The sequence below is a fragment of the Hoplias malabaricus genome, chromosome 7 (genome assembly GCF_029633855.1).
Source record: "Hoplias malabaricus isolate fHopMal1 chromosome 7, fHopMal1.hap1, whole genome shotgun sequence".
NCBI classification, from domain to species: Eukaryota; Metazoa; Chordata; class Actinopteri; order Characiformes; family Erythrinidae; genus Hoplias; species Hoplias malabaricus.
This window is the reverse complement of record NC_089806.1, coordinates 46,165,805-46,237,893: the sequence shown is the minus strand read 5'-3', so window position 1 is coordinate 46,237,893 and position 72,089 is coordinate 46,165,805. Positions and strand designations below refer to the sequence as shown.

General features: G+C 43.6%; 1 long non-coding RNA gene and 1 pseudogene across 1 annotated transcript in view; both read left to right on the top strand.

Annotated features, from left to right (window-relative positions):
• The first annotated feature begins 23,724 nt into the window (after nt 1–23,724).
• On the top strand, nt 23,725–50,485 carry LOC136701753 (NLR family CARD domain-containing protein 3-like; annotated as a pseudogene).
• Nucleotides 50,486–64,956: 14,471 nt separating this feature from the next.
• The window catches only part of LOC136701764 (uncharacterized), a 10,895-nt gene continuing 3,762 nt past the window's right edge, over nt 64,957–72,089 (top strand). The window contains exon 1 of the long non-coding RNA XR_010803859.1: nt 64,957–65,120. This is a non-coding gene — a long non-coding RNA (uncharacterized lncRNA). The remainder of the gene's footprint in view (nt 65,121–72,089) is intronic.

Sequence of the window (72,089 nt, the reverse complement as noted above, 5' to 3'; positions counted from 1 at the left end):
GTTCACGAGGACAGGAGCGGCTGTGGAAGCCGCGTTCACGAGGACAGGAGCGGCTGGCTGCGCCGCTTTCACGAGGACAGGAGCGGCTGGCTGCGCCGCTTTCACAAGGACAGGAGCGGCTGGCTGCACCGCGTTCATGAGGACAGGAGTGGCTGGCTGCGCCGCGTTCACGAGGACAGGAGCGGTCTGGGTGGCCGCCTTCATGGAGACCTCCAGACTGGCCAAGAGGCTTTCAAGCTTCTCTTGGAGGTCAGGAGGGAGTGCAGAGAGGTGCTTGGGAGCTGGGGCCCTTGCGACGACGTCCATGGAAACAGGAGGCCCTGCAGCGACGTCCATGGACGTCCAAAAATTTCCCCGGACCTGAGGGGGTAATCCACCAACGAGGGGGAGACTCCAGCATGCTTCCTTCGCCGACTCCTTCGACTCGCACTGGCGCAGTTACTCGATTCATGAGTCGACTCCTCTGGTAGAGGATAAGGAACTGCGCCAGGCATGAGCTGGAGCCGGCTACTCCACTCCACCGCCCTTTCAAACAAAGTCCTTGTGCTAGCTGCGTCCATGTGTGGGTCATTCATTCTGTTAGGCTCGAGGGACGGACTGACTGAGGCGGACGCACACGCTAATAACACGGACTTTATTTACACGAGATATACTAAACACACACAAACGAACTTAAGGGCAAACACGAAGCGAGGAAAGAACAAGACAAAGAACGAGAACCAGAAACAACATGACTAGGAATACTAACAAATAGAGCACTTGAAACAACACGAGAATAACATGGGCTGAAAACGTACCAAACGATACAAAGAACACGAAGAACAATGAACGACACCAGGAAGTGAGGGAAGGGGACTTAAATACAACAACAAACGAGAAACACCTGAAACGGATAACGAGAGTGATGAACAAGAAGGCGGAACAAAGGCGGGGCGTGAACGACAACAAAACAAAGCCATGTGCTGAGATAGGAAAACAGACGAAACGAGACGAGGGCGTGACAATCTGCATGTGGCTCGTCTAGTTTTGGAGTCAGCCCAGGCCCCCAGCTTTTTGATTCCAGAAGTGAGCTGCGTGAAAACTAGAGGCTATTGTAGAGAAATCTGAAGTCCAATTATTAAGACACATCTTTTTAGATCGCCTCATGACCCTGTCCTCTTCCACAGAGACTGGACTCTCCGAAATTATAATCACAATATGTGATAATGTTGAGAAATAGAGCTTCTCAAAACAATGTAATAAGAATACATGTGGTCTACACAAATTCTAACAATGATATCTTCACCAATAGAAAGAGACAATCACAGTGCATACATTTCTAGAGTTGGGGAGAGATATTCCAAACCTTTATTTTGAATTAACATAATTGATATACATACATTCTCTTATGTATTTATTTACACATTAATGCATATGAAACAGTGAAATCACTGGGTTCGTTTATAAATGCTGTTTACTGTCCATTCATCCACTGCACCCTCAAACTTTTCTAAGGTTTTTAAAAAGTATTTAAAGAACTAGTTCCCATACATTTTTCAGTGCTGTCTATTATCTACAGTGTTTGGTTTTATTTTCTCCTTGTGTTTCCAAACAGTCCCATGAGCACAAGGAGGTTAAAATGGTCAATTCCATATAAAGATTGTGACATATTTTATTGTGTTCTTATAAAATCCATACTTTTTTTTTGTGGTATACCACTTTTACATGAACATTGATCAGAAACCTGCTGAACATTATTTTATGACATACCTGTATATGAGTAATTCCTGTGTAATACAGTAATAACACATCTATGAATTCTAACAGAACAATTAAAATAGCTCTTAAAACATGCATCTTCTACATGCGTCCTGTCTATTTTGATCAGTTCTGCAGTCTTCCTAAAGCAGTGGTTCCTAGCCCTGGATCTGTAATACCCTATATCCTAGATATTTTAGTATTCTCCATGTTCTCAACATCTGATCCAATAAATTAGGTCATAAACAAACCCTTTATGGTGTGAATAGGTAGTTTTAGGAGCAGGGCAGTGGGTATCTCAGGACCAGAAGAACCTATTGTCTAAAGCTCTCACAAACACACAGGCCATATGTAAGTACATCATACGTGTTTTAATGTCTTATTTAAGTAGTTATTTTAGGTACATCTTCTGCATTTAAGTGTGACAAGTCAAAGAATGTCTTGACTGGGAGGGTTAGTAAGCTACCTATTTGTTTTTGCAATAATGTCCACTTTTCTCTCCTCTATACTCTTAAAAAGATGACTTTTCAAGAGTCCTACATCGAGCCGTGAGCACACAAAGAACCTTTGCACAATTAAAACATTTTTACACAAGTGTGCTGTAGATACAGTGCCTTGCGAAAGTATTCGGCCCCTTGAACTTTTCAACCTCTTGCCACATTTCAGGCTTCAAACAAAGAGCAGGTGCAGTTATACGGAGACTTGATCACACACAGGTGGATTCTATTGATCGTCATCAGTCATTTGGGACGACACTGGATCATTCAGAGATCCTCAATGAACTCCTGGAGTGAGTGCTGCACTGAAAGTAAAGGACTGAATAATATCGCACGCCCCACTTTTCAGTTTTTTATTTGTTAAAAACGTTTGACACATCCAATAAACTTCATTCCACTTCACGATTGTGTCCCACTTGTTGTTGATTCTTTACAAAAAATTTAAATTTTATATCTTTGTTTGAAGCCTGAAATGTGGCAAAAGGTTGAAAAGTTCAAGGGGCTGAATACTTTCTCAAGGCACTGTATAGGGCTGTTTGAAAATGGTTGTATATAGCATCATGGAAGTTCCTCTATTTGAAGTTTGATATCATAACTGTAGCACAACCCTTTTACCCAAACCCTTTATAGTACATTCTTCATCAATCTGAAGAACGATTTCACAATCAACCCATTAATCAGACAAAGTGTTCTTTAAATGTGTTCAAGGTTTTATGTAGAACCGTATTTTGCTGAAGAACTTTTGACAAACCATTATTTAAATGTGTAATGTAAAATAGATTTGTAAATTGGTTTGTATAATTAGAATGTAATATTATAATAGTTGTTGTTTATTTATTCACTATTTCTGTTTTTTCATCCTGCCCCCAACAGTTTCACTTCCTTCTCAGAGACCTGGAGCATCTACCCCTAACACTGCACCCTCCACACGGTCTCTGTCCACCCCTAACACTGCACCCTCCACACGGTCTCTGTCCACCCCTAACACTGCACCCTCCACACGGTCTCTGTCCACCCCTAACACTGCACCCTCCACACGGTCTCTGTCCAACCCTAACACTGCACCCTCCACACGGTCTCTGTCCACCCCTAACACTGCACCCTCCACACGGTCTCTGTCCACCCCTAACACTGCACCCTCCACACGGTCTCTGTCCACCCCTAACACTGCACCCTCCACACGGTCTCTGTCCCCCCCTAACACTGCACCCTCCACACGGTCTCTGTCCACCCCTAACACTGCACCCTCCACACGGTCTCTGCCCCCCCCTAACACTGCACCCTCCACACGGTCTCTGTCCCCTCCTAACACTGCACCCTCCACACGGTCTCTGTCCACTCCTAACACTGCACCCTCCACACGGTCTCTGTCCACCCCGAACACTGCACCCTCCACACGGTCTCTGTCCAACCCTAACACTGCACCCTCCACACGGTCTCTGTCCAACCCTAACACTGCACCCTCCACACGGTCTCTGTCCACCCCTAACACTGCACCCTCCACACGGTCTCTGTCCACCCCTAACACTGCACCCTCCACACGGTCTCTGTCCACCCCTAACACTGCACCCTCCACACGGTCTCTGTCCCCCCCTAACACTGCACCCTCCACACGGTCTCTGTCCACCCCTAACACTGCACCCTCCACACGGTCTCTGCCCCCCCCTAACACTGCACCCTCCACACGGTCTCTGTCCCCCCCTAACACTGCACCCTCCACACGGTCTCTGTCCACTCCTAACACTGCACCCTCCACACGGTCTCTGTCCACCCCTAACACTGCACCCGTCACACGGTCTCTGTCCACCCCTAACACTGCACCCTCCACACGGTCTCTGTCCCCCCCGAACACAGCACACTCCAAACGGTCTCTGTCCCCCCCTAACACTGCACCCTCCACACGGTCTCTGTCCAACCCTAACACTGCACCCTCCACACGGTCTCTGTCCAACCCTAACACTGCACCATCCACACGGTCTCTGTCCAACCCTAACACTGCAACATCCACATGGTCTCTGTCTAACCCTAACACTGCACCATCCACACGGTCTCTGTCCAAACCTAACACTGCACCCTCCACACGGTCTCTGTCCACCCCGAACACTGCACCCTCCACACGGTCTCTGTCAAACCCTAACACTGCACCCTCCACACGGTCTCTGTCCACCCCTAGCACTGCACCCTCCAGACGGTCTGTGTCCAACCCTAACACTGCACCCTCCACACGGTCTCTGTCCACCCCTAACACTGCACCCTCCACACAGTCTCTGTCCACCCCTAACACTGCACCCTCCACACGGTCTCTGTCCCCCCCGAACACTGCACCCTCCACACGGTCTCTGTCCACCCCTAACACTGCACCCTCCACACGGTCTCTGCCCCCCACTAACACTGCACCCTCCACACGGTCTCTGTCCCCCTGAACACTGCACCCTCCACACGGTCTCTGCCCCCCCCGAACACTGCACCCTCCACACGGTCTCTGTCCCCCCCTAACACTGCACCCTCCACAAGGTCTCTGTTCCACCCTAACACTGCACCCTCCACATGGTCTCTGTCCCCCGCTAATAACACTGCACCCTCCAAACGGTCTCCTTCCCCCCCTAACACTGCAACCTCCACACGGTCTCTGTCCACCCCTAACACTGCACCCTTCACACGGTCTCTGTCCCCCACTAATATTGCACCCTCCACACGGTCTCTGTCCACCCCTAACACTGCACCCTCCACACGGTCTCTGCCCCCCCCCCCGAACACTGCACCCTCCACACAGTCTCTGTCCCCCCCTAACACTGCACCCTCCACACGGTCTCTGTCCAGCCCTAACACTGCACCCTCCACACGGTCTCTGTCCACCCCTAACACTGCACCCTCCACATGGTCTCTGTCCCCCCCTAACACTGCACCCTCCACACGGTCTCTGGCCACCTCCGAACACTGCACCCTCCACACGGTCTCTGCCCCCCCCCGAACACTGCACCCTCCACACGGTCTCTGTCCCCCCCTAACACTGCACCCTCCACACGGTCTCTGTCCACCCCTAACACTGCACCCTCCACACGGTCTCTGTCCACCCCTAACACTGCACCCTCCACACGGTCTCTGTCCACCCCCGAACACTGCACCCTCCACACGGTCTCTGTCCACCCCTAACACTGCACCCTCCACACGGTCTCTGTCCACCCCTAACACTGCACCCTCCACACGGTCTCTGCCCCCCCCTAACACTGCACCCTCCACACGGTCTCTGTCCCCCTGAACACTGCACCCTCCACACGGTCTCTGCCCCCCCCGAACACTGCACCCTCCACACGGTCTCTGTCCCCCCCTAACACTGCACCCTCCACAAGGTCTCTGTTCCACCCTAACACTGCAACCTCCACACGGTCTCTGTCCACCCCTAACACTGCACCCTTCACACGGTCTCTGTCCCCCACTAATATTGCACCCTCCACACGGTCTCTGTCCACCCCTAACACTGCACCCTCCACACGGTCTCTGCCCCCCCCCCCCCGAACACTGCACCCTCCACACAGTCTCTGTCCCCCCCTAACACTGCACCCTCCACACGGTCTCTGTCCAGCCCTAACACTGCACCCTCCACACGGTCTCTGTCCACCCCTAACACTGCACCCTCCACATGGTCTCTGTCCCCCCCTAACACTGCACCCTCCACACGGTCTCTGGCCACCTCCGAACACTGCACCCTCCACACGGTCTCTGCCCCCCCCCGAACACTGCACCCTCCACACAGTCTCTGTCCCCCCCTAACACTGCACCCTCCACACGGTCTCTGTCCACCCCTAACACTGCACCCTCCACACGGTCTCTGTCCACCCCTAACACTGCACCCTCCACACGGTCTCTGTCCACCCCCGAACACTGCACCCTCCACACGGTCTCTGTCCACCCCTAACACTGCACCCTCCACACGGTCTCTGTCCACCCCTAACAGTGCACCCTCCACACGGTCTCTGTCCACCCCTAACACTGCACCCTCCACACGGTCTCTGTCCACCCCTAACACTGCACCCTCCACACGGTCTCTGTCCCCTGCTAACACTGCACCCTCCACACGGTCTCTGTCCACTGAAGCACAGTCAAGTGCTGAACATCAGTCATTTTTCATCTGCAACTCTCAACCTGTCAAGAACAATAGTTCATCAAAGATGCAACAGCAAAAACAAAGCAAACCCAGAAAAAGAAAAGGGACTGTGGTGTCTGGTAAGTTTTCCCTTGACTCTTCGCAGCTATAATATTATTGATGTAAATGGTGTGATAATCACACAAGTTTGCATTCATTTCTTTACAAAGTTTATGTGTATTATAATCTCTTTCAGTCTGCTGCTATCACATAAATAAATATTGTTGCCATTTTATTTAACTTTTCAGAATGCACTCTTCACTCAGGAGAATCTTTTCCATATGAAAGAATTTTAAAGCACAGAGTCAGAGAGGTCAGTCAGGACAGTGTCTGTTGAATTGTCTTAGATCTTGAAAATAATATTTACTAACATACAAACTGGATTCCAAAAAAGTTCGGACACAAAACAAATTGTGAATAAAAACTGAATGCAATGATGTTGAGATGGCAAATGTCAATATTTTATACGTAATAGAACATAGATGACAGATCAAAAGTTTAATCTGAGTAAATGTAACAAGTTAAAGGAAAATATGTTGATTCAAAATTTCACAGTGTCAACAAATCCCAAAAAAGTTGGGAGAAGTAGTAATAAGTGGCTGGAAAAAGGAAACTGAGCATATAACGAACAGCTGGAAGACCAATTAACACTAATTAGGTCAATTGACAACATGATTGGGTATAAAAAGAGCTTCTCAGAGTGTCAGTGTCTCTCTGAAGCCAAGATGGTAAGTGGATCACCAATTCCACCATTGTTGCGCAGAAAGATAGTGCAGCAAATAAAAATAAAAATATATTTCAGATTACTATGATTTATGGTCTAAAATGAAACTAATTTTAAAACTGTTGGAAGATGAGAAAAACATACACACACACACACACACACACACAAAATGCTGACATATATAACATACATGCTGAATATACATATATATATATATATATATATATATACACACACGTTATCTACTTGCCATGACTTGACAGGTCTTCTAGCATAATCTCTGCAGGCAGGGCATCCGCCATTGGTCTGGTAGATCCTAAAGCAATTGAAAAGCCAAGATTACTTTTTTAAAAATCTAAATAAATAAGTTAATAAATAAATCTGTTCTTTTTTTAAACTATATTGTTTACAACACATTTGGTTTATTATTAGAACCAGTGTGTCTTGCACGAAATATGTGCAAAACCTCCAGCAAGCTTTATACAGATTAGTTAGTGAGGTGGTACTGCTTTACTCCTTCTGGGTAGGTGGAGCTACAAAATGTTTAAGACTAGCCCTCCAAAATTCAGCTGTATGACTATACATAGAAATTGTACATTAAAAACATAAGTATATTTAAATAAAACAGATAGTTATTTATACAGCAAAAACTGGCCTTTTCCACTGGAATGAGAAAACCTCATACGCTGGGGCACTATTCGGTCACTGCTGTCCCTTCTTCGCCACTGGACATCTTTTGCAGTTTTCTTCTTTTTTTTCTGATGGGAAAATATTTGCCTCAATGTTAATATTACAGTACAGCCAGAGTATAGGTGTATTTATGACATAATCACAGTTTGAAACTCACCGATTGTACATGAAGCATGCCAGCCATTCTCTTTCCTCCTTCCAGAAGTTCATTTAATTTTGCTTTGGAGTCTTGTTTTCGTGCCATCCTCCCCAAATAACTTAATTAAATACATTTTTTGAATAATACTTAGGTACGAAAGACTGCATTTCATCTTAATTTCACAAGATCTAAAAAGATGCACAGTAAGGGGTACTTTAAATCTTAACTTTGAGTTAACATACCTTACATAGCCCAGGCCAAAAAGGTTTTTTATTACAGATTTAAAATAAACCTGTGGTATGTCATTTATATATAAAGATAAGTAATAATATAATTAGAAATAACTGTTTAGGGCATAATGAATTCCATGATCTACACTGGTTTATGCTGGTGCTGGTTTGCTAAATCACGCAACATGGTCATTCTGTCCAGTAAAACAGCGTCAAAAACACCACATATAGCTATTGTTGATGCATGTGACCAGCACTACGGTGTTCAGAATGGTAGCTAGCTAGCTGGCTAACATATGATAACTGGGAACGTTTACTTGCCTATGAACTCATAAAGAGATTTCATTATAAAAGCTAGAGATTTGGACGTAGCTGGATGTTTTATAGTTTATTAATACTAACACATGTTAGGCCAGCGACAAATCAGTCAATTTGCATCACTGGGCATTTCATTAAGGGTCAGACAACTACTCGGCTACTCGCCATATGCTATGACAAAACATACAGGCACGTCTAGAAACACATGATTTACGGCTTAGAGTAGCGACATTCGAGGTATTAGTTGAGCTAAAGCTAAAGCTAGATGTGGAATGAACTCAAGGATGAAACCATTAGCTTGTATAAGGTGCAAAACTATTACTTGTTTTACCGATGAATTTAGAAACCCACAAGTCAGCGTCACAAAGTCAGCCTTTTACCTTTGAACCTTCACCAACAAATAATTAGCACCATGGCAACACCGGCGCCATGTCCGTCGAGACCATCTATTGTTCTGCTTGTAATACCGCATTTTGTCAGTATATCCCGGGGGCGCACGGCAACAACTACGTACAAATGAATGCGTTATAGTAGGTATGGTCTTTTAGTAGACTGTTTACGTTTCTGACGTGATACCTGGTAGCAACCAATAGAACTCACAAAAACTATTTCCCAGCACCTTCAGCTCTTGCTTGGTGATACTGTATAAACCAGTGGCGGATGCTGGTTTTTCAAGGAGGGGAAGCTCAGTTTTGGCCCACATCATAAAATAATAATAATAATAATAATAAATTTTTATTTGAAAGCGCCTTTCAAGTGACCCAAGGACACTGTACAATAGATAATAAAAATAAAAAATAAAAATGAAAATAAAAATTAAAAAAAAAAAAAGTTAAAAAAGTAAATAACAGGTAAAAGCACATACAAACATAAAATGACCATAGAGACATATACAAAGTATCATCCATATGCTAGTTTAAAAAGATGAGTTTTGAGTCTGGTTTTAAAAACATCTAAAGATGAACAAGCTGGCGGCACGGTGGCGCAGCAGGTAGTGTCGCAGTCACACAGCTCCAGGGGCCTGGAGGTTGTGGGTTCGATTCCCGCTCCGGGTGACTGTCTGTGAGGAGTTGGTGTGTTCTCCCCGTGTCCGCGTGGGTTTCCTCCGGGTGCTCCGGTTTCCTCCCACAGTCCAAAAACACACGTTGCAGGTGGATTGGCGACTCGAAAGTGTCCGTAGGTGTGAGTGTGTGAGTGAATGTGTGTGTGTCTGTGTTGCCCTGTGAAGGACTGGCGTCCCCTCCAGGGTGTATTCCCGCCTTGCGCCCGATGATTCCAGGTAGGCTCTGGACCCCCCGCGACCCTAAATTGGATGATGGATGGATGAACAAGCTCGCAGTTCGTCAGGAAGACTATTCCACAGCTTTGGACCCGCAACACAAAATGCTCTATTTCCAATGGTGCTTAGCTTAAAATGTGGGACCTCAAGCAAATGGAGGCTTGAGGACCGAAGAGTACGCACTGGAGAGTATGATTGCAGTAGACTACTTAGGTAAGAAGGGGCAAGGTCATGCAAGGATTTAAACACCAACACAAGCAATTTGTACTGTATTCGGTACTTCACTGGAAGCTAATGAAGACGACTTAGGACTGGAGTAATATGCTCCCAAGATCTTGTATGGGTCAGCACCCTAGCAGCAGAGTTCTGCACATACTGCAACCTGCTCAAAGCCCGAGCAGGGAGGCCACACAACAGAGCATTGCAGTAGTCAAGTCTGGAAGTTACAAATGCATGGACTATGGTCTCGGCAGCAGTGAAAGAGAGAAAAGGGTGAATCCTAGAGATATTTTTAAGATGGTAGAAGGTTGTCCTACATGTGATGTTAATATGTGATTCCAATGAAAATGTAGAATCAAAAATTACTCAGAGATTTCTCACTAGTGTTGAGGTAGAGACAACAAAACCAGGGATACAAACAGTAGTGTCACTAAGCCTCCTGACTGTTGCAGGAGAAGCAATTATGATGGCTTCAGATTTTTTATTATTTAAGCTCAGGAAGTTCTCGATCATCCAAGCCCTCACATCAGTTTAGCATTTCAGCAAGGCACTAGGTGGCAAGCTGTGGGAAGGTTTTGTACAAATATATATCTGGACATCATCAGCAAAACAGTGAAACTGCAGCCCATGATGTCTAATGATGTCACCAAGAGGAAGGATGTACAAAATAAAAAGCAGGGGCCCGAGAACAGAGCCCTGGGGGACACCATGTGACAAGGAGCATGTGTCAGATCGAAAACTTCCCATTGAAACAAACTGCTGCCTACCAGAAAGATACGATTGAAACCAAGCTAATGTAATACCAGTTACGCCAACCATGTTTTTGAGCCGAGTTAGTAAAAGGCTATGACACACTGTATCAAAGGCTGCAGTAAGGTCCAATAGTACAAGAAGACTCAGCAGTCCTTGGTCAGCTGACATCATTGACAACATAGGTCGTCATTGACAACCCTAACAAGAGCAGTTTCAGTGCTGTGATTCCTCCTAAAACCTGATTGGAAGACCTCAAACAGATCACATGATTGAATATGTTCTGTTAACTGCGCAGCTACTGTTCGCTCCAACAGTTTAGCAAGGAAAGGGAGATTAGAGATGGGCCTGTAATTTGCGAGGTTCTCAGGATCTAAGCCAGGCTTCTTGAGAACTGGAGTAATAGCTGCCAGTTTCAAAGAAGCTGGGACCATTCCTGAACTAAGTGAAGCATTGATAATTTTGGTAATAAGAGGACAGATAAATGGAGAACAGGCTTTCACCTGCTGTGTAGGAAAAGGGTCTAATTGACATGAAGTTGCCATTGAGAAATTAATAATCTGTGAAACAAGCTGTTGGTTTACAGTATTGAAGGTGGAAAAATAGCTGCTGCTGAACTGAGGAGATAGTTGTGGAATGTTTAGCCTGGTTGCAGTGGGTTGGAACTGAGAGTAAATTGTAAGTATTTTATGATTGAAAAAGTCCATGAACCGAGAGCAGAGTTCAGCTGAAGGAACCATAGGGAAACTTTTCACAGGGCTCAATAGCTTATTAACAGTAGAAAAGAGAACTCTAGGGTTACTGTGGGCACCAAGAATAACATCAGAATAATAGAGTGTTTTAGGTTCCTGTAGTTTTTCCTTATAAAACAAGACCTGATCACTCTAAGCAAGGGCATGCAGTCAGGCCAGTTCTGTTTGAGAGTCGTTCAAGGTGACGACCAGCAGCTTTCAGCTTGCGCAGCTCAGCAGTGTACCAGGGAGCAGGCTGAGAAAATGTAACCCAGCGTGTTCTTAGAGGTGCCAGGTGGTTTAAAATATGTGACAATGTTTCGTCATAGTGGGTCACTAGCAAATCAGGATCTAAGCAATCAGGTACTGGGCTCTGACTGGGCATCTCCATAACAGCAGGAGGACTGATATTTTTAACGCTGTAAACTGTAATGTAATGTAAACTGGCGTGATTGACGCTGCCCTCGCTGTTGACATGATAGTGGAAAGTCAAAAAATACAGCTTTATGGTCAGATACACACAGATCAATGCCTCTCACATTAAAAGGGGTTTTACCCAAAGAGCAAACAATGTCCAAGGTGTGGCCCTTGTTATGTGTAGGGAAATCAACGTGCTGAGAAATATCAAAGCTCTGTAAAACATTAAGAAATTCTTTAGCAAACAAACAGTTACCAGAATTGATATGAATATTAAAGTCACCAAGCAGCAACATATCAGAATAAACAAGAATAAGTGTGGAGATTAGCTCAGAAAACTCTGCCACAAAAACAGATGAGGTTTTTGGGGGGCGATAGATAAGCAGAACCAATACAGGTTTAACAGCAGAGACCAACAGCACCAAACACTCAAACGATGTCATATTTGGGATTAAAACTGTTTTAACTTTGAGGCCAGGGCTGTACACCACTGCAAGTCCTCCTCCTCGTCCAGTTAAACGAGGTTTATCCACGTATTGATAATGTGGAGGCAGAGTCTGATTGAGCGCGAAATACTCGTTGGGCCGCTGCCAGGTTTCCGTGAGACAAAGCAGGTCAATATCATGTTCCTGGATAATATCAGCGACAAACGTTGCCTTATGATTCAAGGAACAAACATTAAACAGAGCACATTTAAGATTATGATCAGTGCTCGGAGCGTGTAGAGATGTTGTAGACACGTAACACAGGTTCCGGTTATTTGCGTGATCAGTTGAGCCTGCCGTCGCCTGGGAAGATTTACGGCGACACGATGACCACAGCGAGGGAATATTGTTAGGGTGCATATAGTAGTTATATGTCCGACCAAGACCCCGATGACAATATTTAGGTCGTCGCAAAATACCAAGGTGACGATGGATCAATAGAGGAGCAGGAGTTTTACACTGTGCATTTCGGAACGTAAAAAGTTCACCAAAAGAGTACCTTATCCTCCTTGTCGTCATGATAAGGCCACAATGGAAGTTGCAGCCATAACAGCCCAGTAGAAGCCAGAGAAATAATCCCGAAATAATCCACATAGCACGGGCAACACAGGTGCCCTCGCGGCAGATGTTAAGCACAGTCACGGACGCTAAACTCTAAGAGAGCTCAGAGCCACAAGGAGAAATCCAAGGCTCATATTACAGTAAATCCAGTACAAAGTTTGATACAGTGAGTTGGGTTCCGCAGCACTTTTGCACACAGCGGGCAGAAAAACCGAATACAAACTTTAAAACTATTACAAACTTTGTCACCGGGGGAGAAGCGGCAGCCAAACGCGCCAGCGTATCTCTCGCAACCCGGAAGTCCAGGGTTTATTAATGTGTCCGTTTATTTATACGTAAATTCTACCCTCCGTTCCTTTTCAAGAAAATGATCTGTGACCCTGTCGTACCAACAAGGAGTCTTTTCCAGGGACTTGACTAGTGTCCTCTCAATGGCCAGCAGAGCTAGGCTGCTTAAACGGCCTTGGCCCATGTGAAGTGTGTCCGCCTGTGATCTGTACCCAGATCTTCAGAGAGGAGTTTGGGCTGCACCTGGGGAAGGTGTTCAGCTTTGTCCACCTGAGTGTCCAGGAGTTTCTGGCTGCTTTATACACATTACTCTCCTTCATCAGCAGAGATGAACCAGAACAGAGTTCCACTGATCTCTCTGGAATCTTCAGAGCATCCACCATGTCAGAGTTCCTGAGGTCTGCAGTGGACAAGGCCTTACAGAGTGAGAATGGACACCTGGACCTTTTACACCGGTTCCTTCTGGGTCTCTCACTGGAGTCCAATCAGACTCTCTTACGAGGAATACTGACTCAGACAGGAATCAGATCTCACAGCAGAGAGGAGACAGTCCAGTACACCAAGGAGAAGATCAGGGAGAATCCCTCTCCAGAGAAAACCATCAATCTGTTCCACAGTCTGAATGAACTGAACGATCACTCTCTAGTGCAGGAAGTCCAGAAATACCTGAACAGAGGAGGTTCTCTCAGTGGAGTCAGGTTCTCTCCTGGTCAGTGGTCAGCTGTGGCGTTTTTGTTGCTGAATTCAGAAGAAGAACTAGATGAGTTTGACCTGAGGAAATATAATCCATCAGAGGAAGGTGTTCTGAGACTGCTGCCAGTGATCAAAGCGTCCAGAAAAGCTGTGTGAGTTCATCATTAATAAATGTTTTTTATACTTTTAGATTTACTGCTGAATTTTCTCTAATTGTCTGTCAAAATGTACATAATTTCACACAAAAATCCAAACCTGGGCTGGACTCTGAAAGTGGTCATGCAGGTAGACAGGAGCTCATCAGAACTAAGGGGTGTTATTGACCAAGTATTATATTAGGCATTAGAGCAGGCCTTGGGCCAGGTGATTCGTAGGAAGCTTTAGTAAGGACACATCACCAGAGAGAAGGCAAATGATGGCTAGTTGTTTTTTTTTTCACAGAGACTGAATGGTAGAACAGTAGAAATCCTTCTTTGTGATTTTGTTGCTCAATGAAGCTTCAAGGGAATTAAATAAATAGGACATATTTTAGTTTTACTGCATTTTACACAGTGTCCAGAGCAGAGACAGAGATGGGTCACTGTGAGGTGATGAGGGAGAGGAGCTGAACACAGCCTTAGTTTCAGGTTGATGGGTTCAAAGAGATGGTTGTAGACTTCAGAAAAACAAGGGGTGAGCACTCGCCGCTGAACATCGACAACTCTGCTGTGGAGATTGTCAAGAATACCAAATTCCTTGGTGTTCACCTAGCGGATGATCTCACCTGGTCCACTAACACCAGTAACATCAGAAAGAAAGCCCAGCAACGCCTCTACTTCCTGCGAAGGCTGAAGAAGGTTCATCTCCCACCTCCAATCCTCACCACTTTCTACAGAGGAGTCATCGAGAGCATCATGACCAGCTGCATCACTGTCTGGTTTGGGAACTGCACTGTGGCAGATCACAAGTCCCTCCAGCGGATCGTGAGGACAGCTGAGAAGATTATCGGTGTGTCTCTTCCCTCCATCACAAACATCTACACCACTCGCTGCACTCGCAAAGCACTCAGCATTGTGGGAGATCACACACACCCTTCACACACACTCTTCAACCTACTGCCGTCTGGAAAAAGGTATCGAAGCATTCGAGCCCTCACATCCAGACTCCGTAACAGCTTCTTCCCACATGCTATCAGACTCCTGAACACCTAGAGACTGAGATTGGACTGAGACTGGACACTTCTTCACACAAACACTGATCTCTTGGACTGAAAATGAGTGTACTGTTTACACATGTCCTGTTTACATCAGGGTTACATCCAGTTACCGTTTACAGCACAAATACACTTTAAATTGCAGTGCCCCCCCCCCAGTACTTATGGTTTTGTATTGTATTGTATGGATATTGTTTTGTTTTGTATTTTCTTAGCCATATCTTCTGCACTTTAATGTGTGTGCACTGTTTTATGTAGCACCTTTATTTTGAAGAGGAAATGTTTGTTTTTGCTGATTGTATAAAGATGTAATCGCTGAGTGGGCAATCGGTAAAGATGCACAAATTAGAGAAATTCCACCAATTCTATTTATTCCATCTCCCAATGTACATTTACTTCAACAGTTATGTACATGTGTGTGTGGGTGGTTCTAGAAAAACAAAATAATTTCTCTTAACACAATAATATTGAAAAACATTACTGAACACAATTAAGTACTAAATAGTGTTAGTAAGTAACCTAGTAATGCTCAATATCCTTATATAGCCTACATTAATCATTGACTTAACATTAGCAGACTTAGCATTAGCAACTAAATTCAAAGCAAAGTATCAGAACAAACATCCTACATACACATCTCAGACGTTTTACTGCAATATGTGGAAAACAAATACTCACAACTCTTTGGACGCACACATTCACACACACCAAAGAGGATCACCAAGAAAAACTAAGAACTATTCCACTAGCACCCCAAATGTCTTCAATGCCTTCTCTCACATAACCAAAAAAAAAAACAATGGAAATTTCCAGTCACTTTTAATGTGATTTTTACCAGCTGGCCTCCAGGGGGCACTCCTCACACACTGACCACACATAGTTAAATGCTCTGATCTTCACAACAGCCGCCCCCAAATTTGTTAGGCAAATTTGAAGTTTTCTATTGCTGGTCTTCCTTAGGGACGGCTGGCAATCTAATGAGTCGACTAACAGGTCTGATGTAGGTGCGATCCTTTACACGAACTTCTGCTGTGCGGATGAATCCATCCGCTCCTGGGAAAACTTGAATGACTTCGCCAACAGGCCAAGAGGCTCTGGGAAGCTGGGGGTCAACTATCATCACCACTGTATTTGTTTGAAGGGGTGATGTTTCAGCCTGCCATTTAGACCGTGTCTGCAGCGTGGGCAGATAATGCCGAAGGAACTGTGCCCAGAAGCGATCTGCTAACACTTGACACACTCTCCAAGATCGACGACCTAGCACCTCTGTGTCATGATACAAAACTTTTGGTAGTGAGGGATCCAGCCGCCCCATCAATAAGAGATTGGGTGTGACTGGGTCAGGAGTGGCAACATCTGAAGACACATACCCTAATGGCTTAGAGTTCAGAATTCCTTCTATTTCTGTCAGTGTGGTACTCAGGACTTCTGATGTAACTAACTGAGAACCTAAACTGGCTTTAAGGGCAACCTTAATCGACCTTATCTCTCGCTCCCAAGCTCCTCCGAAGTGAGGAGCACAAGGTGGGTTGAAAGAAAACTGGATTTGTTGGGTTGCGAGTTGATCCTGTAAAGAGGGACACATGGCTCTAAAGGCTTCTTGCAGCTCCCGTTCCCCTCCCTTGAAGTTGGTTCCCTGACCAGAGAGCAACTCCATGGGTTTCCCACGTCGTGAGACAAATCTCCGTAGAGCCAAGAGGAAGGAATCAGTATTAATACTGGTAAGCACTTCAATGTGCACGGCTCTGGTTGTTAGGCATTTGAATAATAGACCCCAACATTTTTCAGTTCGACGCCCAACCTTCACTTGAAATGGACCAAAACAGTCCATTCCAGTAGAAAAAAAGGCTGGTTTATGCAGTCTAACCCGGGCTGAGGGGAGGTCTGACATCTTTAGCACAATTGGGTTAGCTCTCCATTTCTGACACTCGGCACACTGCCGTTCTTCTTTCTTTATAGCTTCTCGACCTCTGAGGATCCAATATTTCCTTCTTATTTCTGCGAACAAGTGCTCAGCACCTGGATGCTTTAACTCCCTGTCTGTCTGCTGAATGAGCAATCTGGTGATAGGGTGTCTTGGGTCTAATACAACAGGGTGGATTGTATTCAGCTCAAGTTCACTGCATCTACGCAAGCGACCACCCACTCTGATCAGCTGCAGATCCTGATCAAACTCTGGTGCCAACGTTATCAGGCGACTATTATGAGGTAGTGCTATTCCAGTTGTAAGACACTGAACCTCTTTAGGAAAACTTTCCAGCTGTACAGTTCTTAGAAGCCTGAGTTCTGCTTCTTTAAAATGTTCCACATTTGGGTTTCCATTTACTTCATCTGCCGCCCCATGAATACGGTGAGCTGTCATAGTAACCAGGTCACTGAAATTATTATATTGTTGAGCATCTGGTATAACAAAATCAGGTGTTACTGTTGTCAATAAACAGGTGGCAACTCTCCGTAACTCATCTAAATTATTATTGATGGATTCTATGACATTAGGTGGCCACTGATTAGGTGGTGTAGGTAGAAATGAAGGTCCACATGCCCATCGACTCTTCCTTGTCAAGCTGGCCAGCGGCTTTCCCCTTGTAAGGTCATCAGCTGGATTTTCAGAAGATGTCACATACCGCCAGGCTTGCAAATCAGTCAACTCCTGTATCTCTGCAATGCGAGTACCCACGAAAACCTTGTAGCGACAGGAGTCTGACTTGATCCATGTAAGGACAGTCGTGGAGTCTGTCCACATTATGACTCGATCGGTTGTCACAGTGAGCTCATTTTGTAGCACCCTAGCCAATTGTGCCCCAGTGACAGCAGCACACAACTCCAGACGTGGCATGGAAAGTTGTCATTTGGGAGCCACTCTGGAGCGGGCTGTTAGAAAGGCCACCTCAATATGTCCATGAGTGTCCTCTGTTCGAATGTATGCCACACTGCCATAAGCACTTTCTGAGGCATCACAGAAGATGTGCACCTCCTGTTTACTGTCAATATGATCTAATTCGGCCTTCACGTAACAGCGAGGTAAGCAGATGCTGTCTAGATGCTGAAGTTCCTCTTCCCAGGTCTGCCAAACAGTCAGTAAATCTGCAGGAAGCAATGGGTCATCCCATTCCCTTTTTTTGTCCCACAACTGTTGGACAATGATCTTGGCCCTTGTCGTGTATGGTATGAGGAATCCAAGGGGGTCATACAGGCTGGCCAAGACCCTGTATATATTTCTCATTGTGGTAGGATAGGACTTCAGCATCCGTGACTTATATCGCAATGTGTCTATCAGGCACATCCAATGTAACCCCAATGCCGGCACTTGAGGCTCCATGTCATTATGGTTCAACCACTGCTCATTGCTCTTTGATCTGATCTCCTCAGGCAGGTGACATATAACCTCTGATTGGTTACTTGCCCATTGACGCAAGTCAAATCCTCCTTCACTCAAGACAGCCTTCAATGTATCAACCATCATCCTGGCTTCACTCACAGAACGGAAACTCTGGAGCCAATTGTCGACGTAAAAATGTCTTTCCACCACCTGACTAATTTCTGCTCCATCTTGGCTGTGGTCACGAACATGCCGCTGAAGAGCGTAGATTGCACAGCATGGTGAGCACGTTGTCCCAAAGGGAAGGACTTGCCACTCGTAAATGTCAGGTTTGGAGTCTCTCTGTAAATCACGCCAGAGAAATCTCATAAGGGAGCGAACCTCAGGTAACCTGGTAAAACATTCCTTTTATGTCACTGCTGATCGCAATTGAATGCTCCCTAAACCTTAGCAGTACACCAAGAAGAGAGGGCCCCAGATTTGGGCCAGTCAATAGCAGCTAATTTACATTCTGGTCCTTATAATTAAAGGAGCAATTGAACACAACACGGTTTTTTCCATTATGTGTCACTAAGTGATGGGGGATGAACCACGATTCCACACTGTTTTTTACCACATCAGGTTCAACCCTCATTACATAACCTGATTCTTCCAACTTTTGGAGCTCTGCCTTGTAGGCCTCTGCCTTTACTGTATCTTTCAAGAGTCGCTTCTCTGTTGTTTGCAAATGGGGAAATACCACTTCTGGTGCTGCCTTTAGTGTGGGCATGTTTTTAACTCGTAGCAAGGGTGTGGCATAACGGTGGATCCCATCAACTTCAACACGTTGTGTTTTAGCCTCCAGCAAGTCAACAGGCTCTTTGTCCCGCCGTGATCGAGTCACCTGTTTCTCACTTTGGTATGGAAGGATATCCAACTGCCAGAGCTTCTCTACCTGACTGTGGAGTTCAGAATCAGTGGAGCATGTAGACAGAAACAGGCACTGCTGAGGACTAATTTGTTGTTGCATGTACTTCACTGGCCCTTGCAGGGTCCACCCAAGTCGTGTCATCACTGCTGCCGGGCCACCGGGAGGCCCAAGACGAACTGGCTTGACAGGGGTTATTAAGTGTGGGTGATCAGACCCTATAAGTAGAAGTGGCCTAACATTTGTGAAGGGCTCCAGAGGAACTGTCTTCAGGTGCTTGAACTTCTTCTTCAATCTCTCTACTGGGTAACTATGTTCAGCCAGTCCCAACTGTGCTGCAGTAAAAGCCTTTCCCACTGTGAATGTTCTTGATGGCTGATTAACCGGGGAAATAGTAAATGTAACAGATGAGCCCTGCAGTGTCCTCATGTCATGCCATACTGTCCTCAGTGTGAGTTTCTCTGAGTGACCCTGAAGCTTCAGGCTTTGCGCTGCTTCCTGGAGTAAGATTGTCCTCTCTGAGCCATCATCCAGTATGGCATAAGTCTCCAGGGAGATATCTCCATTTCGCAAGAGAACCTTGCTGATCTTAAGCAGGACCTGGTTACAGCCAGCACGACGATCCAGATACAGGACCTCAGTGGGAGCCTCCACTATCCCTCCAGTTACAGAGCCTATGGCTCTCTCCTTTACAACAGTCTTAGTATTAACATCATGCAAAGCTTCAAGATGTTTCCTGTCTTACACAATACTTTTAATCGACACTGTGCAGCCATGTGCTGACATCCACAACGCCAACAACGATTATTGGACTTTATCCACATAAGCTTTTGATCTTTAGTGAGGTGCTTAAAATTGGAACACTGGTCCAGAAAATGATAGTTGTTACAACAATATGGACAATAAGCCTTATTCTTCCCCTCTTGCCCTCTAATAGAGGAGGCTTCTCCTGTACTTGATTCTGGGACTATGTCCATGGTTGTGCCATGTAGGATTGTTGTGACTCTACTGTCTGATTTTCTGCCCTGTTCCCTTTTGAGTCTGTAATTCTTCTGCTTTCCCTCCTCTATGCGATCCAGACTATCCCCTCCCTCTTGAATCAGCAGTTCATGTTCTAACCAGTGAGAAAAGTCCAGCAGTGAAGGGATTCCATCCTTCCTCCCATAAAGAAAGCGGCGAAACGTGGCACGGAGATCTTGTGGTAACTTCCTAATCAACCTTGCCACATGGGATCCACACTGCAGCTCAATTCTTCCATCTTCACCAAGCTGCTCCAGCATCCCTACTAACGCACGGACTCTCAGTGCAAATTTCCGGAATCCAGCTGTGTCACCTTGGCGTATGTTAGGCTCGTCCATCAACTCCGATAATCGCCTTAGGGACAAATGATGAGGCTGGCCATACTGATTGATCAGTGAAGTCATGGTGGCAGTGTAAGGATATTGGGAGTTGCTGTATGAGTCAGCGATCAGGAGGGCCTCTTCAAACTTCAAGTGATCACACAGAACCTGATACTTAAATCTCTCTGTTGCATCAGCTGGAAGGATATTTTCCAATGCAACTTTCAACCTAGCAAACTCCCTTGGGTCATCTTGTGTAAACTTGGGAATGTAGGGCTTGGGACCTCTATATATTTTCTCTTGACTACTTAGTGGTGTGAATTCCTGCTTCTGCTGTGGTGTAGAGAACCAGGGGTTGCGGTTAGGCCTACCTTGCTGATCAGGAAAGGGGTTAGCAGGTTCTCTGTGATCTTCACCTGGTTCATAATAGTAGGGTGATGATGGGCGTGATGACATAAACATTTCCAATTTGTTCAGACGTTCTCTGAGCTCTTTTAAGAGTCCTGGAGGTTGAGCTGGTTCCTCTTTCCGTACTGGAGGGGGTTCAGGAATGGTGTCTGTGAACCTTATGGGTGGAGGAGGAGGTGGCCAATTCCCATCCTCTAGCTCTTCGGCCGGTACCACACAAGGTTTGCATTGCTCTCGAGACTGCTCCTGAGGTGCTGAATGTTTCAGTATGGATGGTGGTGGCAACATACCACTTTTATCCATTTGATGCTTCATTTCCATCACTGTCATCTGCAGGCCCCTGTTTTCCTCCTGTAGTTGATGTAATGCATCCATCACCATTGGAGGGCATTGGTATGTATTTGGAGTACTCTGATATCCAGAGACTGCTTCTCTAGATCTGAGAAAAGACGTTTTATCCCTTTGAGACAGGTAATAAGGATCTTCAGGTAGGCGTGTATGGAGGGGCGTCATCTCGGCAAAACCCTCTCTGCCTGGAAATGTATCCTCTACCACAACAGGATTGCTTGAAGTTAGTGGAAAGCTGTTTGTTTCATAATCCTCCAACCACAGTGGTGGACGTATCATTCTCCTGCGACGCACAGTTTCTGGTGGAATGTCAGTCATTTTCACTCAGTAATCACCCTATCCGGCTCGAAGGACCATATTTTGAAGAGGAAATGTTTGTTTTTGCTGATTGTATAAAGATGTAATTGCTGAGTGGGCAATCGGTAAGGATGCACAATTTAGAGAAATTCCACCAATTCTATTTATTCCGTCTCCCAATGTACATTTACTTCAACAGTTATGTACATGTGTGTGTGGGTGGTTCTAGAAAAACAAAATAATTTCTCTTAACACAATAATATTGAAAAACATTACTGAACACGGGGCGGCATGGTGGCGCAGCAGGTAGTGTCGCAGTCACACAGCTCCAGGGACCTGGAAGTTGTGGGTTCGATTACCGCTCCGGGTGACTGTCTGTGAGGAGTTGGTGTGTTCTCCCCGTGTTCGCGTGGGTTTCCTCCGGGTGCTCCGGTTTCCTCCCACAGTCCAAAAACAAACGTTGCAAGGTGGATTGGCGACTCGAAAGTGTCCGTAGGTGTGAGTGTGTGAGTGAATGTGTGTGTGTCTGTGTTGCCCTGTGAAGGACTGGCGTCCCCTCCAGGGTGTATTCCCGCCTTGCGCCCGATGATTCCAGGTAGGCTCTGGACCCCCCGCGACCCTAAATTGGATAAGCGGTTACAGATAATGGATGGATGGATGGATTACTGAACACAATTAAGTACTAAATAGTGTTAGTAAGTAACCTAGTAATGCTCAATATCCTTATATAGCCTACATTAATCATTGACTTAACATTAGCAGACTTAGCATTAGCAACTAAATTCAAAGCAAAGTATCAGAACAAACATCCTACATACACATCTCAGACGTTTTACTGCAATATGTGGAAAACAAATACTCACAACTCTTTGGACGCACACATTCACACACACCAAAGGATCACCAAGAAAAACTAAGAACTATTCCACTAGCACCCCAAATGTCTTCAATGCCTTCTCTCACATAACCAAAACAAAACCAATGGAAATTTCCAGTCACTTTTAATGTGATTTTTACCAGCTGGCCTCCAGGGGGCACTCCTCACACACTGACCACACATAGTTAAATGCTCTGATCTTCACAAAAACCTTGGTCCTGGAGGAACGCTGTTTCGTTTCACTGTGTACTGTAAACACTGTATACTGCTGAAATGACAATAAACTCCTTGAACTTGAACTTGTTAGAGTCCAGTTGTGTTCCCTAAAGTTTCATTACATTCTCTTCTCCAGAAGGAGAGGGGGATCTCTGTAATCTTTCATTAACAACTGTGGAGAATAAAAGAACACAATAAAAGTCCTGGAGATGAAATGGAGCGAAAGAAGTCAACACAACTTTAACATCCACAGTTAATATAGAGTAAGGTCCAGTTCTGTTCCTAATTAAAGGTACAGTGTATGTTTCACTGAGGGCACCACCACAGAGACAGTGTTTCTGACAGTGTCCCACACTTTGTAAAACACACACTGTACACATCTGTCTCTTCACAGTTGATCAGCTCTCTCTACGCCAGCCGTGACTGAAGAGGGACCACCACAGGACCCTCCTGTCTGTGTCTGATTCAGGTGGAGAAGCGTTTTCTACACAGCACTGACACTGACAGAGTGTGAAACCCCCCACAGAGACACGGCTGAGTGTGGAGCAAAAGCAGAGGTGCACTTTGTACACTTCCAATGATAAAATGACCAGTGAGTGCAGGTGTGACGTAGGTGTACCTAATATACTGGACACTCAGTGTGTATTCCACATCGGAACAGACTCATAAATCATCAAATATTAGGCTGTTGTTATATGTCCGTGTGTCTGCGCATGCGCTGAAGACTGAGAAGAGCTGGATGTTTATGAACTGAGATTAAATCTGAAAGTACACGGTTTATAAACTGAGACGGGTTACTGAACCCTGTACAGATTCTCCTCCTCACCCTTTATTTTTCTCTTTAGTGCCCCCTGCAGGCCTCCGTCACTCCCCGAGTCAGAAGTGAAAGTAAAAAGCAGAGACAGAGAGGAAGAGAGACACACGGAGCTGTAGGAGACGAAGAAAGAGATTTCACCCAAACAGCGCTGTTCCTCCACACAGTGATCTTTTCAGTGTAGAAGAATGGAGGGTTTATTAGAGAAACAAAGCGGTGCTGGGAGTTTTCAGGAGTTAAACTCAGCGCGGGAGAAAATGGGGTCGGTGTGAAGAGAAGAAACTGAAGCGGAAGGAGAGAAAGCCACTAAAACAGCGGTGTATTTTCACACGGTGAGTTTATACCTGAGTTTATTAGAGAAAGAACAGGACTCCTAAAAGAAAGAAAGAACCGCTAAAGGGTTAATACTGGATACATATTGTTTTTGGATCAAAGAAAAACAGCTACAACTCTTTTACCTCAGAAACCTTTGTCTTTTGAAAACCACGAAACATATTGATTACTCCGCGCTGTGGCCAGCTCCGGGAGAGATAAGGGACCGTCTACAAACTACACTCCACAGTAAAGACGGAGGTGACGGTGAAGAATTAATGTTCTTTTTGGACCGTTCCCAAAGTAATTAAAATTTAGAAGATCTCCAAAAGATCCAAAATACAACCTTCCTCCTCAAGGAGGCGTGCTCGTTCCGGAAGTTTTACAAAGACCAGTCGAGTGAAGTTCAAAGCAAATCAAAGTATTTAATACAATGCTGGATCCAGGAGAACTAATACATAAGAAACGCAACCTAGTGCCCTTCCACGCAGAGTTCTGACCTCTCCCCCCACCTGACTCCAGTTTTATACCCCAAATGACGTATACCCTGCTGGCAAGGCGTTTCTGGCTGATTAACATATATTAATATGCATAATAAGACATGTTAGTACTCAGGTTTCTCGCGTGCAGGTTTCCCATGCACCTATGACCCCAAAACACTCATCATGCCCTTCTGACTCTGTAGGTTTTATTACCCACATTCCTTTTCTGTCACCAAGATTCAGAGGGGTCACTAATGGACTTAAGGTCACTGATGGACTTAAGGTCACTGAGATGCCCTAAAGTTCAACTCCCCCTTTTGGCTAACAGTTGTAATTTATGTGTTTCCTAAGTACAGAGAGATCTAAGAATTTAGAAAGGTGTAAACACTGAGTCAGCATGCCAGTTAGTGTGCAGATTCTAAACTGTTTAAATGCATGGTTAAAATACTGGTTAATCATTCATATGAATACAAGGTTTCATACAATGAATATGTAATTATACTTTCTAATTTTAACTAATCATCATTTAAGGATATTTGTCCACTAATACAAAGTAATAAAATTATTTTTCACAACAATTCCCCCTTTTGACCTGTCCAACTGACAGGTCAATACATTTAGATAAATGGTAAGCAATTAATGTTAGATTGGTCTGCCTAGGTCACCCCCGGGTTGGCGAGTGACTTAGGTAGAGCGTGATGGCAGATTGTGGTGGTAGCGGGCAATTACACCGCTCCTGTTAGGAGTGGACACCTCTGTCCTACCACTCACCCTCTGGACTAAGAGATTACAATGAGCCCTATATGTGTATGTGTTAAAGTGTATTCTTCATCCGTTGGTAGGGATCTGCGCTGGGGGCAAGGATAGACTTTCCTTGTCGTGCCCCTGCCTCAGGGGATTATTCTGCCCCTATGGTGGTTGAGGCTGCTTGATCAGCCTCTTCTGAGGTGTTGTTTTCCTTCAGTTAATGTTTGATGTTAGGTGTCGGTGCGGCTCTGCACTGTGTGAGGTGGTACCACTATAAGCCTTTACCCTTCAACCGGACTGCACAACTGGTTCTCTCTGTCACTTGGTAGGGTCCTGTCCAGCGAGGTTCGTACCACTTCCGCTTGATGACCTTCAGGATGACCCAGGGTGAGACTGTCACTTCTGGATCCTTCTCCTCCGTTTCTTCTCTTTCTCTCCTTTCCTGCACCTGTATAGAGAAATCTTTACAAACAGCTTTTAGTTCTTCATATAGCTGTCGGTACTCTGCTTGAGGTAGTTTCTGGGGGGACGCAAGCGCGCTGGAGGGGCCTTGAAAAGGGATACCCCTCCCTAATTCAAAAGTAGTAAATCCTATAGTTCTATTTACTGAACTACAGACACTAATTAAAGCAATTGGAAGGGCCTCAAGCCAATTCATGCCCGTGGCCAGTTTGATTTTTGCTAATTTAGATTTCAAATTTTGATTCATCCTCTCCACCTGACCTTGTGAGGCAGGATGATACACACAACCATAGCTATGGCGCAGCCCCAACGACTGCTCCACCCACTGCAGTGTTTTACTCGTGAAATGACTCCCGCTATCTGAAAAAATATAAAAAATACAAAATTTTCCTAGGAAACCCATGGTTCGTAATCCAACAATTAATCAGAAACTTACAGACTGATTTTACATCTTCCCTCAGAGTGGGGAGTGCCTCTACCCACCCCGAGAATCTATCTACTACGACCAGGAGATATCTATATCTCCTAATGGAGTCAATCATATCTGTGTAATCCATTTGAATCTCATGTCCATGAGAATCTGGCAATGGAAACCTTCCTGGAGCTAGTTTAAATGCTTTTGTTACGTTCTGAATGTTACAAATCTGACATTTAGTGATGTAATCAACCACTAATGCTGACATGTATGGGTGCCACCATTGTTTTTTAATTGTCCAGTGTTTTGTTGTTTTCCTATATGTGCCACTTCTAATGCTGAAATTACTGCTAGCAGTTCTGCCTTCTGCGCCGATGGGTTTTGTTTCACTTCGTCTGCAATAACTGTCTGAAACTCATGTGTTTCCCCCTTCGCTTCCTGAACTACTGCGTATCCTGCTCTGACTTCACCTGTATCTGCCCTGTACCCACACCCATCCGTCCATAAATTCCATGACCCTAGAATGGGTGTGGCTTGTAAGTCTGATCTTACTTTTCCTTGCCTTTCCACCTGTTCCTCGCACTCATGTGGTGGACCTTCCAACATCCCATCTGCCATATTAACTCCTTCGTGTGTGTAGGTGATGTTGGGTGCAGTCAATGCTTTGTGAATGCGTCTCTGTCTCAATGGAGTGAGTGTGAACATCTGTGAGTTTATGTACGCTACTACTCCATGTGTGGTTAGAATGCGCAATGGATATCCTGCTACCAGATGTGCTGTTTTCTGTACTAATTTGGTCAGTCCTGCTACATGTCTTGTGCACTGTGATTGTCTCCTCTCTATAAGGTCCAATGGGACACTTAAATACATTAGTACTGCTCTACCTTCCCCCTTTTTCTGAAACAGTACACCATTAATCACAGTGTCTGTTTCAGAAACATCCATGTAAAAAGGTAATGAATAGTCAGGTCTGGCTAAGTCAACTGCAACGGATAAGGCTTGTTTAACATCTATAAACGCCTGTACCGACTCCACCGTCCAATTCAGCTTACCAGACAAATTTCTCATCCCTAGCAATTTCACCATGTCCCTAAAAGGTTATGTTCGTCCGACAAAGTCAGTAATGTATTGTCTGCTGTAACCAGTCAGTTCTAAAAATGCTAACATGTCTTACACAGTCTCTGGTTTTTTGTTTATATTGGGCAATCCAAATTGGTTGTGTAATATTCATACAAAAATAGACAAGTGTCTGATTAGTCTATCATACATCATCTGGTCCTGTGGACCACAATGTGTCAGGTAGTGATGCTAATAATACCTCCATCTGTAGATAATCACAGTCCTCACAACCATGGTGTCTAGGCAGCAATTGATGGTGCAATGTGACTAAGATGGGTGAGTTATCAGTGATGTGATATGTCTGTGTGGACTGCGAAAACATGACACCAAGCAGCTGTGTCCTGACCCAATCCGTGGCCTCATTTGCTCTTTTTACCATAGGGCCCAACTGCTTGGCCTTGTGTCTCTGATCGAGAGCTAGTGAAATGTGTGGTGCCGCCGTGTCAGACAGTTTGTACCAACAATGTTGTTGTGGTGTTAGTGAAACAGGAGATGCCACCCCTTCAGGACCCACACAAATCCCTGTGGTGTCAACCGACCACTGTGTACCCTCTAATTCTGTTTGAAAATATTCATAATAAGTTAAATCTCCCCCTACATCATAAAACAGGGTGACATGGAATGGGTCGGGCGGAGGAACGTAGGGTGCCATGGCTGTAATCCAAGTCGACCAGTGGTGGAACAAGGCAATGAGTCGTGGTGACCGGTCCGTCTGTCCAGTCACTAAAGCCCAGGAAATGTCTATCGACTCATCCTGTTGAGGTCTCATCAGGTACATACCATCAGTGTACCCCACCACTGCCACAGTTTTGTGTCCGTCCAACCACATAAGTGTGATCCCATCTGGTTGGCATAAAATAGTCTCTACCACAAATGTTCAAGGGTGCTTGTGGTGCAATTATGTGACACAGTCTGTGTACCAGTACTGACTGGCAAATGTCTTGTTTTTGGCAGTGATGTAAATTTCCCCGAAAAGCCCCTTTCTTGCACAGTGTGTTCGCTCATCAGATGTGCAGGTAATACTTTATTGATGGCTGACCATGTGGCTCCCGTGTCTACCAGAAAAACAATTTCGGAGGCCCCCACAGTTAATGACAGCATGGGTTCTGCCCTGGCCCTGCTGTCCTGGTGCTTCTTATGGCCCCGTCAATGTCCACCCCACGGCTCCATGCTGTATTGGCCAGCAGGAAGATGTGATGGCTCCGGTTTTGGTGCCGCCTGTGGGTGTGGTGCCTCACATTGTGCTACCCAGTGGTCCAAAGCTCCACATCTTAGACACGCCCCTGTCCGACGGCGGACCCTGCCCCTCCTCCCACCATTACCACGCCCCCTGCCCCCTGAGTAGGGCTGATATGGGAAATATGGACTTAATCCATAATTATACGGTGGGTTTTGTGGTGGCCCAGATTGAGTAGGCATGTATGTATTTTTGTTCATAAATATTTGTGTTGATTGCATATGTGGCAGTGCAGTCATAGGCATCATGGTGTCAGACTTTGTTTGCTTTTTATTATCATTTACAGATTTCCTGGCTTCTGCTAGTTGAACAGTTAGTAGGTCTCTTTGTAACTTAAGTATCTCCTTGTCTTTATTATCTAATTTTTCCTTATGAGTGTTCATATAGAAAAGATCATAGTTAGGTTGAGTAAATATCTGAGCCTGTTTCTCTATTTCAGCTGCTTCCATGGAAGTAGTTGATCTTTTAATAATATTTCTAAAATCCCCAAGTGCTAGAGTCATGCCACCAGTCAGACTGTCCAGCTTTCTAATCCAAGCAGCCGCTCCACTACATAAAGGCAGAAGCTGATCGACCAAAGTCTGTGCATCAGTTAATGATAATGGTACATATTTATATGTTCCTGTGCTAGTGGCCACTAATGGAAACATAGTGTCAATGTTAGTGTCAGTCGTATATCTGTCAGGCGGGTGTCGAGGTCCGGTGCTACGTCTCAAAATGTCCGTTTTGTCTGAGGTGTGCATGTCGCATTCTAAAGTCTGTTGTTTTAAGTCCAATTGTCTCTGTTCTTCTAGTATAAGTTTTTCCATGGCACGCAATGTTTTGTTCAAATCAGTCATCCGTCTATCACCATGTCGTCCATTCGCACTGTCCTCATCATCTGCTATATGTCCATCATCCTGATCCGAGTCATCCGTTGTGACATGGCCCTCTAAATCAGCTTTAATCCTGATTTTTTGTTTATTTTTACGTGGCATCAAGTTCTTAAATGGAGTTGTCATTGTTTGTTCATCGACAAGGCGCGGTTTATCCTGTTCTATATAATTTCCTGTGGTATCTATAATGTCATAACAGTCAGTGTTAATATCTTTGTGTTGATTTAAAATTGACTCGTGTTGCTTTCGCAATTGGAATGGGTCGTCTGTGTGTGCGTTTGTGTGTGTGTCACTTTGAGCTGGCTGCTCACAAGCAAAATCCCGGCCTCTTGTGTCTGTCTGAACGCTCACTTTGCCGGAATCAACACTGAAAACAGGGAGGATATTATCAACTGGTGGGACATTATCAACTGGTTTGACGTGACCTATATTATATGGGGGAGGCTGAGCTGTAGGAGCTGTAGGCTCCTCCCCCTTGTGGTTCATATACTCAATTTCCACTTCCGGCTTCTCGGCAGTGAGTGATAGAGCGCTCGAAGGTGACGGACCTGGTGTTTTCAATACCACTAGCTGTGGTGTCAAGCTGAGGAACGCCATTTTAAAATTTTGAAGCTCCGCAATGTCCGTTTTAGCTATATTTAAACTTTTGTTTGCCTTAGGTCTTTGGAAAAGGCTAGCCTTACTAACCTCTGCTTCAGCCTGACATAATCTTTCCTCCAGCTCTCTTTTCAACTGATTAATACCGGTATTTAAAAAAGTTTTCTCCCCTGTATGTAATTTAGCCCATGTTTCAAATCTCTGTAGCACACTTTTGTGCACAATATCCCGCTTTTCCAAATATATTTCTCCCTGTTTTAATCCCTCAGTTATTATTTCAATTTGTTGTACAAACGGTTTCCATTCCCAATTCCCCACGCCGTAAATGGCGTTTAATTCATTATGTAAGTCTCTAGGAGTAGCCATAATGTCTGTAAGAAGCTGATTAAAAAATTGGACCTTACCTGAATCGGTCTTCGTTCTAGTTCACCCTTTAATTGCAAATCAATTATCACCGCTAGGTTTCATCGCAATTCAGAGTGAATTAAAACAGTTTCCCACGGTCTCCCCCGCAGAGCGCCCACGCAGCCGCCGCTGCTCTCAGCACAGTCCGCCTTAGTTTATATAAAATAAAAAGTCCAAAGTTTTAGAGTCAAGTTTACAAACTCAGCCAATAAAAGCAGAACCTCCTCAACCCTGTGAATAATTTCACAGGTAGATATAAAACATAAGTTTGTCTTCAAACACAGTATTGAATATAAAAGCAAGTCAAGCCTAATTTACATTAATTATGAAACCGACCCACGGACCGAAAAAGCTTGTTAGGCAGAAGCAAATACCACGCCAATATACGAAATACAATTTATAGTAAATAGAAAAAGCAAGAAAAGCAGGACTAGTATCTCACAACACAGAATTAAACCAACGACTATATTTTAAAAACGAAAACAAGGTTCCAGCCACACTCAACAGTCCACAGGCCACAGTGAAATCACAAGATATATTATAGCAAGTGAAAGCAAAATTTTATGAACTAGAGAAATAGCAAGCAGGTTACAAAATATGTTATGATGAACGAAAAATTCAAACCATGGCAGAAAATACATTTTTAGACAAACTACCATAGTTAAAAAATACTAACTAAACGGGAAAAATAAGATTCTTAGGACAATAAGCAGTAAACAAAATACCAAATATATTTTATCTACCACAAATCTAAATTAACAATATCAAAGAAACCAGATTCAAAATTAGAGCAAGTGTTCAATTAACAATTTCCCTTTAATTCCCATATTTAAACCTTACAGTTTCCCCAATTTATCATATTAATTACTCAGCTTTACACCTTGCTCTCCTTTCTCCTATTCTCAACCTCTAAAAACGTCTTTCTGGAGCTCATTGTCTATATTTTCTTAATGTATAGTCTCCAAGAAAGCTCATTTAATTTACTTTATATATTTTACTTTAAAAACGTCTTCCGTTCAGACTCATTGTCATAGATAAACAAACCCCTCATTTTATTGAGGTTCATATTCTTTAAATAACTGTCCTTGAACGAAGCTCATAATTTATACCATTACAAATTTCTTTCCCTATTAATTTATAAATTTCTCATTCTTTATCAAATTACCCCTTTTTTCTAAACACACCCACAAAAAATGTATGGCTCTTTACAGCACATCAAAAGAGTAGTTCTCCCCAGACACACTCTCAAGGGCAACCACAGAAGAAAATGGGGTTGATCAGTCCCCCACTTTCTCCTTTTTCTCCCAAAAAAAAATTCTTTCAGCTGACACACACACATACACATACACAGCCAGACACTCCTCTATCGCCCTCTAGCGAGCAGAGACGTACACAACAGTCATGCAAACAGCCCCAAAAAACAACACAGCCTCTTAGAACATAGAACACACTAATACACAATCAGGTTGCATTAAAATACACTACAAACTCTGGCGGGAACAACTTCCGCCTGCGGGTACATCGTCCGCCAATATTAATATACTTAACCTGCGGGAACAACTTCCGCTTATAATATACTTCAGAGGGAACCACCCCTCTCGGACGGCCTTTCCGACCGGGCAATTAACTGGATACCTCGTCAGGTTCCAGTGGAGGACGCCACTACTCAGTTTCAAGATGGGAACCAATCATCCATCTATACCATTTTTAAATTCCATTTTAAATTCCATGATGGGTACAACATCCATCTATACCATTTTTAAATTCCATAACCAAGCAACCCCAAATGTATAAACCAATGAAAAATTATAAAAACATATTTAAAATAAATTGATTTGCTCATTACCTCACTCCAGACCGCCTTTAGACCTCCGCACCACTCTGATTTAGAAATTCCAATATGCAGAATTTGAATAAAACAGGGTCTGCTCACCCACCTCAATGAATTGCGGCCGCTAGTGGAAAGGAGTCCGAAGTCGGTCTTGTTCTCACACTTCCGCACGTCTGGGGTCACCAATTGAAGAATTAATGTTCTTTTTGGACCGTTCCCAAAGTAATTAAAATTTAGAAGATCTCCAAAAGATCCAAAATACAACCTTCCTCCTCAAGGTGGCGTGCTCGTTCCGGAAGTTTTACAAAGACCAGTCGAGTGAAGTTCAAAGCAAATCAAAGTATTTAATACAATGCTGGATCCAGGAGAACTAATACATAAGAAACGCAACCTAGTGCCCTTCCACGCAGAGTTCTGACCTCTCCCCCCACCTGACTCCAGTTTTATACCCCAAATGACGTATACCCTGCTGGCAAGGCGTTTCTGGCTGATTAACATATATTAATATGCATAATTAGACATGTTAGTACTCAGGTTCCTCGCGTGCAGGTTTCCCATGCACCTATGACCCCAAAACACTCATCATGCCCTTCTGACTCTGTAGGTTTTATTACCCACATTCCTTTTCTGTCACCAAGATTCAGAGGGGTCACTAATGGACTTAAGGTCACTGATGGACTTAAGGTCACTGAGATGCCCTAAAGTTCAACTCCCCCTTTTGGCTAACAGTTGTAATTTATGTGTTTCCTAAGTACAGAGAGATCTAAGAATTTAGAAAGGTGTAAACACTGAGTCATCATGCCAGTTAGTGTGCAGATTCTAAACTGTTTAAATGCATGGTTAAAATACTGGTTAATCATTCATATGAATACAAGGTTTCATACAATGAATATGTAATTATACTTTCTAATTTTAACTAATCATCATTTAAGGATATTTGTCCACTAATACAAAGTAATAAAATTATTTTTCACAACAACGGTCAGCGGGGAACAGCACCTCACGGTTTATTATGAAAATAGAGACCGATGAGCCACAGATGATCAGTGAGATGTTTGAGAAAAGAGCGGGTTTATAATTACCGCTCTGTTGAGGGAAACACTGCAATATGACGTCACTGTTACTTCATCCATCCATCCATCCATCCATTATCTGTAACCGCTTATCCAATTTAGGGTCGGGGGGGTCCAGAGCCTACCTGGAATAATTGGACGCAAGGCAGGAATACACCCTGGAGGGGGCGCCAGTCCTTCACAGGGCAACACAGACACACACACACACCTATGGACAATTTTGAGTCGCCAATCCACCTACCAACGTTTGTTTAGCTGACTAGTGACTAGTTCGGTTACAAGTAATCAATCCTGCTAGAAATAAAAGCATGGATAATTTTCTCCAGCTCTGGTCAGAAAATCTTTTTCTTTAGTCAGAAAATCTCTAATCTACTGATGTTCTTAAAATGGAAAATGCTGATTTAGTAACTGCTTTAACATGAGATTAAAACTGAGATCTGAGTCCATTAATACTCCAAGGTTATGAGCCAGTTCTTTAGATCTGAGGGCTCTCGAGTCCAGATATGCAGCCAATCTGTGTCTCACTGCTGTTCCCAAAGAGAATAATCTGTTTTATATTTATTCAGCTGCAGAAAGCTGTGTCCATCCAGTTAATAATAATAATAATAATACATTTTTATTTGAAAGCAACTTTCAAGAGACCCAAGGACACTGTACAATAGATAATAAAAAGAAAAAATAAAAATAAAAAATTAAAAAAGTAAATAACAGGTAAAAGCACATACAAACATAAAATAACCATAGAGACATATACATAGTATCATCCATATGCTAGTTTAAAAAGATGAGTTTTGAGTCTGGTTTTAAAAACATCTACAGATGAACAAGCTCGCAGTTCGTCAGGAAGACTATTCCACAGCTTTGGACCCGCAACACAAAATGCTCTATTTCCAATGGTGCTCAGCTTAAAATGTGGGACCTCAAGCAAATGGAGGCTTGAGGACCGAAGAGTACGCACTGGAGAGTATGACTGAAGTAAACTACTTAGGTAAGAAGGGGCAAGGTCATGCAAGGATTTAAACACCAACACAAGCAATTTATACTGTATATGAAACTTCACTGGAAGCCAATGAAGACGACTTAGGACTGGAGTAAAATGCTCCCATGATCTTGTATGGGTCAGAACCCTAGCAGCAGAGTTCTGCACATACTGCAGCCCGCTCAAAGCCCGAGCAGGGAGGCCACACAACAGAGCATTGCAGTAGTCAAGTCTGAAAGTTACAAATGCATGGACTATGGTCTCGGCAGCAGTGAAAGAGAGAAAAGGGCGAATCCTAGAGATGGTAAGAAGATGGTAGAAGGCTGTCCTACATGTTGTTAATATGTGATTCAAATGAAAATGTAGAATCAAAAATTACTCAGAGATTTCTCACTAGTGTTGAGGTAGAGACAACAAAACCAGGGACACAAACAGGAGCCTCCTGACTGTTGCAAGAGAAGCAATTATGATGGCTTCAGATTTTTTATTATTTAAGCTCAGGAAGTTCTTGATCATCCAAGCCCTCACATTAGTTAAGCAATTCATCAAGGCACTAGGTGGCAAGCTGTGAGAAGGTTTTGTACAAATATATATCTGGACATCATCAGCAAAACAGTGAAACTGCAGCCCATGATGTCTAATGATGTCACCAAGAGGAAGGATGTACAAAATAAAAAGCAGGGGCCCAAGAACAGAGCCCTGGGGCACACCATGTGACAAGGAGTATGTGTCAGATTGAAAACTTCCCATTGAAACAAACTGCTGCCTATCAGAAAGATACGATTGAAACCAAGCTAGTGCAGTACCAGTTACACCAACCGTGTTTTTGAGCTGAGTTAGTAAAAGGCTATGACACACTGTATCAAATACTGCAGTAAGGTCCAATAGGACAAGAAGACTCAGCAGTCCTTGGTCATCAGCAAATCATTGACAACCCTAACAAGAGCAGTTTCAGTGCTGTGATTGCTCCTAAATCCTGATTGGAAGACCTCAAACAGATCACATGATTGAATATGTTCTGTTAACTGAGCAGCTACTGTTCGCTCCAACAGTTTAACAAGGAAAGGGAGATTAGAGATGGGCCTGTAATTTGCGAGGTTCTCAGGATCTAAGCCAGGCTTCTTGAGAACTGGAGTAATAGCTGCCAGTTTCAAAGAAGCTGGGACCATTCCTGAACTAAGTGAAGCATTGATAACCTTGGTGATAAGAGGACAGATAAATGGAGAACTAAGAGTAAATTGTAAGTATTTTATGATTGAAAAAGTCCATGAACCGAGAGCAGAGTTCAGCTGAAGGAACCATAGGGAAACTTTTCACAGGGCTCAATAGCTTATTAACAGTAGAAAAGAGAGCTCTAGGGTTACTGTGGGCACCATGAATAACATCAGAATAATAGAGTGTTTTAGCTTCCTGTAGTTTTTTCTTATAAAACAGGACCTGATCACTGTAAGCAAGGGCATGCAGTCAGGCCAGTTCTGTTTGAGAGCCGTTCAAGCTGACGACCAGCAGCTTTCAGCTTGCGCAGCTCAGCAGTGAACCAGGGAGCAGGCTGAAAAAATGTAACCAAGCGTGTTCTTAGAGGTGCCAGGTGGTTTAAAATATGTGACAATGTTTCGTCATAGTGGGTCACTAGCAAATCAGGATCTAAGCAATCAGGTACCGGGCTCTGACTGAGCATCTCCATAACAGCAGGAGGACTGATATTTTTAACGCTGTAAACTGTAATGTAATGTAAACTGGCGTGATTGACGCTGCCCTTGCTGTTGACATGATAGTGGAAAGTCAAAGAACACAGCTTTATGGTCAGATACACACAGATCAGTGCCTCTCACATTAAAAGGGGTTTTACCCAGAGAGCAAACAATGTCCAAGGTGTGGCCCTTGTTATGTGTAGGAAAAGCAACGTGCTGAGAAATATCAAAGCTCTGTAAAACATTAAGAAATTCTTTAGCAAACAAACAGTTACCAGAATTGATGTGAATATTAAAGTCACCAAGCAGCAACAGATCAGAATAAACAGGAATGAGTGTGGAGATGAGCTCAGAAAACTCTGCCATAAAAACAGATGAGGTTTTTGGGGGGCGATAGATGAGCAGAACCAATACAGGTTTAACAGCAGAGACCAACAGCGCCAAACACTCAGACGATGTCATATTTGGGATTAAAACTGTTTTAACTTTGAGACCAGGGCTGTACACCACTGCAAGTCCTCCTCCTCGTCCAGTTAAACGAGGTTTATCCACGTATTGATAATGTGGAGGCAGAGTCTGATTGAGCGTGAAATACTCATTGGGCCACTGCCAGGTTTCCGTGAGACAGAGCAGGTCAATGTCATGTTCCTGGATAATATCAGTGACAAACGTTGCCTTATGATTCAAGGAACGAACATTGAACAGAGCACATTTAAGATTATGATCAGTGCTCGGAGCGTGTAGAGATGTAGAGAGACACAAGGAGCAGGAGTTTTACACTGTGCATTTCAGAGCGTAAAAAGTTCACCAAAAGAGTAACTTATCCTCCTTGTCGTCATGATAAGGCCACAATGGAAGTTGCAGCCGTAACAGCCCAGTAGAAGCCAGAGAAATAAACCCGAAATAATCCACATAGCACGGGCAACACAGGTGCTCTCGCGGCAGATGTTAAGCACAGTCACGGACGCTAAACTCTAAGAGAGCTCAGAGCCACAAGGAGAAATCCAAGGCTCATATTACAGTAAATCCAGTACAAAGTTCGATAGTGTGTTGGGTTCCACAGCACTTTTGCACACAGCGGGCAGAAAAACCGAATACAAACTTTAAAACTATTAAAAACTTTATCACCGGGGGAGAAGCGGCAGCCAAACGCGCCAGCGTATCTCTCACAACCCGGAAGTCAGGGGGACAGGGGGAGTTAGTGACGTGCTGAAGAATTAGGAATTGGTCTGTGGTTAATTATCAGAACTGTACAGTTTTTAATGAACTAGGAATAGCCCTTGACATGAGTGAGGTGTTTATGATCTGGAGTACGATACCAGCTTCTCCGTGGCTGCTGGGAGGTTCAGGTGGTGTGATGGAGGGAGGATTCCTCTTGGGGTTTTGGTGTCTCCAGCAGCTGATAGTATTGATATTTCCAGCTGACTCACACGGGGAGCAGTGAGGGTCTCCTTCACAAACAGACCCCTGTGGCTCGCACACACACTGAACCGCACAGAATACACACATGTAAACAGATTGAGACACACACTTCAGAGATGTAAGAGTTGCAGTGAGGTAAATCAGTGAGGGACTGTGGTCAGTGCAGTGTTACAGAGTGTGTTTGTGTTTAAAGGAGTAACTCCAGCAGCTCCAGAGTCAGAATTAGTTTAATAAATTAATATTTGTTTACTGTATTATATTTATAATATAATATATTTGGTTTAGAGAGAGAGAGAGAGAGAGAGAGAGAGAGAGAGAGAGCAGTGCACAGTGTTACATCAGTAAAAGAACAGTGAAAAGACATAGATTAAGAGTTGTAATAACTGAGAAGGCTCTTGCGGTACCAGTTACTAAACACTGTACAGTTCAGTCTCTTGGCCTCCAGTGTCTCTCCTTTATCAGCAGAGATAAACAGGATTGTCTTCATGGAGAACAGGATGAGGAAAACAGTCTGAATGACCTGCCGTTCCAGTAGAACGTACGACTCACACTGGGGTCACACTACACCACTTTTAGCTCCATTTTAACCCTGATCTCCAGTCAGTCCGAGTCTGTGCTGCTCGGCTGTAGTCTGCAGAGCCCGGTGCAGTAGCAGTGTCAATCGGGGGAAAGTCTAAACATTAAACGTTTGATTTTTCCAACCCTATTTACAGTCTGCTGTCATTCTTCCAACCGGACTTTGCCCGTAATAGCGTAATATAAACTCTTCAGCAACTCAAGTCAGAATGAGACCCTTCAACAGCCAATCAGAACAGAGCACAGAAAGGTAACACAGGCAGTAGATACAGAAAACTACAAGTCTTTACATAGTTCTAGATGCAGATGTCCCCAGATAACCAGTATTACCTGTAACAGAAACAACACGTTGGGCCACATACGTCGTTACAGCCTTTATTCCAACTTTATTCAAATGTTCTGTTCCACCTTCAATAACACAGCACTGTGGAGAGAACTACTGCTGCAGGTCTGATACTTCTGAGACATTGAAGGTGGAGCGTAGTCTCAGGTGTGTGCTGTTCTACTGATCTCCAGCTCCCTCTGCAGTGTGTAGAGACCGTGCTGACCACGTCTTCACATCCACCACCAAAGACAGTTCTACATTATTTTTCTCTGTGGATCGACACAAACAGCAGTGCAGACAATAACCACAGAGAGTTGTTGTAGGTGTGTGTTTATCCGTGTCTCCTGGGGAAGGCGAGTGTGTGTGTGGTTCAGGAGGTTGGGGTCGTGTAGTGTGTGTCTCACGTTGTTCCAGTCTCCATAAAAATCATCAGAAACGGGTGTAGTGTGAGACCCCAGTCTGTTTCTAATCTGCTCCCACTGTAAAGGGGACATTTTATTTTAAAGTCTCTTTTTGTGTGCTTTTGTATTTCCACTTTGGTCTCTATTTCTCCTATAAACATTCCAAGTGCAAAAATAAAACCCTCTGTTTTCTGAGTCAGTTGAAAGAGTTCAGTGTCAGGAATCAAATGCTTCAACGAGCCGTATGTGTGTCTCTCTTATTGTGATGTCACAATGAAGAAATTTGCATAGATCCACCCTGGCATCGCCCCTCACCTGCGTCAACACGAGATGAAATAATGAAAGAATAGAGCCGGAGATATCTCTTTATGTGAGTGATTTTGTGTGAAGAACTTCATGAACATGTTTTGTATCACCCCATAGACCTATTCTAACCTGTTTAAAAAGAGGTACAATATGTCCCTTTAAAAAGTTCTGTAGTGTGTCACGAGGAGATCTGAAGATGTTCTGGAAGATCATGGTGGACACACACCTCTCTCTGGGTTCATGTTTCCTTTGATTTGTCCCACTGTGTGTGTGTGTGTGTGTGTGTGAGTGTGTATAAACCAGTCAGGTATTAACTCCAGAGATGGTGGTCTTATCTGCTTTGAGTGCTCCCTGATAACACGTCGTATCCATGGGATTCCTACAGTTCTCTCACACCTACAGCTCTCAGTAACGGTCAGTCTATTTTACACAGGTGTAACACAGTAAAGAGAATTAGGAGAATCTGACCACTCCCCCCTCTCTCCCTGAACTCCTACCAGAGTCTGTACACACCACTGGGTCTGAATACGTACAGTATCCCTTCCTGTGTTCTCTTACTCAGTCTACTGTCCTGTTCACTCTGTTTAATATCCACAGGACTGAAACCCAGAGAGCAGATTCTCCAGTGTCCAGCTGTGTGTCTGTAAAGAGTGACCAGATCATGGAGGACCCTCCTAAAGTCAACACTGGGGGAGGAGAACCCAGCTGTGTGTCTATGAAGAGTAACTGGTCCATGAAGGAACGTCTTAATTTCAGTAAAAAAGGAGGAGAACCCAGCTGTGTGTCTATGAAGAGTGACCGGTCCATGAAGGAACGTCTTAATTTCAGTAAAAAAGGAGGAGAACCCAGCTGTGTGTCTATGAAGAGTGACCGGTCCATGAAGGAACCTCTCAAATTCAGTAAAGGAGGAGGAGAACCCAGCTGTGTGTCTATGAAGAGTGACCGGTCCATGAAGGAACCTCTCAAATTCAGTAGAGAAGGAGGAGAACCCAGCTGTGTGTCTATGAAGAGTGACGGGTCCATGGGGGAACCTCCTCCTGATTTCAGCAGTGGAGCTGTCCCCTCTGATCCAGAGTGAGTTACTGTCCTTCAGTGAAACACTGATGAGTGATAAATGAACAGATAAAGAAGGTTAGAACTCCTCTTGCTCTAAGAGCGTGAGAGGACACAGTGGAGAAAGACAGTCCAGAGCTTTGTAGATGTTCAGTCTGTGTTTAACTAAGAATCAGTTAAAGATCTATTAAATGAAACTGAAGTGGACGTGTCGGACAGAGCTGAGGACATTTTGTCCAGTTCTGATTCTTCTGGAACACTAGGATAAGATCATAAACACAGGGACTCTTATTCTGTAATAGCTACTGTCCTCAGTTCAGTCCTAACTGAAGATCTGATGAGAACTAAACAGATGAGATTAAGATGAGATTTTCAGAAACAGGAGCGCACATGATCCACTGTTTGAAGATGAACTGATGAAGGAGTGGAATCAGGTGTGTTTCTGCTTTATTGGAATGAAAAGCTGCAGTAACAGCGCCTCTTTGTGGAGAAGATTAGACCCTGCTGATCTGTGCAGCTGAACTCTGTGTGTTATAACGACAGTGGAACCTTCATTATATATCTAGGATTTCCTACTGAATATGGATCCAGAACAGTCTGAATAATTAGTAATATCTGATGATGTAATGTATTGATCAGGTTCTCCACATTATTCAGTCTGTGTTCTGATTCTCCACAGAGTCCAGAAGAAGACTCCTGACAGGACCAGGAAGAATATGGAGTCAATATTCAAGGTGTGTGTGTAAAACACTGGAGGTGTGTGTGTGTGTGTTCCAGTGTTGTTATTATAGGACAGTAATAAAGGCTACTGTTTATTCACTGTAGCAGTGTTATGATGGAGAGTGATGTAGAGTTTGGTGATGGACAGTGATTCTGGATTTTCTTAGAATAATAAAATATAAATCATTATCACTTCCACCCCTCAGCTCACACTGCACTGTCTGACAGACTCTGTCTTAATATTTCTATTTTAATCAGGAGCTGGAGCAGAGAGTGATCTCTGTGGTGAAGAATCATCTGAAGAGGTTTATGAAGCTGCTGAGTGAGGATTACCCAGCATGCTCTGAGAGAGAGGAGGAGGAGGAGGAGGATGGTGTTAGAAACGGAGTGATGAAGATCACACTGAACGTCCTGAGGAACATGAACCACACACACCTCGCTCACACACTGCAGAGCAGTAAGACTTCAGGGTCCTGTCTTTACTCTTTAGACACTTTAATAGAAACAGATCTAAGGATCATCACGATGGAATATTAATAAAATTAATCACAAATATATTTTCATTGTGGGCGGCACGGTGGCGCAGCAGGTAGTGTCGCAGTCACACAGCTCCAGGGGCCTGGAGGTTGTGGGTTCGATTCCCGCTCCGGGTGACTGTCTGTGAGGAGTTGGTGTGTTCTCCCCGTGTCCGCGTGGGTTTCCTCCGGGTGCTCCGGTTTCCTCCCACAGTCCAAAAACACACGTTGCAGGTGGATTGGTGACTTGAAAGTGTCCGTAGGTGTGAGTGTGTGTGTGTCTGTGTTGCCCTGTGAAGGACTGGCGTCCCCTCCAGGGTGTATTCCCGCCTTGCGCCCGATGATTCCAGGTAGGCTCTGGACCCCCCGCGACCCTAAATTGGATAAGCGGTTACAGATAATGGATGGATGGATGGATATTTTCATTGTGTGAATATTTGTTCTGTGAAAATATATTCTCAAATATAAATAAACTACAGCTGAAGAACTTTTAGGTTTAATTTAATCAAAAAAATGTTTTGTTATTGTGATTGTTCTCCCTTTTTTTAATTAGAACTGGCTCCTTCTTCTCATCGAAAGCTGAAATCAACTCTGAAGGAGAAGTTCCAGAAAATTAATGAAGGAGTCTCTAATTCTGGAAGCTCAGCTCTTCTGAATGAGATCTACACAGATCTGTACATCACAGAGGGAGGGAGTGGAGAGGTCAACACTGAACATGAGGTCAGACAGATTGAGACAGTGTCCAGGAGACCAGCAGCACAGGAGAAACCCATCAAATGCAGCCAGCTCTTTAAAGATAAAGCCATCAGAACTGTGCTGACTAAAGGAGTGGCTGGAATTGGAAAAACAGTCTCTGTGCAGAAATTCATTCTGGACTGGGCCGAAGGAAAAGAAAACCAGGACGTCCTCTTCATATTTCCACTTCCTTTCAGAGAGCTGAACCTGATGAAGAAGAAAAGGCTCAGTCTGATGGAGCTTCTTCATCAGTTTTTCAGAGACACAAAAGAATTAAAACCAAGAGACTATGATCTCTACAGAGTCCTGTTCATCTTTGACGGTCTGGACGAGTGTCGACTTCCTCTAGATTTCCAGAACAATAAGGGATTGTGGGATGTAACACAGTCAGCCTCAGTGGATGTGCTGCTGACAAACCTCATCAAGGGGAATCTGCTTCCCTCTGCTCTCCTCTGGATCACCTCTCGACCAGCGGCGGCCAATCAGATCCCTCCTGGGTGTGTCTCCCAGGTAACAGAGGTACGAGGGTTCAGTGACCCTCAGAAAGAGGAGTACTTCAGGAAGAGGATCAGTGACCAGAGCCTGGCCAATCAAATCATCTCCCACATCAAGTCCTCCAGAAGCCTCTACATCATGTGCCACATCCCAGTCTTCTGCTGGATCTCAGCCACGGTTCTAGAGGGAGTTTTGGGTGGAGCAGAGGGTGGAGAGACCCCCAAGACTCTGACTCAAATGTTCACACACTTCCTGATCTTTCAGATCAAACACAAGGAACAAAAGTACCAGGGAAAACAGGAGGTTGATCCTCAGAAAACTAGAGAGAGTGTCCTGGCTCTGGGAAAACTGGCGTTCCAACAGCTGGAGAAAGGCAATCTGATCTTCTACGAGGACGACCTGAGAGAGTGTGGCATTGATGTCAGAGAAGTGTCAGTGTACTCAGGAGTCTGTACCCAGATCTTCAGAGAGGAGTTTGGGCTGCACCTGGGGAAGGTGTTCAGCTTTGTCCACCTGAGTGTCCAGGAGTTTCTGGCTGCTTTATATGCACTACTCTACTTCACCTTCAACAACAGAAATCAGCTGAAGCCTGGGCTCTTTACTATCTTCAGAAAGTCCCCCAGAACAGTTAGTTCTAGTTCCACTGATCTCTCTGGGATCTTCAGAACATCCACCATGTCAGAGTTCCTGAATTCTGCAGTGGACAAGGCCTTACAGAGTGAGAATGGACACCTGGACCTTTACCTCCGGTTCCTTCTGGGTCTCTCACTGGAGACCAATCAGACTCTCTTACGAGGAATACTGACTCAGACAGGAATCAGATCTCACAGCAGAGAGGAGACAGTCCAGTACATCAAGAAGAAGATCAGGGAGAATCCCTCTCCAGAGAAAACCATCAATCTGTTCCATTGTCTGAATGAACTGAATGATCACTCTCTAGTTCAGGAAGTCCAGGAATACCTGAACAGAGGAGGTTCTCTCAGTGGAGTCAGGTTCTCTCCTGATCAGTGGTCAGCTGTGGCGTTTGTGTTGCTGAATTCAGAAGAAGAACTAGATGAGTTTGACCTGAGGAAATATAATCCATCAGAGGAAGGTGTTCTGAGACTGCTGCCAGTGATCAAAGCGTCCAGAAAAGCTGTGTGAGTTCATCATTAATAAATGTTTATTATACTTTTAGATTTACTGCGGAATTTTTTCTAAATTTCTGAAATCCTTTCACTGTTTGATTTGTCTTTCTCAACGTCCTCTCTCTCATCTGTCCCTCACTACAACTCCCATGTCTCCACGGGTGATCACATGAATGTGGACATCTGTCCTCCACCCGATATGGGAGGGAAACCCTGACAAAATTAAAACTGAAGTGAAGACAACAAAATGAAAATACAAATACGTTTTACAAATATGTTTATTTTTTTACTTTGAAATCACAACATCATTTTTCTATCCTTTCCTTGAGAGACTACTCTCTAATGGTCCTCTCTCATAGCTCTGCCGCTCACTTCCTGTGACACGCTTTGGAGGAAAATCCTGGGGTCTGAGCTGAAAAAGGAATCTCACTTCATTTTTCTAATACATTTTTGCTGAAGCATAGTCTGAGATGAGAAAACATTTAAAACACACAACAGATGAACTCTAGACTCTAAAGACGTAAACCATGAACACTAAGACTAACAATGACAATGAACTGCAGAACACACACACCAAGACACACTTTAAATAGTGAATATAACTGGGATAATGTGACCCCACTCACAGGTGTGGGGCGAGACTAAAGGTAACACAAGTGAAAATAGACACAAGACCAAAGCACAGAACGAATAGATCCTGACACCATGTAGTCAGCCTGGTGTTCTGTTCACTGACATTTTGACCTGTTTGTTTCCAACTGTAACTTTGTTTTTCACCTGCTATTTTGATTATTAAACATTCACATCTCAAACATTAACAGTTAACAGTAACATGAAATCACCTGCTTCTTCCTCCTCCATGTTACAGTGGCTTTATAAAAAACAACATCAAAACAGTTAGTAATTCAAATGAAATTGTAGTCAATGTCCATGTTGTTGAATAGAGTTAAAGAGTAAACAGGCTCTACTTAAAACACCACAAGTGCACACACTCACACTCAGGGCTGTGACTAGAATTAAAGTTTTAGTGAGGTCCACACTGCGGGAATGAAAACTCACTTCACTTCACAATGCCAAAGGTTTACAACTTCTAATGCTGACTTCTAAATTGTTACCCGTCAATACTCCCATAAACTGCTTTGACCCCACTTAGACTATGTATTTTGTTTAACGTTTCCCTCTCTGTCTGTCTCTCACTGTGTGTGTTCATCCTCCTCTCACTTCTCCTCACTGATTACTAAAAAAAAACATAAAATAATATTATAATCACAAACACCATGCATTATATTAGTAATAATATTAGTAATATACTGAATGACCAATCAAAATGACTGTATTAATGCAGTAATTAAAACAGTTCATGTTCTTATAATGTACTAATATACTGCATAGATTACATCATATCACGTTACTTTTAATAATAACTGTTTAAAGCTGGAAGCAAGTGATTACGATACAGAAATGTGCAACTTATATAAATAACTGATGCTGGAATCATGTTTAGATAAATTACAAGATATGATACTCACAGATTTAATTGTGTTGGATTATTTTATAAAGTGATTTAAGATAAATATAACGTTACTATAAAACATTTAACTGCTGAAAGCATTTTGTATTATTCAGTTTTTATCCTGTGTTAAGATGTCGTCCATTTGTATTTTCTGAGTTAAACCTGTAAATACACACTGGGTAGCACGATCTGACAAAGTAGCATAACCTGACAGGTATTAGTCTGCTCAGCTAATGGTGCTGCAGTTGGAGAACAGGTTTAGAATAGCGGTGCTACACACACATTTCTGACTAAACCTTCGATTTACCCTCACAAAGTCCTCACGTTCATGTCATAGCAGCAGTGTCGTATGTTTGTCTGTAATATGTGCTCAACATACCTCTCAACAAGCACTTAAAGATGGTTACTAATTGAAAGGTCTTGTGAGAGCAAGTTGGCAATTCTACCAACAAACTGAGGGCAGGGTTGTCTGATCCAGCAAAAATATCCAGACCAAAGTCTGTTGAAAACCCAAGTCCTAGAAATATGGGAGATGGGGAAAACTTAAAAACACAACCGAAGTCCGGACCTCTGTGTCCTCGTAGCTAGTTACAGCCATGCTCACACTGTGCACTACACACACATCAGCAAATACCAATTTATTAATTACCAACACTAGCTTTGTTAGTTTAAGTTAATTTTAATGATAAAACATATTCCAGTAGGGCTGTGTGAGAATGTGGTGATACGATACATATCACGATACAGGGGTTACGATTCAATATATTTAAAATAATCAGAAATTTTTATCTTATAAATGAAAGCGATTGCAAGATTCCTAAAAATAAACAAAACAAAAAATACATATGCAGGTGAGCATGTATTTAGTATGTATTGCCTTTGTTGTGGAATCCAAAAATAAACAATAAGCCCACACTTCAGCTCTGTACACTACGGGAGCCACTCTAGCTTTCACACAGAAACAAACACAACATTCATCATGGACATTACCCAGACTGGTAAAATCAACGCTTCATCTCCCATTGTGAGAACGTGCCTGATGCAGAAAATCTCTACTACTAAAGTAGATGCAAAAAATCTATACCACCAAAGTACGACTCCGTGACATCTCCAGACTTGATACTTAGGAGTTTCTCTAGAAATTTGCTGGAGCTCATGCCATATTTGGCCAATGCCATCAGATAGGTTCACTAATGCTAATGTTAGCAGTGCATTCTGAAGTTACTTGTTTACAATAAGGTGGGAGAGTCTAATGACAGAAGAAAGTACAACAGTGCACTCTAGCAGTCAGGTGTTTAAACACTGAAGAGGAAATATCAGGCTACAACAATTCAGTGAACATTTTCTAGTTTCAAAAGGAAGGGATCTATTCATCACACCGTATCATCACACCACATGCTGTATTTACTCTGTTTTTACAGACTTGCTGGGTGTAATCTCACCAAGGACTCCTGTGAAACTCTGGGATCAGCTCTACAGTCAGTAAACACCTCCCTGAAAGAGCTGGACCTCAGTAACAATGACCTACAGGATTCAGGATTGGAGTTGCTCTCTGCTGGACTGAAGAGTTCACTCTGTAAACTGGAAACTCTCAGGTAAAATTTGTCAAAGCCAAATTACTTTTCTTTGAAATCTTATCTTTTCTTCCATTTTCTTATTATTATTCTATTCGCAAAATGTAAAATTCTCCTCCTCCTAGGGTTCTCATGCTACAGCTACGAAACTTCACATAGTCATAGAACCGGTGCCAACTCGGGCTTTTGCTTTTTAGAGAGATCCGACCTACAGATTTCAAAATACAAGCTTCTAAAGTGGGAATGTTTCCCATAGGAATGCATTGGCCAAAATTTCAACCTGCTCTAAGTTGGTCAATTTTGAAGATATGGCCACAAGGTTTCAAATGTTCGGACCCGGGCACACCAAGCAACAATTGTTTTTACCCTGCAACAATTCTAGCAATACCTAGCAAGCCAAATTCACGAAAATTATTATTAGAATTAACTTTCACTCTCTATTTTAATATTTTATGTGTGTTTGGTGTAACAGTGCAATGTAATATCATGTACGTCTTATTTAACAATATCTTCACTCAGACTCACTGTCCAGATGAGAATGAATTCTACTTTCTCTTGGACCCATTCTGAATCTTTTATAACTATCTCTTGCTTCCCAGAATAAAATATTTTCACATGTACTAATTCAAAGTAAAAAAAAAAAAGTACTATGTTATTTTAGCTGTGGTGTGTAACAGCATTGACTCATTTTAAACAGAGTTTAGTGATGTGTGTGTTTGTGGGTACTGTACTACAGCTGTTGTTACTCTGTGTAATCTCCATCTGTTCCTTTCTGCAGATTGTCTGGGTGTATGATTACAGATGAAGGCTGTTGTTCTCTGGCTACAGCTCTGAAATCTAACCCCTCCCACCTGAGAGAAATGGATCTGAGTTACAATCACCCAGGAGAGTCTGGAGGGAAAGTGCTCTCTGATCTACTGCAGGATCCACACTTTGCACTGGAGAAACTACAGTGAGTTTTACACACACACACTGCTCTCTACACAGTGACCGGTATTTGGACAGTGGAGCTGAAAGAGAGGACAGTGAGTGGACACAGTGTGTAACTGTAGAACTACAGAGTGACTGGCGTGTGGACGGTGGAGCTGAGAGAGTGGACAGTGAGAGGACACGGTGTGTAACTGTAGAACTACAGCGTGACCGGCATGTGGACGGTGGAGCTCAGAGAGTGAACAGTGAGTGGAAACAGTGTGAAACTGTAGAACTACAGAGTGACCGACGTGTGGACCCTGAAGCTGAGAGAGAGGACAGTGACTGGACACGGTGTGTAGCTGTAGAACTACAGAGTGACCGGTGTGTGGACGGTGGAGCTGAGAGAGTGGACAGTGAGTGGACACGGTGTGTAACTGTAGAACTACAGAGTGACCGGCGTGTGGACGGTGGAGCTGAGAGAGTGGTCCATGAGTGGATACGGTGTGTAACTGTAGAATTACAGAGTGAACGGCATGTGGACGGTGGAGCTGAGAAAGTGGACAGTGAGTGGACACGGTGTGTAACTGTAGAAATACAGAGTGACCGGCGTGTGGACGGTGGAGCTGAGAGAGTGGACAGTGAGTGGACACGGTGTATAACTGTAGAACTACAGAGTGACCGGCGTGTGGACGGTGGAGATGAGAGAGCGGACAGTGAGTGGACACGGTGTGTAACTGTAGAACTACAGAGTGACCGGCGTGTGGACGGTGGAGCTGAGAGAGTGGACAGTGAGTGGACACGGTGTATAACTGTAGAACTACAGAGTGACCGGCGTGTGGACAGTGGAGCTGAGAGAGTGGACAGTGAGTGGACACGGTGTATAACTGTAGAACTACAGAGTGACCGGTGTGTGGACGGTGGAGCTGAGAGAGTAGACAGTGAGTGGACATGGTGTGTAACTGTAAAACTACAGTGACCGGCGTGTGGACGGTGGAGCTGAGAGAGAGGACAGTGAGTGGACACGGTGTGTAACTGTAGAACTACAGAGTGAACTGCGTGTGGACGGTGGAGCTGAGAGAGAGGACAGTGAGTGGATACGGTGTGTAACTGTAGAACTACAGAGTGACCGGCGTGTGGACGGTGGAGCTGAGAGAGTGGTCCGTGAGTGGACACGGTGTGTAACTGTAGAACTACAGAGTGAACGGCGTGTGGACGGTGGAGCTGAGAGAGTGGACAGTGAGTGGACACGGTGTGTAACTGTAGAAATACAGAGTGACCGGCATGTGGACGGTGGAGCTGAGAGAGTGGACAGTGAGTGGACACGGTGTATAACTGTAGAACTACAGAGTGACCGGTGTGTGGACGGTGGAGCTGAGAGAGTGGACAGTGAGTGGACATGGTGTGTAACTGTAAAACTACAGTGACCGGCGTGTGGACGGTGGAGCTGAGAGAGAGGACAGTGAGTGGACACGGTGTGTAACGGTAGAACTACAGAGTGACCGGCGTGTGGACGGTGGAGCTGAGAGAAAGGACAGTGAGTGGACACGGTGTGTAACTGTAGAACTACAGAGTGACCGGCGTGTGGACGGTGGAGCTGAGAGAGTGGACAGTGAGTGGACACGATGTATAACTGTAGACCTACAGAGTGACCGGCGTGTGGACGGTGGAGCTGAGAGTGTGGACAGTGACTGTAGAAACAAGGAGGTGTTCATAATGTTGTGGCTGATGGGTGAACACACTCCTGTAAGTTTGAGCTGTAAAACCATAGAAGTGCAGCCCCCCACTGCGGTGATGAGGGGGAGGAGCTGAACCCCGCGGGGGGCATCACATGACCCCGGTGTTGGGGGAATGCGCTTATGGTCACAGCCCTAGTTTCAGGTTGATGTGGAGTTTAATGAGTTTATAAATGTGTGTGTTTGATCTTTAGAGTCCAACACGGAGGAATCAGCAGAATGAGACCAGGACCGAAGAAATGTAAGATACACACACACACACACACACACTACACACACACACACTACACACACACACACTACACACACACACTACACACACACACAAACTATACACACACACACACACACACACACACACAAACTATACACACACACAAACTATACACACACACACACACACACACTTACACTAACATAAATATATAGTAAAAACACATGTATAGTATTGTTTGTAAATGTGTGTGTGTGTGTGTTTGGTCTGTGTGTGTGTGTGTGTGTGTGTGTACAGATTACTGTGATCTGACTCTGGATCCAAACACAGCACACACTGGTCTCTCTCTGTCTGAGGGAAACAGGAAGGTGGAGCGTGTGAAGGAGACTCAGTCGTATCCAGATCATCCGGAGAGATTTGATGGTATTTATCCTCAGGTTCTGAGTGTGGAGAGTTTAACTGGACGCTGTTACTGGGAGGTAGAGTGGAGGGGGGGGGTTTATATCTCAGTGTCGTACAGAGGAATCAGGAGGAAAGGAGGAGGAGCTGAGAGTGAGTTTGGATCCAATAAATTCTCCTGGAGTCTGATCTGCTCTGAGAACAGTTACTGGGTCAGTCACAATAATCAGAGCACTGTGATACACCCCCCCTCTCACTCTAACAGAGTCGGAGTGTATCTGGACTGGGGGTCCGGCACTCTGTCCTTCTACACCATCTCACCTCACACACACACACTCACACACTTACACACACTCACCTCCACATTCACTGAGCCCCTCTACGCTGGGTTTGGGTTCTGGGATTATGACTCCTCAGTGCGTCTGTGTGAGACAGAATAGACACACTCTCTCTCTCCTACACACACACACACACACACACACACACAATATCACATTTTCAGACACACACTAACACTAATATTTTTTATTAAAAGGTTTAAAATGTAAAAAAACTGAAATGTCTTTGTGACTCTGTGTTGTGTCTGTTTTCTCTCAGTTTTTAATTGATTTTAAATTAAATGTAGGGTTTAAATGATTTGCACATCATTGTGAGTTGTTTTTATTTACATGTTGCACACTGATTTAGAGCAGTGGGGAAATACACTACGTTATAAAACAAGGACCTAAGTAAGGGTTTTGTGTGTGTGTGTGTACACTGCACTGCACTCTATAATGATAATAATAATACACAGTGTCTCCTCTTCCTCCTTCTCCTCCTCCTCATACAGCCCCTGAGTCCCCTCCTCCTCCTCCTACTCATACAGCCCCTGTGTCCCCTCCTCCTCCTCATACAGCCCCTGTGTCCCCTCCTCCTCCTTCTCCTCATACAGCCCCTGTGTCCCCTCCTCCTCCTCCCCCTCCTCCTCATACAGCCGCTAGCGTTAGCATATTCAGACTGGCAAACGTGCCTTGTCTCCGCTAGCTCAAGCTACTATTTTTCCACTAGGATTAGCACATTCTGTCTGGCAAACATGCCTTGTCTTTGCTAGCTTATGCTACTATTTCTCTGCTAGCATTAGCATATTCGGCCTGTTAGATGTGCCTTGCCTCCGCTAGCTCAAACTACTATATCTCCGCTAGCGTTAGCATATTCAGACTGGCAAATGTGCCTTGTCTCCGCTAGCTTATCCTACTATGTCTCCGCTAGCGTTAGCATATTCAGACTGGCAAACGTGCCTTGTCTCCGCTAGCTTATCCTACTATGTCTCCACTAGCGTTAGCATATTCAGACTGGCAAACGTGCCTTGTCTCCGCCAGCTCAAGCTACTATTTTTCCACTAGCATTAGGATATTCAGTCTGGCAAACATGCCTTGTCTTCGCTAGCTTATGCCACTATGTCTCTGCTAGCATTAGCATATTTGGCCTGTTAGATGTGCCTTGCCTCTGCTAGCTCAAGCTACTATTTCTCCGCTAGCGTTAGCATATTCAGACTGGCAAACGTGCCTTGTCTCTGCTAGCATTAGCATATTTAGCTAGCTTATCCTACTATGTCTCTGCTAGCATTAGCATATTTAGACTGGCAAACGTGCCTTGTCTCTGCTAACTCAAGCAACTATTTCTCCGCTAGAGTTAGTATATTCAGACTGGCAAACATGCCTTGTCTCCGTTAGCTTAAGCTACTATTTCTCCACTAGTGTTAGCATATTCAGACTGGCAAACATGCCTTGTCTCAGCTAGCTTATGCTACTATGTCTCTGCTAGCATTAGCATGTTCGGCCTGTTAGATGTGCTTTGTCTCCGCTAGCTCAAGCTACTATTTCTCCGCTAGCGTTAGCATATTCAGACTGGCAAATGTGCCTTGTCTTCGCTAGCTTATCCTACTATGTCTCCGCTAGCGTTAGCATATTCAGACTGGCAAACGTGCCTTGTCTCCGCTAGCTTATCCTACTATGTCTCCGCTAGCGTTAGCATATTCAGACTGGCAAACGTGCCTTGTCTCCGCCAGCTCAAGCTACTATTTTTCCACTAGCATTAGGATATTCAGTCTGGCAAACATGCCTTGTCTTCGCTAGCTTATGCCACTATGTCTCTGCTAGCATTAGCATATTTGGCCTGTTAGATGTGCCTTGCCTCTGCTAGCTCAAGCTACTATTTCTCCGCTAGCGTTAGCATATTCAGACTGGCAAACGTGACTTGTCTCTGCTAGCTCAAGCTACTATTTCTCTGCTAGCTTTAGCACATTCAGACTGGCAACCGTGCCTTGTCTCCGCCAGCTGAAGCTACTATTTTTCCACTAGCATTAGCATATTCGGTCTAGCAAACATGCCTTGTCTTTGCTAGCTTATGCTACTATGTCTCTACTAGCATTAGCATATTTAGACTGGCAAAGTTGCCTTGTCTCTGCTAACTCAAGCCACTATTTCTCCGCTAGAGTTAGTATATTCAGACTGGCAAACGTGCCTTGACTCCGCTAGCTTATGCTACTATGTCTCCGCTAGTGTTAGCATATTCAGAGTGGCAAACGTGCCTTGTCTCCGCTAGCTCAAGCTACTATTTCTTTGCTAGCATTAGTATATTCAGACTGGCAAACGTGCCTAGTTTCTGTTAGCTTATGCTACAATATTTCTGCTAGCATTAGCATATTCAGCCTGTTAGATGTAACAAATCTTGTAACATTAATTTACATAATCAGTTAATATTATTATCACAATATAAAATTAAGAATGAAGATAAATATAAAGCATTGTTAATTCAGCGTGTTTATTAAACAGAAAATGAACAGTAGAATATATAAATGTAGAAGTTAAAATTTCATAAATTAGTGTCTTCCCGGTGCCAGTCGGAGGTAGTCTCTTAGACATTTTTCAGCCTCTGTTTCCGTAGGAGCAGGTAGCACTGGGTTCCTCACTGCAGCAGCTGTGGGTCAGAAATACAGAACTACAGTGTATTATTAATAAAGGCTCAGCAGAAATGCTACACAAATCTACCAGATGTACTCCACTGGAGAAATGAAACAGCAGGTAAGAAATTAGACGTCTGATGCAGGTTAAATTGTTAGGCAGGCGGACAGTGTTTGGTTCTATTACAGAAATATACAAAGTGGCTGTTGTGCGTTCATTTTGCTGAAAGCTTTGTCCTAATTTAGGTTAAAAACAATGCAGTATTTTTTTGTTTGTTTAAAAACACCTGAAAACAACCTGGCCGCTAGGTGTCAGTAAGACGCTATTCTATTCGCTTAATGCCAAGGATGAAGAGGAGCGGCTAGAAGAAGAGGTGGAAAAGAAGAGAGCAGACGGTGGAGGGAGAAAGGCTGGTTTAACTTTGTGTTCTTACTTAAATAAGCTGCCATTGTATTTCTTTATTCTGTTCAAATGTATTTGTGGCGTATTCAGTTTTAAAAGTGAGCAGGTGCATGGAGGTCTTTTATTTTGTAAAGTAAATGAAGCTAGGCGACATGCTCATCATTACCACGTGTCAGTGAGCGCCCCTCGGAGGTGATCACCGCTGTAGTATCTGCACTAGCTCTCAGTCTTGGTCCTGGTGCCGCTGCCCTCTGCAGATTGTAGTTCTCTCCTCACTCCATAAAGGTTCAGAGAGCTTTGTTCGTTAGCTGCATCTGGTGTTGGGCGGCAGAGAAATCTCCAACAACGTGCAGAGCAATGGCCCTTGGCTTGTCATATTCTGTCAGGTTTTAGGAAGTGACGTTTGATCTAGTCGTTACACTCTGCCTTTGACATCTGGAGGAGAATTATTAAAGGGTGAACTGAAGGGTGCAGATTCAATAAGTGAGTTTAATAGCACATTACTATGACATTTTCTTTTGAAAATAAAATGCTCCCATGATTAACAAACGCTATTTATTATTTATTTGGGCGTTATTATTTATTTTATTTTCTTATTTATTTGGCCATTGATCTGTAGGACATTGTTGAATAATGGAGTTTACAGAAAACAATGTATTTTTCATGAATAAAACAAAACGTTTCCATTTGGTTTGTACAATATATTATACAACCCCTGGCAAAAATGATGGAATCTCCAGTCTCTCAGGATGTTCCTCAGAGACTGTAAGCAGTTATAAAAGACAGAGGTGGTGCAACAAAGTACTAGTGATGTGTTGGAGTGTGTTTTTTTTTTGTCATGATTCCATAATTTTTTCCTCAGAATTGAGTGATTCCATAATTTATTCCCTGTGCTTCTTCTAAAAATCTAACTGTTACTGGCCCCCACAATTATTTTTCTTGATTTCTTTAGTGTTTCTTAAAGCCAGAAAGTTGCCATTTGAAATGCCTTTAGTTTGTTGTCGTGTCTGTGATCTGCTTTTTTTCTACAAAATTAAACACCTGAAGGAACATCCTCAGAGACGTGGTGATTCCATAAGTTCTGCCAGGGGTTGTAATATTGTTGGACAGGTATTTTATTTTATACGTTTCCGTTTCCAATGTAAATAACTTTAGTTTAATGGTAACAGTTTACAATACGAGTTACAAATAATCATATATTAATACGTCATTTAATGATCTCCTCATAGTATAATAACACATACGTTAATGCTTAATATATCAGGAACTAACAAAGGATATACATTAATGACCACGTTAATCATACATAAATAGCCATTAACAAGGGTAAACATTAAGTATCAACATCTTGTTAATTCAGTCTGTTAATTAACACTATGACTCGCCTTATTAATTAACACCCTTTACATATTGGATCTATTTGGATACTGTGTGTTACATGTCTTTGTGCATTGATGTAGGCAAAATTATAGGCAGCAGGGACATAAGCAGTGATTAAGTGATTATTATGAGTTTATTAAGAGTTTTACTTCAATAAAGTAAAAGTTACTCGACTTAAGGGTTGCTATTGGCCACATTAATTAATTAAATGATTATCTTAACCCACTCACACACAGAGAAAAGTGGCAGAAAAAAAGACCATAAGGAAATAAGTCACAGGTGTTTGTTTCTGTTTAACAACAATATCTCAGAATGTGGCCCTCATGGTTCATAGAGCATGTGTAATAAGTTGTGCCTTATTTATGATCTGGTCACCATTTTACACACCTACCTTGTTGGTACCATTCTGATGTACAGTTCATTCTGGTGTTGTGTTCCATGTCAATGACAAGAGTTCAGTTTCAGGTCTTTTTCACATGGTTCTTGACTTTAGAAGTGCTACTGTTGATGTAAAATAAAAAAAATCAACTTTCAACTTCCAATGATGATGCCCACATTCAAGATGTAATTATACACGACTTAATGCCCTCACACTCATTACTTAATACCACTACAGGTCATTAGTTACTGCATTTACATATGATTATGTGCCCCACCAAGTAAAGTCATGACATAAAACATATTTATAAGTCATCAGTTAATATATTGATATATCATTAATTTACAGTATGCACTAATAACTGTTAACATTGTGTTTATCAGCGTAAAGCATTTGCTAAAATACTATTTCCAAATATGTTTCTTAGAATACAAAACATGAGGTAATGAACTGAGAGACAATGTAACATTTTTTACTTTTTATTTAAATTTTTACGTCATCTGTCATTCAGAACACAGAAGTTATTCCTTGTACTACACAGAAAATACCTGTAAACTTTCACACAATGTTTTGTAGCAGCTACAAAGACTCATCTTTAAACAAGAAACCATGGCTAATTCTTCTGTACATTCTCAAACTTAAAAATGGTACCTTTATGCACGTGAAAAACAATCCAACAATAAAACACAAATCACAGGTAACTTATTCAAAGCCTGCATTTTAAAACAAAGAAATGATGTCTAATCCTTCTGTACATTCTCAAACATAAAACATGACTGCCTTTATGCATTTGAATAATGTAAAATAAGTCATACATTTCAAAAAGCAGAAACCAAAGGCTAATTGTTAAGTTCTTAGAAAAACTAAAGCCAATTATTCTATTTAAGAACAAGAGGCCACAATTTCAGAATCCTCCATCTTTACACAGGAAACTGATGCCTAATATCCTTAAGCAAGCGCCCAAGGGGACCATGTCTATGTTTATCACCTAGCCAGTATGTCCACTCAATGACTGAAGGGTGTTGTTTTAGCATTTGCTCTGACCTGTTGCCTCGTAGCCTCCAGATTCTTGTTTTGTAGGTCAACCATGCCCGCTCAAGATGCTGGGTATGGGCTCCAGTGTGAGGATCTACAATCCACTGCACTGTAAAAAATGTGACCCATTAGTTACTTAAAAAAATTATGGCAACAAAGTGACACGTAATATTAATGAGTAGATTCTAATTTTCCAACTTTTAAGTAACATTCATTGAATAAATTAACTAAATTTAAGCAAGAAGATTATGTAAATGTCAATAAAATGCACAGTTAAAATGTGTTGGATTTAGTAATAACATGCCTAAATATGAATTAATATAGCTCAAAAATATTGAGTAAATACAACTTAATTTCACAAGGAAAGGACAATTTACCTGAGAAAACTTAATTAATATTTACTAAATATCTTGCAAGTATTGATTTACATTTACTAAATATCTGGCAAAAATTGAGTAGCCTGTACTAGGTTTCTGGAGAAAGCGTGTTTGTATTTACTAATTATAGTAACTTTACATCTATTCAATAATATCACGTGTCACTTTGTTGCCATAATTTTTTTATGTTAAATCTACTTAATTTGTCCTTTTTGTGCCATGTTCGAGTCAACAGGTCAATGTGCATAAAAATAATACCAGGTAAACATTTATTCATCTCTTGCCACATTTATTCATACAAAAATTGAAAATTGATACAACTACATCAAGGATCACAGGCAGAATATATTTTGGAATGTGATGCAAGGTCAAAGCTTGTTGGTGCACTTAAATCTCAACAATGTTTTGAGACTGCACTCATCTTATACCAGATCAGTTTAATTAGGATTCAGCATTCACCTGCACATAGATGAATATTAGCTTTAACTTCATAAGCAAGTGTAATGTTTTAGTGTTGGTCTTTTCTATTCATCTATTTGCAGGTGCATCCTGAGTCCTAATTAGATTGACTGGGTATAATTGTTAACAAAATATGATATCTTGTATTTGAAATACATTAGGTACATAAAATATAAACAGACATAACCTTGCTGTAGTCAAATCATTAGACAGTGAGCAAACACAGGTCATAAAATTGTATAGAAACGATTGGAATTGGAATTTTTCTTGCTTTTAATAAGTACTAATTATATTGTTTATAGTAGTGCCCTCAAGTCACGCTCGAATTTAGTTTTACGATTCAGATTCACAGAAAAAAAGTAAACTACGAGCCATATCAGCTACAGCCTGTTTTCGAACGCTACAAAATGTCCGAAACACAAATTAGTGCAAATAAACAGTGAATATAACACCTTTTCTGACACAGAAATAACACAGCAGTAAAAGTGTCAGAGTGATCTGAATGGTCTACTTTAACAGAAACCATCGGGTATATGGCGCGAAAAGAGAAAATGCTGTTGGGAAATAGATTTTTTAAAAAACTTAGCAGAAAACCAAAGAGATTAAAAATAAAAACAAATAGGTGTTCCTACACAATATTATGAAAACATGCATTCTGATATATTGAGTATGGAATGCTAACATAATACGTAAAATGTTAAATGTTTAGTAAACAGACGGATCATTGCCTCTGATTTCGTGGTGTGCTCTAATTTGCTGAACTCTGTTCAAACGCAGCTCTGTGTGTGAAGTGAGAGTGCGCTAGAGCTGCGATGACCGTTTGAAAGTAGACTCTGACAGAGACTGAGCGTCGTGTCATGGCTTCATTATACCGTCCACAGACACATGAAACGACATGCAAACTACAGAACGCAAAACATCAGCTTCTTAAAACCGTAATTCAGGATTGTAATCACAAAAACACTTTGTTTTTTAATCAAACGTTGTTCCTCACCATCTGCTAACTCTCCAGTCTGTGCTCGAAACCGGTCCTGAAGCACCGGTGTTTGTAAATAAACCGCCTCAGTTACCTGCTAGGTCTGTCTCTCCCTGCTCATAGCAGAGGCGTCTGGTGTTGTTTTAGACAGAGAAAAGAACTCCAAACGTTGAAAACAACGAACACTCTTACTCTAGTCCTGCTCCATGGTTTTGCGGTTTCGGATCTCTTAAGGTGGAAATGCCTCCAAACTCCGGAGACGGCTAACTGCATTAGCGACAGTGCTACAAACTAAACACCTCGAGTTACAAATGAGTGTCTCTGGTAATTCAATCAGTGAATTAAAACTTACAGACAAGTTAAACTTCATCCACATACAAACAACTGTCGTCCCCCCCCCCCCCCCCCCCCCCCTCAAACACACCGATCCACCTTAGAAAATACGGAGCTTAGAACTGCGTGTCCCCACATTTAAGAGCGCCTCAAACAAAATACACAAATTTAGATAAAAATTGTTCTTTTGCTGTTAATAATTTAAAAGCTGTTCACTTTGGGAAGTCCGAGGACGTTCAGAACCCAACAATGCTGGTGTCCACGAGTTTCAAAATGCGTTGGGCGGAAGTGTATGATTAAAATTAAAGACCTCCCAATGAGTAAAATCTATTGCATTTTCTGGATCTTTGGTGTTACTCATAAAATATGAATAAATTCTATTCAGCATATCCCAGCTAATTTTATTTAGCCAAAACTGTGTAAATTGCAATTAATACTTTGTTCAAATTTGTTGAATTTAGCTCAGTTTTATTTCAAACTACATGAAGTCTTTTTATTAAGTGCAAGTTACTATTAGTTTTTAACTAAATATTAATTTACCCAGTCCCACTTTTTACAGTGTGGGAGTGATTAACGCTAAAATGTGTGTAGCCCAAATCCGTCAAAGCACGTCTGTACGCTCTTCATTCATCACTGATCAGTGTAGTACCTGGATGCACATGTTTAACAACTATAGGAACAAGATGATGCCATGATCTTCTCTTCACAAGGCGCAAGACTGTACGGCGCTGTTCCCTCTTTACACCAAGCATACCAAACACCCACTTCTTTCTCCTCCAAGTGGGGGCAGACTTTCTGTTGAAAGATTTTGCTGAAAACCAGGTCGCCTACAAGTGAGAGGACCCAACTTCAGCCAGAGGTAAAGAAGTCACCGCATGACACCTAGGCACACAAGGTGCATATAATCAAGAGGGAACCCTGAGACCAATCCCAAAGATGTCTTTTCTAAAGGTGAAATGACATGGTGGTGATCTGAATCTGTCTTGTTTTTGAAACTTTCATCAGTTCTGAGTGGCATGTCCTTTCTTGGATATGTCATTCTATTGTCAGTTTATACTCCCTCCTGTGTGCATTTCTCACACCCATGGTACCCAGCGTGACCTTTCACACACTTAACAAAAGCACGTGCTGGGGCATCGCAAACCATTGAGGCGAGCTTTAACGTTAGCCTGACTTCCTCAAAGTCAAAACCATCTTCCAGCTCAACTATCTCTGAGGCAAAGTCATCAAGAAACTCGCCTGGTGAATCAGTCTTTCTTGCACCACAAAACAGTGCTATTGTGACAGGCTCATGGTGCGGTAAATTGACAACACTTCCAAGAATAGGCCATAGCTGTGTTGAAGAACTCTTGAAAAGTGGCAGCCCATCAATGTTGACTTGAAGTTTTAACTGTTTGTTGTTCAGCAATAAACTTTTGTACTTTTGTAAAGTGTGTGTTATTGATCTGTTCACACACCAAAGTAATAGCACTGACCACCAGCTCTCCTCTGAATTGCAGAATCACTGGTTCTCACTGTACCCAACAGTGTCCTAGCATCTCTTGGTTTGATGATGCTTTCCAAGAACATGTAGCAGTGCATTAACTGCATTGTGTGTGATGTGGTACTCAGTCGCCCATTCTGCAAGTCCTTCACGCAAGTCACATTCCGTTTCTGTGTCAGACCCTGAATCGACACCAGCCAGATCATTGCTGCAGGAACCAAAGTCATTGTCACACACACTACTTTGGCAGTCCATGAAAACATTGCCATCATCATTGCCATTTTCACCCCAGGCATTTTCTTTCAATAAATCTGTGTTCAGCCCCGACCCTGTTCCCTGAACTGATTCTATGTCCCTCTCGACCCATTCTATTGCTCTTCTCTTAATTGTCCAATAAGAAGGTTTTCAGTGAGACACACTACACAGTGAGACAGAACATACATTGGTTATATTTCATCTGTTGGTGCAGTCATTTAAGGAATATTTGATTGTTTGTTTGTCACACTCTCGTCTCGTCTCGTGTTTTCCTGTTCTCAGCACATGGCTTTGTTTTGTTGTTGTTCATAGCTCCGCCCTGGTTCCACCCTAGCCCCACCTTAGTCCTGCCTCTGTCTCGTTATTGTCTTCAGCTGTTTCTCATTTGTTATTGTATTTAAGTCCCCTTCCCTCACTTCCTGGTGTCGTTCATTGTTCCTTGCTTCGCGTTAATTGTGCTTCGTAGTGTTCCTTGTTTCGTTCGCGTTGTTTTTTGGATTGTGCCTTGTGTCGTTAGCTCTGTTCTTCTTGTTCTTCGTAGTGTTCTTTGTAGTCACCTTCGTCTCTCTTGTTCGTTTCTCTTGCTCCTTTCCCTTGCTCGTTTCATGCCCCAGTCGAGTTGTGTTTGTTTCGTGAAGTTCTTCTTAATAAAGTCTGTGTTCTAAGCGTTTGCGTCCGCCCCCCTTCAGTCCGCACCCCTCATCCCTTAGCGACCCTAACAGAATGAACGACCCACAAAAGGACGCAGCTAGAGCTAAGACTTTGTTTGAGAGGGCTGTGGAATGGAGTAGCCGGCTCCAGCTCATGCCTGGCGCAGTTCCTTACCCCCTACCGGAGGAGTCGACTTGTGAATCGAGTAACCGCGCCAGTGTGAGTCGAAGGAGTCGGCGAAGGAAGCGTGCTGGAGCTTCCCCCTCGCCGGTGGATTACCCCCTCAGATCCGGGGAAATTTTTGGGGGGGCGTTAAGGGTAGGGGCTGTTAGCCTCCAACCTCAGAGCTACGGAGGTGAGGCTAACAGGGGCGCACCTCTAGGGGATCTCAAGAGTGCGCCCGTCAAGCCCCCTAAACCCTCTAAAGCTCCAGCACAAGCCCCTGCCTCCGTGGACGTCGTCGCTGCAGGTTCCCCTGCCTCCGTGGACGTCGTCGCTGCAGGTTCCCCTGCCTCCGTCGACGTCGTCGCTGCAGGTTCCCCTGCCTCCGTGGACGTCGTCGCTGCAGGTTCCCCTGCCTCCGTGGACGTCGTCGCTGCAGGTTCCCCTGCCTTCGTGGACGGCGTCGCTGCAGGGTCCCCTGCCTTCGTGGACGGCGTCGCTGCAGGGTCCCCTGCCTTCGTGGACGGCGTCGCTGCAGGGTCCCCTGCCTCCGTGGACGGCGTCGCAAGGGCCCCTGCTCCCAAGCACCTCTCTGCACTCCCTCCTGACCTCCAAGAGAAGCTTACAAGCCTCATGGCGCGTCTGGAGGTCTCAGCCGCTCCTCTCCTCGTGAAAGCGGCGCAGCCAGCCGCTCCTCTGCTCGTGAAAGCGGCGCAGCCAGCCGCTCCTCTGCTCGTGAAAGCGGCGCAGCCAGCCGCTCCTCTGCTCGTGAAAGCGGCGCAGCCAGCCGCTCCTCTGATCGTGAAAGCGGCGCAGCCAGCCGCTCCTCTGATCGTGAAAGCGGCGCAGCCAGCCGCTCCTCTGATCGTGAAAGCGGCGCAGCCAGCCGCTCCAGCCCCAGAGAGGGCAGCTTCCTCGGCCGCTCCAGCCCCAGAGAAGGCGGCTTCTACGGCCGTTTCTGCCCCCGAGACTGTGGCTACGGCCGCTTCCGGTCGTACCCGTAGGACGGCCCCAAGGACTTCGGGGCTGATCCCCAGAACTGTGCCCAGGCTGGTTCCTCGGACTGCCCCACAGACATTCGCCAGTCCTGGGCACCCCCATGTTATATTGGTTCCCCTGTCTGTCCCTGTCCTAGTTCCTGTCTCTGTGCTTGTCCCTGTACCCTTGTCTGCGTCGGTTTTGATTCCTGTCCCTGTCACGGTGTTCGTCTCTGTCCCTGTAAACGTCCTGGTACCTGTTCCCCTGCCTAGTCCTGTCCAGTCCCCTGTTAGTCCTGTCCAGGCCCCTTTTCAAGCCTCTGTCCAGTCACATACCCCTGTCCAGTTTAATGTCTCTGGTTCGGTCCTGTCCCCTGTTTCGTCACCGGTCTTTGATCCTGTTCACTCCCAATATAGATCCTCCGTCTCAGCACCCGTCCAGTCTATGTTCCAGTCCAGTGTCTCTTCCCGTTTCCAGTATAGTCCAGTCCCAGTTACCTGTCCCGTCTCCTGTCCAGTCCCCTTTGCAACCCTCTGCCCTGTCTCATGTCCAGTCCTTGTTCCCTTCCTATGTTAAGCACCCCGTCCAGTCACATTTGTCCACTCCCATCCAGTCTCATGTGATCACTCCCTTTCAGTCTAGTCCTTTCCTGTCACAAGTCCCATCTCCTGTCCAATCCAAGTTTCAGTCCCCTGTCTCTGCCCCTGTCCTGCATCAGTCCCCGTTTCAACCTTCTGTCCTGTCTCATGTTCAGTCCCCTGTTAGTCATGTCCAACACCCTGTTCAGTCACGTGTGTCTGCTCCTGCCTTGTCTCCTGTCTTCTCGCGATTCCCGTCTCCTGTTTCTAGTTCTGTCCAGCGTCCGTTACTGTCTAGTCCCTTGTTCACAGCTCCATTTCCCGTGTCTGTTCCCGTCCTGTCCTGAGTCCTGTCTCATACAGTTCCTTGTTTTCCGTGCTCCCTCCTGCGCCAGCTTCTGGGGGGTCTAGGTTACGCGCCCCGGGAGTTGCGCGTTCAGGAGGGGGCATCTGTCACACTCTCGTCTCGTCTCGTGTTTTCCTGTTCTCAGCACATGGCTTTGTTTTGTTGTTGTTCATAGCTCCGCCCTGGTTCCACCCTAGCCCCACCTTAGTCCTGCCTCTGTCTCGTTATTGTCTTCAGCTGTTTCTCGTTTGTTATTGTATTTAAGTCCCCTTCCCTCACTTCCTGGTGTCGTTCATTGTTCCTTGCTTCGCGTTAATTGTGCTTCGTAGTGTTCCTTGTTTCGTTCGCGTTGTTCTTTGGATTGTGCCTTGTGTCGTTAGCTCTGTTCTTCTTGTTCTTCGTAGTGTTCTTTGTAGTCGCCTTCGTCTCTCTTGTTTGTTTCTCTTGCTCCTTTCCCTTGCTCGTTTCATGCCCCAGTCGAGTTGTGTTTGTTTCGTGAAGTTCTTCTTAATAAAGTCTGTGTTCTAAGCGTTTGCGTCCGCCCCCCTTCAGTCCGCACCCCTCATCCCTTAGCGACTCTAACATTGTTACATACCTGTTTTTTTGACAAACGTAGCACCAGTCTCACAAGTCCACCTGCGTGAAAAGAGACAACTGTTGAGTGCTTGTATAATCTTGCCGTGCTAGACCTGAATACCTTAGCTTTGACAGAGGAATTTTTAAAGTTTTTTTTTTTTTATAACTACATTACCATCAAATGTGTGCAGTCACCTTTAATATTAATAATTTATATTTTGAACACATTATTTTTGGATGCAGCCAAATTAATTTTGTACAGCTTCCTACCAGTGAAACCTGTGATGTTTTTGTGAATTATTTTCTAAATCTTTTTCAATGTAGGTGAATATTTTGTGGCAAATGTTGATCCCAAACCTTTAAACATGATTTTAGACATTGGAAGAGTAAATAATAGTTAATCTTTCAACATGCTGAAAGTCGTACTAGTTTGGGTAATATACAACAATGCATGTAGCACCACACCGAATTTTCCAGGTAGCGTTAATTAACAGTTAATGATGCCGGGCTCCACGTTAAAAAAGTGCATCGCTTGCGAAACAACGATAAACGCGGCAACCAAAACGTGCAAGTGTTGTGGAGCCAAGCAGCCACACAAAAGAAAACTGGAACGAGCAAAAAACAAATATGACGATAAATGGGCGGAGAAGATGGTTAAGAGCAACAACGCGTCAAAACTACGCAATGCGTCGACCCTGCTGTTCAGTTTACATAGTCCTTTAGTTTTAGTTTTAAAAGTGTTCGGTGAAGTGTAGACATAGGATTAGTTGTGACACTGTTTATCGATATGTTCGGGTTTGTGCCTCTGAATTAACTTTTTAGACATTTTCAGACATTCTTGCACCAAATGTTTATCTGAATGCAGCTAGCGATCACTACGTCACAGTGAAGTCAAACCCAGGCTTTTAAAGCACACGTAGCCTAACCATTTTCAGACCGCTCAGTGCCGTTCATATATCCCAGTTACACAGCCCTAGATTTAAGACCCACGTACGTTTTTATAAATAAGATTGTAGTCGTACTAGTGGGTTAACCGCAGAAAAAAATCAGACCAATCTGAGTGCGCTCAAATGTGCACAGCTATCGCCTGCACTGTTTTTAGAGTTTTTAGAGCAGGAAAATAACAAATTGTGCAGTCTAGTGGTACTCCAGTACACTGAGAACTTCTGGGCTAAAATGTCCAGACAACACCTTTAACATATTTAAATCTGTTTCAAATAATAATTTTATGAAATATTCATAACTTGTGTTATGGATGAGAAAAGCTTGAGACGTTTATTATTAATAATAATACAATTACAATAATGTATTAATAATGTATTAATGATAATAAGAAGAATCAAATTTAAATGATGTATTAATAATTAAAATGTGTACTTCTACTTTTAGTTTTCATAACTTATTACTAATTGTTTATGACTTTGTTTTCAACCTGAATTGACCCATTTCACTGATTTCACTGTAATCCCTTTTTAAGTGAGTTTGTGGGTGTAGCTCTTCAGTGACTACATCTGAGAAACACTGGTGTAGTTTGCTAATGTCATATATGACACCTGGGAATGTTTTTATAGATATTCAAAACGTGTATGAAAATAAAATCAAAGTTAATTTGTTTGATATCTCATGAACTAGGTTTTCTCAGGCCTTGAAAAATGAAATGTTTAGATATAGAAATGTTGCCCAAGTCGGTATTATTGTTGGATAATCATTTTTAATGAGCTATCACATAAAAACAAGCAATGAATTAATTTGATGTATTTGCTCTTTGTTTCAGCTTCATAAGTGGCACACACTGGGCTACTATCCATTGCTTCTAATTGGCCGCAGAAAGAAGAACACAGTAGGGTACACAGCTGACATGATTTGTCCCCAAAAGCAGGAGACGGAGCAGGAGAAAGCCACATTGGCTACGATCAAGAACCTATATTCAGGCCTTTTAAAAGGTGAGTAATACTTTTTTATTGTTTTTAATACATATTTATCCTTTGTCTCACCTCAAAGAAAGTAAATCCCCACAAATGATGTGATGTGTGATCATAGTGTAGTGGTGAGAAATGTGTGGAAATGTTTCACTGTGTTTATCTGCGTGTGGCTCGTCTAGTTTTGGAGTCGGCCCAGGCCCCCAGCTTTTTGATTCCAGAAGTGAGCTGCGTGAAAACTAGAGGCTATTGTAGAGAAATCTGAAGTCCAATTATTAAGACACATCTTTTTAGATCGCCTCATGACCCTGTCCTCTTCCACAGAGACTGGACTCTCTGAAATTATAATCACAATATGTGATAATGTTGAGAAATAGAGCTTCTCAAAACAATGTAATAAGAATACATGTGGTCTACACAAATTCTAACAATGATATCTTCACCAATAGAAAGAGACAATCACAGTGCATATATTTCTAGAGTTGGGGAGAGATATTCCAAACCTTTATTTTGAATGAACATCATTGATATACATACATTCTCTTATGTATTTATTTACACATTAATGCATATGAAACAGTGAAATCACTGGGTTCGTTTATAAATGCTGTTTACTGTCCATTCATCCACTGCACCCTCAAACTTTTCTAAGGTTTTTAAAAAGTATTTAAAGAACTAGTTCCCATACATTTTTCAGTGCTGTCTATTATCTACAGTGTTTGGTTTTATTTTCTCCTTGTGTTTCCAAACAGTCCCATGAGCACAAGGAGGTTAAAATGGTCAATTCCATATAAAGATTGTGACATATTTGATTGTGTTCTTATAAAATCCATACTTTTTTTTGTGGTGTACCACTTTTACATGAACATTGATCAGAAACCTGCTGAACATTATTTTATGACATACCTGTATATGAGTAATTCCTGTGTAATACAGTAATAACACATCTATGAATTCCAACAGAACAATTAAAATAGCTCTTAAAACATGCATCTTCTACATGCATCCTGTCTATTTTGATCAGTTCTGCAGTCTTCCTAAAGCAGTGGTTCCTAGCCCTGGATCTGTAATACCCTATATCCTAGATATTTTAGTATTCTCCATGTTCTCAACATCTGATCCAATAAATTAGGTCATAAACAAACCCTTTATGATGTGAATAGGTAGTTTTAGGAGCAGGGCAGTGGGTATCTCAGGACCAGAAGAACCTATTGTCTAAAGCTCTCACAAACACACAGGCCATATGTAAGTACATCATACGTGTTTTAATGTCTTATTTAAGTAGTTATTTTAGGTACATCTTCTGCATTTAAGTGTGACAAGTCAAAGAATGTCTTGACTGGGAGGGTTAGTAAGCTACCTATTTGTTTTTGCAATAATGTCCACTTTTCTCTCCTCTATACTCTTAAAAAGATGACTTTTCAAGAGTCCTACATCGAGCCGTGAGCACACAAAGAACCTTTGCACAATTAAAACATTTTTACACAAGTGTGCTGTAGATACAGTGCCTTGCGAAAGTATTCGGCCCCTTGAACTTTTCAACCTCTTGCCACATTTCAGGCTTCAAACAAAGAGCAGGTGCAGTTATACGGAGACTTGATCACACACAGGTGGATTCTATTGATCGTCATCAGTCGTTTGGGACGACACTGGATCATTCAGAGATCCTCAATGAACTCCTGGAGTGAGTGCTGCACTGAAAGTAAAGGACTGAATAATATCGCACGCCCCACTTTTCAGTTTTTTATTTGTTAAAAACGTTTGACACATCCAATAAACTTCATTCCACTTCACGATTGTGTCCCACTTGTTGTTGATTCTTCACAAAAAAATTTAATTTTATATCTTTGTTTGAAGCCTGAAATGTGGCAAAAGGTTGAAAAGTTCAAGGGGCCGAATACTTTCTCAAGGCACTGTATAGGGCTGTTTGAAAATGGTTGTATATAGCATCATGGAAGTTCCTCTATTTGAAGTTTGATATCATAACTGTAGCACAACCCTTTTACCCAAACCCTTTATAGCACATTCTTCATCAATCTGAAGAACGATTTCACAATGAACCCATTAATCAGACAAAGTGTTCTTTAAATGTGTTCAAGGTTTTATGTAGAACCGTATTTCGCTGAAGAACTCTGTCCCCCCCTAACACTGCACCCTCCACGCGGTCTCTGTCCACCCCTAACACTGCACCCTCCACACGGTCTCTGTCCACCCCTAACACTGCACCCTCCACGCGGTCTCTGTCCACCCCTAACACTGCACCCTCCACACGGTCTCTGTCCACCCTTAACACTGCACCCTCCACACGGTCTCTGTCCACCCCTAACACTGTACCCTCCACACGGTCTCTGTCCCCCCCTAACACTGCACCCTCCACACGGTCTCTGTCCACCCCGAACACTGCACCCTCCACACGGTCTCTATCCACCCCTAACACTGCACCCTCCACATGTTCTCTGTCCCCCCCTAACACTGCACCCTCCACACGGTCTCTGTCCCCCCCTAACACTGCACCCTCCACATGTTCTCTGTCCCCCCCTAACACTGCACCCTCCACACGGTCTCTGTCCACCCCTAACACTGCACCCTCCACACGGTCTCTGTCCCGCCCGAACACTGCACCCTCCACACGGTCTCTGTCCAACCCTAACTTTTGACAAACCATTATTTAAATGTGTAATGTAAAATAGATTTGTGAATTGGTCTGTATAATTAGAATGTAATATTATAATAGTTGTTGTTTATTTATTTACAATTTCTGTTTTTTCCTCCTGCCCCCAACAGTATCTCTTTCTTCTCAGAGACCTGGAGCATCTACCACTAACACTGCACCCTCCACACAGTCTCTGCCCACCCCCTAACACTGCACCCTCCACACGGTCTCTGTCCCCCCCTAACACTGCACCCTCCACACGGTCTCTGTCCCCCCCTAACACTGCACCCTCCACACGGTCTCTGTCCACCCCTAACAGTGCACCCTCCACACGGTCTCTGTCCACCCCGAACACTGCACCCTCCACACGGTCTCTGTCCCCCCCTAACACTGCACCCTCCACACGGTCTCTGTCCCGCCCGAACACTGCACCCTCCACACGGTCTCTGTCCACCCCGAACACTGCACCCTCCACACGGTCTCTGTCCCCCCCTAACACTGCACCCTCCACACGGTCTCTGTCCACCCCTAACACTGCACCCTCCACACGGTCTCTGTCCCGCCCGAACACTGCACCCTCCACACGGTCTCTGTCCCCCCCTAACACTGCACCCTCCACACGGTCTTTGTCCACCCCTAACACTGCACCCTCCACACGGTCTCTGTCCACCCCTAACACTGCACCCTCCACATGGTCTCTGTCCCCCCCCGAACACTCCACCCTCCAGAGCACTGGCCCTTGGCTTGTCATATTCTGTCAGGTTTTATGAAGTGACGTTTGATCTAGTCATTACACTCTGTATCTGACATCTGGAGGAGAATTATTAAAGGGTGAACCGAAGTGTGCAGATTCAATAAGTGAGTTTAATAGCACATTACTATGACATTTTCTTTTGAAATTAAAATGCTCCCATGATTAACAAACGCTATTTATTATTTATTTGGGCGTTAATATTCATTTTATTTTATTATTTATTTTATTTTCTTATTTATTTGTCCATTGATCTGTAGGACATTGTTGAATAATGGAGTTTACAGAAAACAATGTACTTTTCATGAATAAAACAAAACGTTTCCATTTGGTTTGTACAATATATTATACAACCCCTGGCAAAAATGATGGAATCTCGAGTCTCTCAGGATGTTCTCTCTCTAGTGCAGGAAGTCCAGGAATAGCTGAACAGAGGAGGTTCTCTCAGTGAAGTCTGGCTCTCTCCTGATTAGTGGCGTTTGTGCTGCTGAATTCAGAAGAAGAACTAGATGAGTTTGACCTGAGGACATACAAACCGGATTCCAAAAAAGTTGGGACACTAAACAAATTGTGAATAAAAACTGAATGCAATGATGTGGAGATGGCATATGTCAATATTTTATTCATAATAGAACATAGATGACAGATCTAAAGTTTAATCTGAGTAAATGTAACATTTTAAAGGAATAATATGTTGATTCAAAATTTCACAGTGTCAACAAATCCCAAAAAAGTTGGGACAAGTAGCAATAAGTGGCTGGAAAAAGGAAATTGAGCATATAACGAACAGCTGGAAGACCAATTAACACTAATTAGGTCAATTGACAACATGATTGGGTATAAAAAGTGCTTCTCAGAGTGTCAGTGTCTCTCTGAAGCCAAGATGGTAAGAGAATCACCAATTCCACCTTTGTTGCACAGAAAGATAGTGCAGCGATACCAGAATGGTGTTACCCAGCGTAAAATAGTAAAGACTTTTAAGTTATCATCATCAACCGTGCATAACATCATCAAGAGATTCAGAGAAACTGGAACAATTGCTGTGCGTAAGGGTCAAGGGCGTAAAACTCTACTGGATGCTCGTGATCTCCGGGCCCTTAAACGTCACTGCACCTCAAACAGGAACGCCACTGTCAAGGAAATAACAGAATGGGCTCAGGAATACTTCCAGAAAGCATTGTCAGTGAACACAATCCACCGTGCCATCTGCCGTCGCCAGCTGAAACTCTACAGTGCAAAGAGGAAGGCATTTCTAAGCAAGCTCCACAAGCTCAGACGTTTGCACTGAGCCAGGGGTCTTTTAAAATGGAGTGTGACAAAATGGAAGACTGTTCTGTGGTCAGATGAGTCATGATTTGAAGTTCTTTATGGAACACTGGGACGCCATGTCATCCGGACCAGAGAGGACAAGGATAACCCAAGTTGTTATCAACGCTCCGTTCAGAAGCCTGCATCACTGATGGTATGGGGTTGCATGAGTGCTTGTGGCATGGGCAGCTTGCATGTCTGGAAAGGCACCATTAATGCAGAGAACTATGTTCAGGTTCTAGAACAACATATGCTCTCATCTAGACGCCATCTCTTTCAGGGAAGACCCTGCATTTTTCAACACAATAATGCCAGACCACATTCTGCAGCAATCACAACATTATGGCTACGTAGGAGAAGGATCCGGGGACTGAAATGACAGCCTGCAGTCCAGATCTTTCACCTATACAGAACATTTGGTGCATCATAAAGAGGAAGGTGCGACAAAGAAGGCCCAAGACGATTGAACAGTTAGAGGCCTGTAATAGACATGAATGGGAGAGCATTCCTATTTCTAAACTTGAGAAACTGGTCTCCTCTGTCCCCAGACGTCTGTTGAGTGTTGTAAGAAGAAGGGGGAATGCCACACAGTGGTAAAAAATGGCCTTGTCCCAACTTTTTGGGGATTTGTTGATGCCATGAAATATTGAAACAACATATTGTTCCCTTAAAATGATACATTCTCTCAGTTTAAACTTTTGATCTGTGATTTGTGTTCTATTCTGAATAAAATATTAGATGTTGGCACCTCCACATCATTGCAAGTTTTTATTCACAATTTTTTAGTGTCTCAACTTTTTTAGAATCCGGTTTGTAGAATATATTAAATTATATTAACTAATATTTTGCTAGTATGGGCCACGCCATATAGTTTGGAACGGGGGGGGGGGGGGCAACAAGGCCTCCAAAAGTTACAGGGAAGCAATACGTTGGTGAGCTTAGAAAAAATCATGGATATGGGTACGTATGTATAAATGATGTGCTTGGGAGGTCCATCAGCCGAGTGCCTGAATGGTATGATCTGAAAGGCCTTGATGGTAAGCTGTAGAGGCAGCACTGATCCTGAAAGAGTAAGCGGAAAAATGTGATGGGTTAAGATTACTACGTGAAAGGATTCGTTGTAAGTGGGACTGAAACCAGTGGCGAGTGGTGACCGAACCTGATTCAGTTGTAAACAATGGATCATATTGGGAGGCACCTTGAGATAATCTAAGCTGGAGGTAGCGTGTAAGAGGTTCATAGGAGAGGAGTTTAAAGAGAAATATTTGAGAAGAATTGTGAAATTGATCTGTTTTACTGTGTTTAATAGTAACGACGAGTGTGTTTAGATCAAGTATGAGTAGGTCAGACAAACAAGGGTGGAGAGAACTATGGTGAACAGAAGACGGGGTTGTGAATTCAGAGCAACGGAGGAAGCCAAAAAATGCTAAAAGGAACATGGCTTCGAGGGTGGCATCGGTAGTTGGTGATACGGATCGCAAAGTAGTTAGGCAGCTGTAAAGAATGTGAGAAGAAATAGGCATGCATTGAGGTAGATGATTCAGTTCAGTTCTTCTTATTCCTTTAAGGAGCAGAGCGACTTGGTGATGATTAGTAAACGGATGGGGAGAGCCGTAAATCAGTTTGAAAAAGAAATTAATAGCGGCTGCATAGCTTTTTAATATGGATGAACGGATAGAATATTGAGAGCTAGCGAATGAGAGGAATGCTGTGAAAGAGTGTAGATCAGAAGAAGGGAACGGTATAGAGTATATGTGATGGAAGTGCCGAAAGCACTGCCATCCCGTCCAGTAGGTAGACAAGGTAGACATGGTGCCAGAGATTTCAGGATTAAATCCTGGGATCTTAGAGTCAGATTGCTGAGTGTGTGGGAAGATGGAAGATGAGGTCCGAAAATGGTGGAACCGGAGTAGGATGCAGGTCGGACTGTGGAGCCAATAGCTTGAACTTCTGAAATTGGAAACGAGACAGAGAGTCAGCAATAGGGTTAATGTGACCAGGAATGTAAACTGCTTTTAATAGACATTGATGGACGACTGAGTGCCAAGTGAGGCGGCGGACGAATGGCATGAGACTGAGTGAACTGGAGCGTCCTTTATTAATAATATGAACGACAGATTCATTATCTGAATGGAGAAGGATGACTGGGCCAGTCCATTCATGTCCCCAAAGAACTGCAGCAATGACAGCGGGAAAGAGTTTGCGGCGCGCAATGGAGTCACCGCAGTCTAGCACTAGACGGCTGAATTGATCAGGCCGGAAGCTGTGAACCAGTGTCCCT